Source organism: Adiantum capillus-veneris, chromosome 15 (assembly GCF_014529385.1).
Source record: "Adiantum capillus-veneris isolate H3 chromosome 15, ASM1452938v2, whole genome shotgun sequence".
In the NCBI taxonomy this organism is placed as follows: domain Eukaryota; kingdom Viridiplantae; phylum Streptophyta; class Polypodiopsida; order Polypodiales; family Pteridaceae; genus Adiantum; species Adiantum capillus-veneris.
The window spans coordinates 94,814,870-94,886,958 of NC_140945.1; the positions used below are offsets into that span (position 1 = coordinate 94,814,870).

General features: G+C 42.7%; 1 protein-coding gene across 4 annotated transcripts; it reads left to right on the forward strand.

Moving 5' to 3' along the window:
* The first annotated feature begins 23,570 nt into the window (after positions 1-23,570).
* On the forward strand, positions 23,571-48,843 carry LOC147441102 (uncharacterized). Of its 4 annotated transcripts, none has more exons than XM_086482828.1 (3): positions 23,572-24,454; positions 47,778-47,825; positions 48,399-48,843. In XM_086482828.1, exons 1-2 carry the CDS (start codon positions 23,597-23,599, stop codon positions 47,799-47,801), a joined length of 882 nt encoding a protein of 293 aa, XP_086338954.1. In that variant the 5' UTR covers positions 23,572-23,596; the 3' UTR covers positions 47,802-47,825; positions 48,399-48,843. The 4 variants fall into 4 exon arrangements, with proteins under 4 accessions (XP_086338952.1, XP_086338954.1, XP_086338955.1 ...); XM_086482829.1 differs by having other exon boundaries at positions 47,778-47,806; XM_086482826.1 differs by lacking the exons at positions 47,778-47,825; positions 48,399-48,843 and adding an exon at positions 46,150-47,220 and having other exon boundaries at positions 23,571-24,454.
* Positions 48,844-72,089: the final 23,246 nt, after the last annotated feature.

Sequence of the window (72,089 nt, forward strand, 5' to 3'; positions counted from 1 at the left end):
TAGAAGAAGATGATAAGCATGAGGTATGGTGAAGAAGATGATGAGCTTGAGTATGGTGAAGAGATCTTTCTTACATGACAAAAAAGTGCCCTTAGACTTTCCCTACTAATGTTCTTAAGATTCTGTGATACAAATGCCATTATAAGAGAGCTTATTGCTCCTCCTACACCTGCCCAAAATGGATTTGCTAAGAGAGTGACTCACATTATTCAAGAGAGAATTTGCAAGATGTCTCTTACTAAGTTATAAAATGGTCTTTGGGGTTGAAGCTCTTAAGATTTCAGTTCACTTGATCAATACATCACCAAGTAAGACTCTTGACGGTGGTATTTTTGAAGAAACTTGGTTGTAGGCCACCATATGATCATTTGCGAGTTGAGTCTTTTGTGCATGTACCCGAAGAACTTTGAAAGAAGGGAGAGCCAAAGTCTTCAAAAGCAGATTTTTCATTGGCTGGAGAAAGTGGTGTTATGGATTATTACTTGAGGGATCTAGTTTCTCATAAAATTATCCCATAATAGCGATAAGGTAGTCAATAAGAAGATAATGCACAAAGATTCTCCCCGAGAGATTGAGGTGAGAATAGTTACATTTCAGAATGTTATGCCACTTATTTATGCATAGTGATGCTCCTAGTAGCTCTGACCATGCACAGAGTACTATCAGTTTATCAAGTAGCAGTGAGACTCCAATGGAACAGATTATTCCTCATGTAGATCCAACTACAATGAGAAGATTAATGAGGGGTTCTAAGCCGCATGAGTAGTTTGAATTGAGCTTAGATTATATTATATTGACAGATTGTAGTCAGCCCTCCTGCTATGATGAGGCTATCTTATGGGATGACAACCTTAAGTGGGAGAATGCTATGAAATTAGATGGATTCTTTGAAGAAGAATTAGATCTAGGACTTAGTACCTTTGCCAAAAGGAATGTTTTGCCATAGAAATGGGCCTACAAATTGAAAATCACACTCAATGACGAAAAGCCAAAGTACAAGGTTAGATTGGTTTCCAAAGGTTTCAAGCAGAAGAAATGCAGACTAATATGGTGATGTCAGGACATGTGGATCTAGTCCCTATGGATGATGAGGGAGTGAGGACTACCCTAGAGTCAAGATTGACCCATCCAAGTGTGACTAGTTCTGGTAGTGATGTAGTGAGGGTTGAGATACCTACTGCGGATAGATTGGCAGAGGTCACTAGACATGGCATTATCTCCAAACCATAATTCATTTGGAATTTTGAAATTCAATGGAGTACTAGGTGACCTATTGATTATATGAGGCATTGTCAATGCAGCTTCCCCAAAAACTCTGGAGTTAGCTTTGCCATAGATAATATAGTAGTGATTCTCTCTTGAATAGTTATATTCATGTGCTCAGTAGCACCATTCTAAGCAAGTGAGAATGGAGCAGTATACTACCGTCTAATTGCTCTTTTATTGCAAAATTCCTTGAACTCTATGGAGATATACTCTCTACCATTGTTAGTTTGCAAAGCTTTGAGCTTTCTACCTAATTGCTTTTCAACCATGGCTAAAATCTCTAAAACATAGAGAAGGCCTCATCTTTGCTTTTCAAGAGATAGACCTGCACCTTCCTTGTAGAGTCCTCAATGAAATTCAAGAAGTACAATCCCCCCTTGTGGCATAGGACCACAAAAATCACTCTGTACCAAATCTAGAGAATTTGCCTTGCTTTCTATTCAATGGCGACGATGTTAACATAGTCTGTTTACCGTAAATGCAATGCTCACACAATGAGAAGTTAAAATAATTGAGAACATGAAAATATTTAAAATGTTGAAGAGTTTTTATTCCCTTTTGACTAATATGTCCAAGCCGGCCATGCCACAACTCAGTAGAAGATAGCTTGGTGACATAGAGTCTTATCAAGCACCGAGTAAACTTTACCAAGCAAATGGAAAAACCAAGCAATATCCCCATGAGAGAGAGAGAGAGAGAGAGAGAGAGAGAGAGAGAGAAGGAAGTATTTGTTGTCATTTCCAAGTCAAGAGAAACATCTTTAGTGAGAAGTAACTGTCATCATTTCTTGAGAACAAAGTATTCCCACATTTGGTTTCATCAAGTACAAAACATGATACTTTAGCAAGAATAACACTCTTTATTGATGAAGGCATATCTTCTATGTGGTTTGTCACAAGTACAAACATTTTACCATGGATCTCGCACCAACCTTTTGGTTTCCATCTCAATGTACACCTGCAAGGCACGTCAATGATACAAAAATTAGCACATCAAAGTAAATCAATCGACCTAAATAGTGCAAATAAATTTAGTACAAAATCACTCCAAATCGCATCATATAGCCAACTAAGTGCTCTTATATATCGCAATGAACATACATAGTTCACAAAATCAAAATGTAAGAAGGAGAGGCACTCAAAAAATAGCATTTCCATGGCCAAAAAAAGTGGAATTCTCACAAATGTTCAAATGGATTCCCACTGGGAGGTCTGTCTCTATCATCCACCACATTTGCAAAAGTTAAGGCCTCTTGTCTCTCTAGTCTTCTAGATTCAAGCGGCAACACAAATGTCAAATTCAAAGCCCCATCACTATCCAAGGCTACACATGCATGTCCCAAAGAAATACATGCTTTGAGAGCTGGAGCAGCACCACAATAGAACTCCAAACAAAGTCCCTTAAGCCGACACAAAAGCTCCACAAGGCTAAAATTGAAATAAGAGCTATGTTGCATGTATCTGTTCCATGCAATAGAGATTTGACTATATTGATCTCCTCAATCTTCACGGCGCTTTTGGGTGCATTGTCAAACTTTTCTTGAGACTTCTTCTCACTATAATTTTTGGAAGTCTTCAGGGGCCCTTTTTTATGGTTGTGGTAGCATTCAGCATTGCACAAATCTTTGTGTCTACCCTTGCTATGACAGTTCCTACTCTCTCGACTTTTAACACAATTCTAGTTACAACCTCTTTTCCCTCTAGGATCACTTGCAACATAAGCATCACCATGTCCACCAAAATCAAGAGACTTGCTTCTAATCTCCTCAATGAGTAAGGCACTCATAACACCACTAAAAACCAACTTACTACCTGGCATAGAATTGCTTATGGCAATGTTGAACGTGACCCATGAACTAGACAAAGAGCATAGCAAGAATGTGGCTTTCATCTCAACACCTCCCTAGCACAAGAATCTGGTCATGAATGTGGGGACTAGTCTCAAGGTCATTCCACTGAATTTCGGCACTTTCTTTGGGGCATGTTTCAAGTGTAACAAATTTGGGCACTTTGTTAGATCATGTCCAGCTGATCTAGGTAAGTCCATGTGCCCAATAACTGGTGAAAAAGACATGTCTTCAACATGACAGAAGGATACTGAAGAGGAGACTTCACTAAAGGATACTAAGAAAGCATAGGCAGACGGGGCAGCAATACTCTAGTAAGGTAGCCTTAGAGAATATGGAGAAACCTGCCAAAGCCCATCATAGCACTAGCAAGGCCACCCCCAGGTATCGATTTACATCCATTTCCTAGAAAAAACCGTCAACCCCTATGGTTTAGAAGATTGTTCCATCCCCCACATTTAGAAAGAAGGAAGAAGGATGGCAACAAGTATCCAACATTTCATGCAAACATTTCAAATCCTAGGTGAGGGTTGTAGGGCAGTTGAAAAAAGCCCCGCCTGATATTCCCAAGACCCCCTTCCTGTATGATAATATCTTTGCGCGATACTTATCCTGGAAACCTCAAGGTTACTGAGGGGAATGGGATTGATCTGATGGAGGAGAGCAACAGGAAAGAGGGCATGAAAGAAGTGTTTCTAGAGGTAGAGGAGTTCATACCCCTCTCTCGGTAATGGAAGAGCTAGTACTTCATTCATGGAATGTGAAGGGGCTTAAAACTAATAAAAAGAGCTCCCTATTCTACGAGGAATTTAAGAAAGGTGGAGGTATTAACTTTTGGACTATCCAAGAACATCACCTAGATGCTGCTAGTAAAAGACAGCAAACTGTGGAGACTAAGCTTGTCTTCTACGGAGAAGGTGTTAATGGGTACAATGGAATCCTCTCGGTTGTGGACAGAGATCTGGAGCCAAAAGTGGTGCTCAATCATCCCTCTGGGAGGGCTTAGGAGTTAAGATAAAATGGGCAGATTAACACATCACCATCATCAACATATATGGACCTTTCTCGATGAAGGAAAGAGCAAAGCTTTGGAAACAGCTTAAGGCCATTCACATTGAAGGGTAATGGATTCTAGTGGGAGATTTCAATATGGTGGAGAAGAGAAGAGACAAAATTGGGGCGTCAAATATGTTGTTGGATCTGAAGATTCAAATGGCTAAGACTATGTGAGAAATGGGCATTGGTGGGCTTGTGGGAGGTAGGACCATGGAGCAACACGCCTAGGTTCATGTACACCAGCTTGCAATATGCCAATACAGCTTATAGGCTGGACCGCTACTACTGCTCTTACCAAGCCGGTTGGTGGCCCTAGTGGTTTGAACTACACGTGATACCTTCGTAGTGTCTATCGGATGACCTATCATTAAGCATAAAACTATAAAAAACCAAAGGAGAATATCATTACCCCCAAGGGTCCAAGAACTTACTTGCATCAAGAGCTCACCTCTTTAAGGATCTGCTCTTCAAAAGCTTGACTTTCAAATCTTTAAGCAAGCTTCATAAAGATGTAGATTCAGGAAGCCCGAGGGCCTGTGATATCTTCGCAAAGAATATGCAAAAAGCAATTAAAAATGCACGCCCTAGAAGGAAGAAATTTCAGTAGGGGTGTTTTAAGCAGCTCACTAATGAAGTTGAGCTTTTAACCCAAAAAAATGGAAGGGGCGGCCTCGGAGGTTGAGCACAAAAGATGGTTGGATGCTAAAATGGATTGAATTGACCACCAACTTGATGAAGTGAGGAAGGCCAGGATCTTATCTAGATAAACCTTTCTCGAGCCAGAGGAGGCCAACCAAGATCACTTCTTTAGGGCCCTCAAAGTTTTTAAAAAAATCAAGGATTGGTCCACTCACTCTAATATGGGGATGGAAATGATCTTAAGAATCCGGATAAAATGGCCCAAGTAATGCTTAACCACCTGTGGTAGATTATAGGCCACGCTCCCTTGAGGTGGACTCTGCCAGATCTACTCTTCTTGGGATTGTCAAAAGAAGAATTTCCCTCTCTAAGGCCAACGTCTTGAAGAAGTGGTTCACCGAGGATGAATGCTCTCTCATGCTACAAGATTTAAGCAATGAGAGGTCTTTGCATTGGGACGGATTGACAACAGAGTTCTTCAGAGAATTATGGGACGATCTTAAGTCTCCAATCACGCCAATGGCTAACCAAGCCCTGGTTGATGGAGTCTTGGACCTAATAATTAAATGGGACCTCATTAAGCCTATCCCAAAACAAGTATGTTACTCCCATCTAAAGCATTGGCAACCCATAATGATGATGTCAGCTGCCTATAAAATGATTGCCAAATCTATAGCCCTCAGGCTCTCCCCCCTCCTTGACAAAGTCCTCACACCTCACCAGCACGGATTTATCAAGGGAAGATCAATTTATGATAACATTCTGGCAGTAATGGTCGACATTGAATATGCTGCAAGCACAAAGCAAGAGCGTATCTTGCTACAATTGGATCTAGATAAGGCCTATGATCAAATGGTCTTTCATTGAAGATGTCATGAATCACTAGGATTTGGGCCTCGAATGTGCCGGTTGGTTAGCACCCTCTATGCCCGGCAGCCACTTGGAGCTCCTTTTCAATGAGAGAATTGTGGGAGCTTTGAAGGTCAAGAGATCAATTAAACAGGGCTTCCCCTTACCCCTCTAATGTTTGCCATTGGATCCCATGCTCTGGTAACCTTACTCTAAGACAATGCTGCTAAAGGAGAGATTCAAGGGCTAACTCTACCTAGCAGCCATTAGCTTCTGGCTAAGCTGTTTGTAGATGACTCCTAGCTCTTCCTCAAAGCATTCCGTCAGGTCATACGGAAGGCTTTAGAAATTTTGCAAACGTATGCCTTAGCATCAAAGTCAAAGTGTAGTATTGAAAAGTCAAGAATGATCTCTCTCTCTCTCTCTCTCTCTCTCTCTCTCTCTCTCTCTCTCTCTCTCTCTCTCTCTCTCTCTCTCTCTCTCTCTCTCTCTCTCTCTCTGTGTGTGTGTGTGTGTGTGTGTGTGTGTGTGTGTGTGAATGACTCATTTGATCTGTTTATGTGGACATGGGAGATTATGTCGAAAGGGAAGATTTTTCGGCACATGGGAGCCCCTTTGAGGGTTGAAGTGAAACAAAAGCAAAGATTCATATGGAATAAAGAACAAGATGAGAAGGTGGGAGTATGTGCTTCTCCACTTTCCAAGCAGAATTAAGTTTATTAACTCCTTTATGCTCCCTTATATTGCCTTTACTGACCCGCTAATGAAGCTTGCCAAATGCAACCAGAAAGAGTTCTTGAAACCAGTAAATAAATTCTTATGGAAGAACAACATTAAACACTTGATAACGTGGCAATGGGTTAAATGGGAGACAGCTGCGAGACCTATGGAGCAAATGAGTCTCGGATTCTGAACCTTAGTACTCATGCGGAGGCTTAGTGTGCTAAGTTTGTGGTTACACTAGCAAAGCAAGACTAGGCTTGGGCTATTATAGCTAAGGCTATGATGGAAAATCTCTAAGCTATGCTCAAAAGGTGGCCAGTGGAAAGGCGTTGAAATGCATGACAAGCTTCTTGCCCCTAGTTGGGCCATCCTTAAACTTGTTCTTGCGAGCGCATTCAAAAATGCAAGAGGGTAACGTAGTCCTAGGAATGGGGAGAGGTGTCAAGGTATTTCCACAATTCCATAACTCACTAGTGCCCTTGGCTCTCTAAGGCTAGAAACATTCTTCTAACCCCTTTCTGGAGAGAAGTTTCCAGGGAGATTGATAATAAGGTATTAAACATCTAGGCCAGTTGTGGGACTATAGCAGCTATAGTTGGAAAGAGACAGACCAACTAGCTCTACATTATAACCTCAATGGTGCTAAAAGATTACTGATCAGCAGAGCCCTAGAACAGCTTAGCATGTAGTGTCTGTCGAGTCGTGAATCCAAGCTTGAGTGGAAAGCATGGCAATGGCCGAAGAACATGCATTTCCTTAAACCTCAAACTAAGGAAGTGTACTTGGCACTTATGTATTCAGAGGATTCGTTCTTTCTATTTAACAAGTAGTGGGGCAAGGGCTGGCCAAAGTCAAGATGGGAGACAATCGTGAAGAACATATAGCACCCAAAATGGCCACATGGGATGAAGGTTCTCAACCAAGGGAATTGGCTCTGATAGTTGTTCGCAATGGAGAATGGCTAGCGAACAGTTTTATGGGGAGCCATGCGAATTGGGATGAAGGTTCTCAACCAAGGGAATTGGCTCGGATAGTTGTTCGCAATGCAGAATGGCTAGCGAATACCTCCTGAAGGAGTACGAGCGGAAGTGCGACGCGAGAGAGAGTGCGAGAAGAAGAGCATGACGATATGGTGAACTCGCTCTACTGTAATGTGTAGAGCATAGTGAGTTCTTATTAGGTTTTTACAAAAGAATATGTGTACATACCTGGCGGCCCGCCCACTTACCTGGGCGACCACATTGGGCTTTATACCCCAACAACCTCCCACTTAAAGTCCAATGTGGTACTTTAAGTGTGAGAGAAGCTACTATACAAGCTAATATACAAGAGATGTAGAGAAGTGATGTACTACCCTACACCTAACTGCTTGTGAAAATGCGCAAAGCTCTCTGAGGGAAGTCCTTTTGTAAGTAGATCAGCAGGATTTTCTGTGGTGTGAACTTTAACAAGATGAAGTTGCTTATCCTCGAGCATTTCCCTGATGAAATGATGCTTCACATCCACATGCTTTGTCTTTGAGTGATAAACTGGATTGCGAGCCAATTGTATAGCACTTTGACTATCACAATATAACACAGGCATCTCTTCTTTGATTCCCAAATCTGTTACTAGTCGATTAAGCCAAATTGATTCTTTGCATGCCTCTGATGCTGCAACATATTCAACCTCTGTAGTAGACTGAGTAACACAATCTTGTAATCTAGAACGCCATGATACTGCTCCACCAGCCAATGTAAAGACATACCCTGACGTAGACCTTCGGTTGTCTAAGTCACCTGCATAATCTGAGTCTGTAAAACCCTTTACACTTAGCTCCTGACTCCCATAGCATATACGCATACTCTTTGTAGCTTTCAGGTATCTCAATATTCCTTTCACTGCCTCCCAATGTTTCTTGCCTGGGTTTGACATGTATCGACTTACTACTCCCACTTCAAATGCAATGTTTGGGCGAGTAGCAATCATTGCATACATCAAACTACCCACTGCAGACGCATATGGAATCTTATCCATTTCAGCCTGTTCTTCCTCAGACATAGGACAATCTTGTTTGCTAAGTTTCACATATGGTGGCAATGGAACACTCAGTGCCTTTCCCTTCTCCATATTGAAACGTTGCAAAACCTTGTCAATATACTCTGTTTGAGATAACCAAATCAACTTCTTTGACCTGTCTCTCTCAATGCGCATACCAAGTATATGACTTGCCTCACCCATGTCTTTCATGTCAAACGATTTTGCCATCTTTGACTTCAAAGCTAAAATTTCTTCCAAGTGCTTGCCAGCAATCAACATGTCATCCACATACAAAATAAGGATCAGCCAACTACCATCCTTAGCCTTCTTTGTATATAGACAGTGATCGAACTCACTATGTTTGTAGCCTTGAGAAAGCATTGGAATTTATGGTACCATGCCCTCGGTGATTGTTTTAAGCCATAAAGACTCTTTAACAACTGGCATACCCAATCTTCCTTGCCTTTCTCAACAAACCCTTCTGGCTGCTGCATGTAAATTTCCACATCTAAATCACCATGCAAGAACGTTGTCTTGACATCCATTTGGTGCAACACCAAATCTAATATGGCAACCAATGCAAGAAAGCATCTCAATGTAGTCATCTTGACCACCGGAGAGAAGACTTCATCAAAGTCAATGCCTTGTTCTTGCTTAAAGCCCTTGGCAACAAGCCTTGCTTTGTACTTTGGCTGACTATCATGAGCGGTGATCTTATACCCGTAAACCCATTTACAAGATAGAGCCTTTTTACCCTGTGGTAATTTAACTAGCTTCCATGTCTTGTTTTTATGCAGAGCTGTCATCTCTGACCGCATGGCCAATTGCCAATTCCCGGAGTCCTTCATTTGCACTGCTTCCTTGTAACATGAAGGCTCATTGCAATCAGTCAACATGTCATAGTTCATAGATGGAACAAACCTATCAGGAGGTCGCGTGACACGTCCAGATCTACGCACAATAGGTGGCTCAGGCTCAGCCACAACCTGTGGTTCCACTCTATCCTGTCCTTGCTCCTCTTGAGCCCTGACATTTTGTCTTGCACGTGCAGGTCCATCTTCTTGGAAGACAACTCTTCTAATCTCCTCAACCCTCTCTGGTTTAGAATGATATTTGGATTCATTAAAGTGAACATCATTGCTGCGGACAACCTTTCTGGATTCGGGAACCCAAAGTCTGTACCCCATCTCACCAGAATTACCATAGCCTAGAAAGATGCACTTTCTACTCTTTGGCTCAAGTTTGTTCCTAAATTCCTTTGGAACGTGAGTATATGCCTCACAGCCAAAGACTCTGAGATGCTTGTATGAGGGCATTTTGCCTGACCATACCATCTCTGGCACTGAATCCTTCTGCAAAACCTTGCTAGGAGATCTATTTACGAGATGAACAGCTGTTGATACAGCTTCAGCCCAAAACCCATTTGGCAACTGTGCATTAGACAACATACTTCTGACCTTCTCTTGTATGGTCCTATTCATCCTCTCAGCAACACCATTTTGAGGAGGATTGTAAGGAGCAGTAAGTTCACGTTTTATACCTTTTGACTCACAAAAGTCCTGAAAGGCCTTTGAAACATACTCTCCACCATTGTCAGTGCGTAAGCATTTAAGCTTCTTGCCACTCTGATTCTCCACAAGTGTCACAAACGTTTTGAAAACACTAAACGCTTCATCCTTGTGCTTGAGAAAGTAAACCCATACTTTCCTCGAGTAATCATCTATAAATGTCATAAAGTAAGAAGCTCCCCCTAGAGATAGGTTAGGCATAGGTCCACACAAATCACTATGAACAAGTGCCAACTGTGTATCTCTTCTACTGCTTCTATGCTTATGTGGCTGCTGTGTTTGCTTACCATACAGACAATGTTCACAGAATTCAAAATCATTAAATGAAAAGCCAGGCAAATAACCAGAACAAGACAAGATTTCCATTCCCTTCTTGGACATATGTCCTAACCGGCTATGCCACAAAGAAACGTTTGGCTGCTCGGTTACATTGATTACATTTCTAGAGACATTTGATACATAAATCATGTAAAGTCCTCTAGACTTTACTCCATGTGCTACTGTCATAGAACCCTTGGATATCTTCCACATGTTCTGTCCAAAAGTGGTGACGTAGCCAGCATCATCAAGTAAACCTGTGCTGATCAAGCTCTTTGTAATTGCGGGAACATGTCTCACATTCTTCAGCGTGAAAGAAGAGCCATTCTGAAACTTCAATTGAATATCTCCAACACCTAAGATCTCACATGTCTGCCCATTGCCTAGCCGAACATGATCTTTAGTGGGCACATAAGAGGTAAACCACTCCTTGTTTGGAGACACATGAAGTGATGCCCCTGAGTCTATAATCCAGTCACTCAGTGCATTTCCCTCAGATGCTGTAAGAAGAGCTGAGTCCATTGTATTCTTCAAGAAGTAGATGTCTCCTGACACTAGACTGTCATCCTCTGCAACAGTGTTTGTCACATTTATTTCTTGAATCTTCACTGAGGACTTGTTCTTCTCACCATGGTCTTCAACTTTCTCTTTGCCTTTTTCTGCTTTCCATTCTCTGCAGTCTCTTTTCATGTGACCCTTCTTGCCACAATGGTAGCATTCTATGTCACTCTTGCCTTTAGCACTGTGGGACTTGCTACGAGACTGATTCCTCTTTCCACCTTTGTACTTTTCTTTGGTCCTTCCCCTGACAACTAAGGTTGTTCCTTTGCCTTTGTCCATTGTCTTTCTATTGGTTTCTTCAGTAAGCAGACTTCCTTCTACACCTGCTATGTTCAAACCATCTGGAGGTGCAGAATTACTCAAAGTTGTGCGAAAAGTGTTCCAAATTTCCGGCAATGTGATCAACAGGAACATAGCTCTAACAGGTTCATCAAACTTGACACCTTGAGCTGACAACCGACTATAGATTGTGTTGAATTCATTCAGATGATTGGACATAGGTGTCCCTTCTTTCATCTTCAAGTCAACAAGCTTCTTAAGCCAGTATACCTGTGAAGCTGCACTCTGCTTCTCATAAAGATCACTCAACTTTAACCATGCTTGATAAGCCGACATCTCGTCTGCTACATTGAAGTAAACGCTTTCTGCCAAAGTCAGCATAATGGTAGAAAGTGCCAATTCATCCATTTCGCTCCATTCATCTTCGTCCATATCTTCTGGTTTTATCCCCTTGAGCTTTATAGGTTTTATCTGCTTCTTTTGTACCAACACGTGCCAAATCTGCTTCTTCCACAATGGGAAATTGGTTCCATCCAGCTTCTTGATATTGTAAAGAGCAGTGTCCTGTGATCCAGCCATAGCTACGCTTCACAGTAGTTTACTTTCCTGGGAAAAATTCGGCAGAGTTTCCCTTGTAAACTGACCTCTGAACCAATATCAACCTGTCAAATGAACCAAGAAAGCTTCAGATTCTGCAGAAATTTTGGCAGAGTCTCCTTTGTAAAATGGCTCTGGTGTACTAAAAACGGACCAAAAAACAGCTCAAAAAACCACTGTCTCTCTAACACTGTAAGCTGTGGGTAAACCTGTCCTGCACCTGTACTGTCTCTGACTGTCCTGTCACTGTCCTGTAAGCATAGACTGCGACAATGCCTCAACGGCAGTAAAGCAAAGATGCAATCCCAACTGTCTAACTCACAGTCAATACATCCTAGCTACCTATCTAAGGGTGCTCGAGGGATCGCTCCAAAACCTGTATCACCGAAAGGATCTCAACATTCGAGAATCCCCCAGCTCAATAAAACCTCACTCGACCCTCAACAAAGGCTGCAGTAAATCTGACAGTACATAGACTTCCCACAAAGTCATACATCCACAAATTTCCCACTGTATGCTGTAACCGCTGCGGCGGTTGTTTGCTGCATGACTCAGAGCCAGCAAACCCTCAACAGACATACATCATCTCTGACAATACATCCCATGTGGAAGTACCTGCAATGTCAGGATGAAATCTGGAATATCAAGCAGCAAACACAAGCTACCTGATGAACTAGTGGATGTCGCCTACAGTCTGTGTGTAGATACGCCCGTGTCGTATGTGACACGCCTCCAAGAACTGTGAGCCGTCCTTCGATGTGTAGACAGCCACAAATCAACACTCTGGGAGTGTCGATATCCTCAACACCTACAGTCGTAGGCCGAAAACCCCAAATTTGCAGAGTCGGATCTGCACCCGTCGAGACCACGTAGTCGAAAATGGCCTGTGCAGACCTTTGTCGAAGCCGAACGGTGGCCGAGATGACCTCAGAATGAAATTCTGACAACACCTAGTCCTTTGGGTTATCCCACAAGATTTGGGGCCGTGTCTTTGCCTGTCGAATTTCACTCCAATCTGAGTTGGTGACTCTAGCCTCCTACAGTGTTGCCCCGAGCCTCGATCTGAGCTCTGATACCAGTTGAAGGAGTACGAGCGGAAGTGCGACGCGAGAGAGAGTGCGAGAAGAAGAGCACGACGATATGGTGAACCCCCTCTACTGTAATGTGTAGAGCATAGTGAGTTCTTATTAGGTTTTTACAAAAGAATATGTGTACATACCTGGCGGCCCGCCCACTTACCTGGGCGACCACATTGGGCTTTATACCCCAACACCTCCATCATCTTGTTAAGGAATGCCCGATGATTTGTGGCCTGGCAAGGACTGTTTGCAAATGGGTTCAAAAGACTTTTAAAATAGGATTCTTCAAGAACGATCTCTTCTTGGGAGGGAAGGTGTTCAAGAGCCAAGCATTACTTATTGCAACGCACATAGTGAGATTTAGTTACTTCAAACATTTTTGGAAGGCAAGGAACTATCAAATTTTAGAGAACACCATGAAAATTGCTAAGTTCACAGAGATAATTCAAGAAATCCAAGGGGCGAACATCGCTATTGGAAAACAGAGTAACTCTGAAGAGTGGAAGAGGACCTTGGGCGCCATGATGAATGATTGACAAGAATAAAGGAGTGGGCTTATCCCTCATCATTGGGTAGCTCCACATTGATTGGCTTGTTTGGGTAAAGGTGTGGGCTCATCTCTTGTCATGGGGTGGATCCCCAATTAGTCGATATAACTAAGGCCACTTGAAGCTGACATGGCTCGGCATGAGCATGGCAGGAAGTTGTATTTTTTTCGGTTATGATTACTCACAATTGTGAGTCTTGTAAAAAAATATTTTTTTTTGTTTCGGAATGTCAAAGTGACCTTTTAATGAAATTTGTTTTGGTATTTTAGTTTGTAAAAGAGTACTTTCATTAATAAGTCTCACATGGTTAGACCCTCACCTTGTTATGAACACCTCATTTCTTGATAATTAAAGAATGTCAATGATGTTGGCTTTGAAAGAAACCCCGCATCTTGAGCAATATCGAAACCACATAGGTAAGTGTCTACTCCTTGTCCAGACAAGTATTCTGCCTTTGCCGTCATGGGATGGCCCCCCTATTAGCCGATGTAATGATTGTTGCTAGAAGACGTCATGGCTCAACACGAGCATGACTAGTAATTGTAATTCTTTTGGGTTGTTAGTATAATCCACTCACGATTGTGAGGTCTACAAAAAAAAAAAAAACCCCGCATCTTGAGCAATCTTGAGTTCATTCAACTCTTTTTTGGCTTTTCAAAACAAGCCATAGAGAAAAAGAGAGTTAAGTATACATTTGATATTTTATGATCTCCTACAAGTGTGTGACCCATCTTGCGGACGAGGGAGAGAGACGGATGCATGGTGGATGATGAGCTCCCAACCGTTTTTTTGTAAGCTCGCCATCATTTGCTTTATGGGTAGATGAATGATGCCCCAAGGATTATGGGATTGAGCATCAATGGCACTCACCAGTAAAAACAAGATAAATCATTTTATGATGATGGGCAAAGGTTTCTATGTGGTTGCATGTGCATCTAAGCAGATGGTTCACAATCTCATCACAAGAGGATGTGTCATAGGGCTTCCTTTTGGGCACACACCATGTTGTGGACGTCGAACTTCTTTTCTCATGAAGAATTTATGGATCTCTGTCATGTGTGGTTACCATAAAAAGCCTCCCTCTGTGGCTTCATTCTCACATTCACTCTATAGCCTCTATGATGGGTCATGTGTTGTTCATACCAAGGCTAAAATGGATTAGATATGGTCTGGACGTTAAGATATGCATTTTATGAAACATGAGTGCACCCATCCCCAAATATGTGGATCTCAAGATAAGAAGCTTTGGATCCTTTCGACAAGGGTTGGCGTTTGCCTCTTTCCCCAATGCATGTTACAAATGTCACAGAATTGGCCATTATGCTAGGAACTGCCTTGAGGCGGTGATTGTTAGCAAACTGGTGGTCTAAACCGCTTGGAGGCGTGCTCTAGAGATGCCAATTCATCTCTGACTTTGAATACGAGGTTGAAGGAGAATCTAGATGATTGAGATGAGGATTGACAAGGCTTGTCATCCTTTAATAGAAAAGCAAGAGGATAAGAGTAAGCTGGAAGAGACTTCGCAAGAGCTCTTAACAACCACCGAAACCCAAAATCATAATTGAAGACGATTAGGTACCTAAGATAGATCTCCTTAGCCACCTTATTGAAGCCCTTGGATCTCCTACCAATACTAGTCTATTCAAAAAGAAGAAGAAAAAGAAAAAACACCTCCATGTCGATATCTTAAGTCTATGTCTGGGTTGTTGGCTCCTCGTAAAAGACAGATTCATGTAATCATGTAGTCTTCAAGTTCCCATGGCAATGGTGGAAATTATTTAAAAAAACATAATAACCTTTTAAAAAGTGTCTCTTACAGTTCTAATGTTTAGAATTTTGAAAACTCTATAGTTAAGCAAAAGGAGAAGAAATAAAATGCTCCTTGTTAAAATTTTTAAAAACATAAATTAAAAATAAAATGCTTAAGAAGTTGAAATTTCTATTTTGAAAAGGTGTGAAACAAGGTGAAGAGGCAGGAAGGCCTACTAAGTTGAGAGAGGATGAGGGAGAGAGTTTAAATAAGTGACTACAATCACATGATTTTGTTGTGTTGTAATAGAAATTTGTATTATCTATTTTAAAAAAAGTGTCTCCTCACCTAAAATAAAATACATCAATTGAAATATGCCATCAAGATTCTCGCTACCCTCATTGCTTAGCCCTCACCTCTTGCTCGTGTCACCAAACCTTCTCCTGCTTGTGTGTTGCCCTTCCCTACCTCTTGACGCATCCCTATGAGACTGCAAATCCGCCTTCCCTATGATATTGCACCTGAGCTTCCCCCGCCATTTATGGACTTGCACCTAAAGAGAAGGCCCCCCCCCCATCATCTCCACTATGCATGTGTCGAGAAAGGATGCAAAAGAGAGAGAGAGAGAGAGAGAGAGAGAGAGAGAGATTCCTAATTTGGAGGCATGGCCTCCACGTGGCCTACGTCCCCCTTCTCACTCCTCTACCTCTAAATTTCCTTAGGCATCTTCTCGTCATTTCCACTAATGGGCCATTTTTTTTTTCCGGCCAATACTCCATACTCACAAACTGTTTATATATTATGAAGGGACCCACTTAAATAATAAGATAAAAAGTGCACATTGCACATCCATATTTTAAAATAAATTAAAATAATAAATAAATAAAATAAAATAATACATTAAAAAACAAAATTAAAAAAATATTTTAATGTTTTTTATTATAAGAAAAGATAGGTTTAATAAGCATAGAAAATAATAAAACAATCTAGTGAAACAATTTTTTTTGAAATCTTTACATGAAAGGACCCTTTATCAATACCTCAATAGTGTTCGAGAAAGAATTTTTGCCTAAGTGACAAGTTTTCTCTTTATAGAGATGCAAATTGGAAATACTAATAGAATTTGCAAGATGTTTGAATTATTTTTTAATATATTTTATCATGTTTTTTTCCCTTTTCCATCCTTTAAATTAGATAATCTTGATTTTTAACCAACTCAAGGCACAGCTTTCTCGAGCACTTACCTCAAAATCAACTTTTGAGAATAGCTTGCTATTTACAAAATTTTTGAACCCTTTAGGGACACTTGTCTTCCAATTAAAATTGAACTACCTTCACCCTTTAAGTACTAAGGCCTTTAGCATGCAAAAAAGTGTGCTTATCTATGTGTGTGTCTTTTGGGAGGGTGAGGTCTTGACTTTAATAAAAGCTATTTTCCAAAGCTGCAGTCACGCTTTGAATTTTCTTTTATTTTGCCTTATTAAAAGACCTACACATAAATGTTCACACTTTCCTTTACAACTTTTCAAATTAGGAAATTCAAATTTTTATGCATATTTTTTGTAAATTTATTTTCTTAAAAATTTACCAGGAGGATTCTATTATCTTCTTTTGCTTACATGTAGAGTTTTTAAATTCTAAATAGTAAAAAGTAAAAAGCAACTTTTCGAGAGGCTAACATGTTTTTTTTTTGCCAAACTCATAGTAGTGAGTGTATGAATTAAATATTCCACAAATAAATGTACAAAGCAACTTCAAGCTTGAGACGAGCCTTGAGGGACTGAAGGTTACATAAAGAAGTTACACACCCTCAGACCTCAATAGAGTTATCTTAGTAGAGCTTGGAGGAATGCCATGCTAAGTCGATAGTGTTGTAGTATATAGAGAGATAATGATTGGATGGACCTATATTTTCATGTGTCGTATTGAAACCTCAATGCTTCAAAAGGTCCCTTCACTTCATAACACTTAAATCACTTTTCTTTTCATTTTATTGGTTTCCAATGCAAACGCGAACCTTCACCTTGTTTGCTTTTCTTAGGGTAGTTTTGTCCAAGAATCACAAGAAGTTTTGGACAAATTCTAACAATAATTCCCACATTGTGAGTTACCTCAACATCATGAGCTTTTGTGAGGGAGGCACTGCATACCTAGCTAGGTACGATTGGGGGCAGGGGACCATTGGCCCGGTGGGGGGGCCGGCGGTCCCCTGCCCCCAATCGTACCTAGTTAGGTATGCAGTGCCTCTCGAGCAGAAGCTCATGATGTTATTCATTGTATGGAAAACACCGAAAAAGATTCCATTTTCTTACATGAGAAAATTTCTAAATCTTCTTGTGAATCTAGCATCACATAAAATCATGTAAACTTTCTTCCACATCCACATGTATCCTAGTCTCCTCCTTTTGGATTCTTGCATGATTCCTTTGATGCTCTAGAGAAGCGGGCTTTCCAAAAACATTTTTCTCAACTAAAGAAAATAAGAGCACCATTAAAACTCTCCCATTTTTTAGGTCAAAATTTTGAAGCATTTGCAATATTTACACTATTTGTTAGCTATCTTGCACCGTTCAAATCCCTTATGGTTCCTTCTTCCATGTGGCATGCAAGAGTTTGTCTATTTTATTGCTCTTTTAGAGCATTATGCAGCAACGTTGCAGCTTGTTCACACTTTTCTCAACCCAACAGTAGCAACAAGAATGCAACAACTCATCAATGCTTTACTCCTTCATGCAATAGTAGAAACACATCAACTCCTTTTGGGTGAGTGACTCTCAATAATTAAAGTAGCACCATGAACTTTCTCTCTCTATCCCTCTCTCTTACAAGTCAAACACTACTTTCCATGGTTGATGGATATCTTGTAGGCATCACCACATCAAATCCATTGACATCGATGGAAGAAGCAAAGCATAGACAAGACGAGCAAAAACAACAAGATTTTCTTTTCTAACCGGGCTAAAAATGTGTGCTTAAAATAAGGATTTGTACCAAGTCAAAAGGATATACACTGAGCTCCACGACAGGGATGCTATGGGCTATTTTAACCAGATGCAAGATTTTCTTTTCTAACCGGGCTAAAAATGTGTGCTTAAAATAAGGATTTGTACCAAGTCAAAAGGATATACACTGAGCTCCACAACAGGGATGCTATGGGCTATTTTAACCAGATGCAAAGGGAACGACTTTCTCCAAAAGCAATAACCTATGATTACATCTTGAAGGCATGTGACCTTATACAAGACCTTCACATGGGTGAGCAACTTCAAGATGCAATTGCTAGTTAGCGGCTATTGGAGAAATATGTTGTGCTTGTTAATACTTTGGTCGAAATGTATGTCCAAGTGGTGCCCTTATGAAATCACAAAGAGTTCTTGAGGAGTGGCCTATCCAAGAGCACATTAATGATTATGTGTATGAAATGTGGTATCTATACTATATATAATCTATACTACACATAAAGGGGGAGGGAATTCCGCCCCCCCTCCCCCCCCCCTGCCACGCGTCAGTGTTTGCTTAATCCGGCACCCTCGCGGCAGTGGTGTCTAAGCCAAACTGAGACAACGGGACAATAGAGCGCAAGGCTCGATGCGTGCAGGCGGACGAAGAGAGACGAAGAGAGAGAGAGAGAGAGGCGGCTTCGCCGCCGGCCACACTAGTTGAGCTTAAAATTTTCAAGGAAGGAGAGGGCATCCATGTGTCACTCTCTCCTTCATTTCCAAAATCTTAAGAAACATTTGGTTTGAAATGTAAAAGTGAAGGGTAAGTAGCATGTCATTTGGTTTGAAATGTAAAAGTGAAGGGTAAGTAGCAAGTACTCGTACTATGATGGTAGAAAGTGAAAGGACTTAGTTTTGACTTCTCAAGTCTTATCTATATTTATATTATTTAAACTCTTTAGCATTTAGCAAGGCTATGGAGTTTCACTCAAGCCTTCAATTTTGAAGGGTGATTACTTTTGCTTTTGTAGAGGGTGGCTCTACTTTACATTTTGAAAGCCGTAAAGAACACCGAACACTATATGGCATGGGCGTGGTTAAATGAGATCAATAGTGGAGATGATAGATCATGACACACATGCATTGTAGACCATGCGATGGACACCCAAATTTACAAAGCAGTCCGCACTTACAATGTAATGCATAGGAGTACCATGATCTTCAACGAAAGCATGTGAGCGTGGTGGTTAGAGTCCATGCCTTGAATAGGGCAGGTCGTGGCGTTGACGTGCAAGGTGCAAGACAATCTTGACTAGCTCAAATTTACTTGCCAGTCCGAATTTACTTTTTTGCCATGAATTTACTCGACAATCCAAATTCGACGTTCCAAATGACCCCCAATGTCGATCCCATTGGGATGTGCCCGTGCTAGATTGTATGAAGCATAAAGAACTCCCTTTTCCTTTCTAGCCTTGAAATTTATATTTGAGCTTTAAAAAATGTAAAACTCTCAAAGATTTCACGCGTTGTATAATGTTGAGCTAAAATCTAGCACTTGACACCTTCATGTATATTTTTCCTTCTAGCCCCGAGAATGTGCACATTGCATGTTATAGCTTTGCACAAAGGGTCAGAATCAATGATCTCTGTGTTGATTGGCGCTACCTACACCTTATGTGGGACATTATGAGCGTGCAGAGAAAGAGAGAGAGAGAGAGAGAGAGAGAGAGAGAGAGAGAGAGAGATGGGGGGTGGTTCCTTGAATAGGGTCTAGCAAAAATCTTTTTTGGCCTGTCCGAAGGGCAAAGGCTATAGCGTTGTCTTCTCTTTTTGCTGACTAAAATAAGAAAAAGGCTGAGTTGTATTTTTAAGCATTTTCTGATAGGTCAAAAATGTTGATTGGTTGAAATAAGATAGTGGTCACTCATTGAAATGAAGAGTGTGTAAATCTAATGATGGACATGTCTTGAGTTTTGAAATATGAAATGAACGCTCACATACCAAGGAAAAGATTTTGGGTTGTCCAATGCCTTTGAAAGCATGAAATGTTGACAACTTACATGTTAAATGATAAAGCCTTAGAGGTTCCACAAATCCCACTAGTCACCTTTTCATTTTGACATTTGAGAAGTTCTTTTACCCACCCTTTTCGTTCACCCGTTGAAATTTGAGGTAATACACTAAAGTTGTCATTTTTGTTAGTTAAAACTTTATGGAAGGAATTTATCCTTTAGAGCTTTAATTTTTAAAGATTTTTTATTTTTATTTTTAGAGATTTTAAAGCTAAATTTAGAACTTTTGAAGTAAGGTCTCCAATGATCCAATGAGGACATATAGTTTTTTTATTATAAAAAGGTAAAACTTTGAATTAAAGAAAGTGAAAATGTTACATGGATCCACAGGTAGGGGGAGTGTCATCCCGAGACGCTAGAGTTTTAGGACTTAGAACTTTTAAGCTTTTAAAGTGGGATTTACAACTTAGGGATCTACAGTTCTAAATTTGTAAAAGAGACTCTAGAGCTTAAAAATGTAGAAATTTTAAAATGGGGTGTAGAGCATAGGGATCTAAAGCTTAGGGTGTAGAGCTTAAGAGTGCTTTTCTAATTAATCAATTCTCTCTGCTTATGTTTTTTTTTGAAAAGCTTAGAGATGTAGAGATTTTAAAGTGGGATCTAGCCTCAGATCAAGGCCTAAAATTGGCATCTAATTTTTTTGTCAAGTGCTATTTTGCCTATCAAAACAAGTGCTTTAAAAAAAACTCATGTCATTTGACATGCTAGAATCTCAAAATTGCCTGTCATTTTTTGTGTTTATACCTTTAAGTTAACATTATATATGGCAGATTATATAAATTAATTGCATTACACAAAGCATATGAAAGGGGGCTTGAAAAATTGCATGTCAAAAAGAAATTTTTATCATGCCTTGTAGGTCTGGTGATTTTATCACTTGTTCTAATCAAAGAAATCTTAAAATAAAAAATTGCACAATAAAAAGGACCTTTGACTTTTAGGTTGAAATTTGAAGAACCGATAGTATTGACACTAAAACTTTCAAAAATTTGTCAATTTTCTTCATTGGCAAGCTTGAAATCTAGCAAAAAATTTGCACTTTTAGTGGCAAAGATACACTAAATCTCACTTATTGCAAACATTGGGAATCTCAAATAGCCCCAAAATAGAAGAGCATGATAGACGTAGAAAAATTGAATGTCCACCACCACGAGCACACCTATTGAAAATCTGTTACACCCTTTGCGTGGGGCACTGGTGATGCGTGCTAGAGAGAGAGAGAGAGAGAGAGAGAGAGAGAGAGAGAGAGAGAGAGAGAGAGAGAGGAGCCCTAGAGGCATCCATGTGTCACTTAGTACTTTACTTTTCCTTTTGAAGGCCATAAAAAACCTCCACTCCTCAAATTTAATACTTCGATATCTATACTACTTTTTTATTGAGCTTGAGAAATCCTCGAGCACTGAAGCCTTCCACACATTAAATGTTCTCTCTCTCTCTCTCGCATGTGCGTGGGTGAAGCACCACTTTTTTCAAGAAAGTAGAACCTCACAGGCATCGACTATCAAGACGGTTGTTTCCACTATTCCCATGCCACTACTGGTTAAGGAGAATGAGGTTGGCAAATTGGCTTGCGAGGGAAGTTAGAACTACAACACCACAAGTCTAGGGCTCTTGGTTGCAACTCGATGGCCACAACTCTCTCATGTGTGTGTGTGTGTGTGTGTGTGTGTGTGTGTGACATGTGGGCCCCACGTAACCACCTAGCTCTTGACAATGGGCAATTCTTTATTTGATGCACCATACATGTGTATGTACATATGCGCAATCACTTCTTCCAAAAAAACTCCTAACAACGTCAAAGATAGATTTTGATAGATTATGTGTTTTTTGCATTTCAACCGTTGTATTAGCATTTCTACTTCCTAGTTCTCATTAAAGTACTATAAGTTCTTAATGGGCTTCCTATCGAGAATGTCATCACTTGAGGCACGTTGATTGCAAGATATGCCCAACATGGTTATGGCAAGGAATTACTATTTTGTTTAACTCAATGTTCAAGGAAGGCCTCTCTCCATATGTGGTCACCTCTACTTGCACATTGAAGGCTTGTGGCCTTAGATAAGAAGTTGACATGGGTGAGAGAATTCGTGATGATATTGATGGTCAGAGATTGTTGGAGAAAAATTTCTTGTTGCTTGAATGTGCTTTGGTCTATATGTATGTCAATTGTGGTACGATCATGAAAGCATGAAAAGTTCATCATGGGAATCCTCTTCGAAACATCACATGGAAGGCCTGTGGCCTTATGCAAGGCCTTCCCCACTGTTTGAGTATCCATGTTTATAATCTGAGGGCCATTAAAGGCTCCTTGAGAAATGATGTCATGTTGGCCATGTTTTCATTGATATATATGTGTAGAAGGAGAAATCTCTTGGAATGATTCATCTCAGGATATGCCAAAGAGAGGAGGCTAGGAAGCATGTCAACGAGCTCAATGGCAAAGATTCAACCAACAACAATGTATTGGTTACGACAATTGACAAATGAACGTAGAAATAGAGGGGTACATAAAAGATTTTGAATTCTTTATTGAGTATTGAAAACGTAGTGAAACAAACACACTAAAATTTACACGCTATCGTGGGAATGGCAGGTTCCCACATATTATAAAACTTTGGGAGGACTATGAAAACTCTCTTGTGCAAGGAAACTTGCATATTTTTTCTTTTCAAAATAAAAAGGAACAATATTTATAAAAAAATATTTAGAAATGATCCAGATCATCAATTTATGTAAACTCGTACGCTTCTGATGGTTCTTTTGCAAGATACATCTATACTATATATTAAGCACATAGACATTCAGGGGGCCATGTGGCGCAGTTTACCTCATCCGATAGTGTGGCTATGCAGCTGATCCGGTAACGCCGAGGACAGTGCACGCTATAGAGAGAGAGGCGGCCGAAGGCCGCCGGCCACACTAGTGTATCAAAATTGGACATCACAATTACAATGTACCAGACATGATACCAAGTCGAAATCAAAGAAACATGCTTTGATGAAAGCAAGGCACAATCCCTCCCTCCCTGTGTGTGTGTGCGCATGCGTGCGCGTGCACACAATCTTCGTCTTCTTCATAGAATGTTGAAATGACAACCACAAGCTAGTAAACACATTCTTATATGATTGATATGAATGCTCTTGTATGTTGCATTTGACTCGATTTCAATTCAACACAAATGCAGCTAACGAAGTGCTCTAATTCCAATTTTCTTCGAGGCAAGCTCAAAATCTAGCTAACATTTCGCAAAATTAGTTTTTTTAAATACACAAAACCCTGTTTATTTGGAAAGATGCTCTGGAGGTTCTAGATTCTCGTGTTATTCTCTTTGGTGGGACAAAACAAACCTTTGGACATGATCCATTAACTAGGGACAAACCTTTAGAGATGACCCCTTAACTGACGACTCCCCATCACATCCTGCAGAGCCTAGAGGTATAAGGAATCAAGTGGCTTTATTAAACGTCCTCTTTTATGCGTTTCAGCTATGGCGGGGTCTGCGTTTTCAGCAGTTGGTTCGCCCCCTTCCAATGAAGATCTGAATTCCGTGCAGGATTGGGAACTTCTCTCCGCCTCAACCTTACTTGCTCAAGGTCATGGATTAGGGTTTGGGCTACCTCCCCTCACTACTCCTGTATTACACGCCAGTCGTTTAGAAGATGATGGAGTTTCCCGTCGAGATGTAGTCTCTGATACAGAACTGGGTTTCATTCTTCGTGGCAAAGATGGCAGCTCTCTCTCTCTGGACGCTAGCCAGATTGCCATCGTCTGTTCTACTTCTACCTCTTCTGTCGAGCCTTTTACAGAAGGATGGAAACCCCAGTTTCGAATAGCAGGTGCTCCTTTGCAGGAGAATTACTATGCCCCGGATCCTTTTGCTCCTGCTGCATCTCATACTGGTAGCTCTCTCGAACCTTTTCTGGATATGGAACAAAGCTTCCTTGCAGAGCCGACCAGAGCTGCAGATAATGAAATGATCAAATTATCAAATGTGGATAAGAATCCAGAGTTTCTTCGAGCTGATTATGCAGAGAGATGCATGAAGCGTGCAGTCTCTCCACATCAGCAAGAAAGGGATAAAGAGGAATTTTCTACAGAGGAGGGAAAAATTGAAACACTTCTAGTGAACTCTGGCATTCTTGATTTTGACAAGACTATGGACAAGATTAATTGCATTGATAAAAACGGGGAAACTTGGCGGAAAAGCCAGGGATTTTTCAACAGGAAATCTTATGTCACTTGGTCTATTGCTCTTACTACTGTGTTACTGGGGGTTTTCTTCATTACTTATTGCTCACAGAGTGAACATACTGATTTGGTACACGAGCTGGCTACTGGAGATGAGGTACATAAGCTCCTTTGAATTTGTGAACAAGAATTAGCTTTGTTAGCTAGATGGTACGTGAAAGGCCTTATTGGTGTTAGTAGGAATTATAATCTAGAACTTCTGTTATCTGCAATTGGGGTTGTTTGCTACATTTATTTGAAAGCGTGGATTTAGGAGTATGCCCTTGTGTTTGATTTGCACATGACAGCAGCGTGGCACTCAACAAGATTGCACAATGTATTTGTCTTCATTGATTATCCTAGTTTTGGCGAGTCTTGCATTTTCAAGTGTACATTTAAGCACCCATGTTGTTAAACAGCTGCCCAGGTGTTTATCTCCATAGGCCCATTCTTTGTTTCAGAGCATATATTGGCTATGTCTAGACTTTTGCGTCCTACGTCATATATAAATGACTCTTGGGCTCATTTTGTGTCATCAGTCGTCATTTTTTTGGGTTGTGAGTTAGGCAAGAGTTATTGCTCTAGCGTTATCCCCCCCACCCCACCCGTCATATCTTGTGGTATGCTCTTTTCTCCTTCATGGTATTAGAGCAAGATGAGTGAGGGCACCCTGAAGACCCTATGGGAGTTTTTGTCAAGTGCAATGGACGATGAATGTGACAGGAGAAAGAAGTTACTCTTGTAAGTGATCTTGATGGCTTATGCACTGTAAGACATGAGCGGTGAAGACGCACCCGATGCGCTATGAAGTAAGGGTGGGAGTGGCTTGAGTGGCTTTTCAGTCCTGGGTCGGAGCATGAAGCTAAAATTTCCAATGAACTTTTGAAAGTGCAATCTTGCTCTGTCTCCTCCTTGGTAGGATCGGTATGCTTTCAAAAAAGCACACACCTGATGCTCTGATACCACTGTCAAAAGACGGGCACCACGTGTTAATAGAAAAGAACATACTGAACAGACTTTTAGCACTTCAATAACAATTGAACTGAGAGAGAGAGAGTGAGATGACACACGACATGGAGTGGCGGAATTCCATCTCAGAGAGTATTGGCCCCAAACCTTGGCGTCGCTTTCGGTATTTCTTTGTATTGCTTCAACAGAGTATAAGCCGGAACTCTAGACTCTGCACCTTCTCCATGAAGCATGCTTGAGAATGAGCCCATGGCTTTATATATTTAAAGGCCCTAGGCCCCAAAAGCAGTTTACATTAAAAAGCCTTCAAACTCAAAAGCATCTGGTCCAAAAGCAAAGTCAAAAAGCTGCTAGCATGAATCACGGAATTCTATACAGCAGCTAGTGCAAAACGCGGAAATCCGTACAGCTTGCCACGTCATCATGTTAGCTCAATTTCTGGAATTTGACCGTACAGCTGCCACGTCGTCAGTATTTGTGCAAGTCTTTCTGTGTGCATGTGGGTCCTGCTTTATTTTAATCCTTTATGTCTCTTGGGGCCTCATTGAATGGGGTCCCCATAAGTTGGTAGGACTTCTTCTTCTGTTACTTGTTCTTCTTAGGGTTTAGGCCCCTCGGCCAGCATCTGCAAGTTGGTTAGGGCTTTGATACGTCAGCAATTTGTGATAGTGGGATCTGCTCTTCTTGGCCTTCTGCTTGTTCTTACTGTGTCTCTGAGTCTTTCTTCTCTTTCGGTCCTCATCCCTTGAATCAAAGGAGCTATCTAAACTGTCAGAAGAAAATGAGGATGAACTTGAAACACCCTCAAAACGTACGTGCTTCTTTGGCTTTTGTGCATTTGCAAAAGAAGACTGGCGACCCAAGTAGCCGGGGTAGTCTACTCCCTTGTTGCGTCTCTTTGAATGCTTTGTGGTCCTCAATAATTGATTGACTCGTCGCTCTATGCCATCGTCAAGTTCATCTTCTGTGTACACTAGTGGTGCAGGTGGTTTCTTCAATGCTGACTTTAAAGGTGAGTTGATGGTTGTACGCCATGGAGTATGCATTTTTCGATCGGATGCTTGGTAAAAATTTTTGCTTAGTGAGGATCTTTCGAATACTGGAGCATCTTCTTAGTACAAGCATCAACTTGCTGTTGATGCTGCATCTCCATTTGTTCATACTCCGTGGGCCGTGGTGGCCCGTACTCTTGTTTTGAATCGTCAGAATCTGATCGTCGTCCATTATATTTTTCGTACTTTGTTCCGAACCGGGGTTGTTGGGTGGGTTCGTTTGATTCTTGGGGAATTCGTCACTTGAATCCATGTGTGTTGTGATAGAAAGGATCGGATTTCCCAGTGGAAGGAAAATTGGTTGTGCTCTGATCACTAAAACAGACTTGGACACCCCAAATTGAAAATCTGGCACGACATACGAGAGAATCACTTAAAAACACTTCACAAACTTAATCACAATTCACTTTAGTCAACATGGCATGCCATTGTTGCGTGCCTAGAGGTATTGGCCCCAAAGTCTGGCGCCCCTTTCGGTATTTATTTTTATATTGATGCTTGAGCAAAGTGCAGAGACCGAGGGTCCTCTTTGCTCAGCTGCTCGTTAGCCAATCTAAGTACTGAAGGCCCTCAAAATACATATCTAAGGGCCCCAAGGGCTCTCAAAAGCAATACATGAAAAGCTTCAAACTCAAAAGCTACTGGCTCAAAAGCTGCCAGCAAAAAACACGGAAATTTGGCTAGTTGCACACAGAGCTATGGCGGTGGGGAGTTGGTTGGTACATAATGGCCTTTCGGTAGCCTGTGCAGCTTGTGACTATCCTTTGGAGAGTCAGCGTCACTGTCTGTGGGACTGCCCCATGGCACAACAGGTTTGGCTTCGGGTTCTTCGGCTGATGCCAGCTCTTTCCATAGCGCAACAGTACACTTAGGGTGCTGCTGCCTAGTCCACCCTCACGGGCCCGACGCTACAGTTTGAGCTATCATCCTCCAGTAGGATGATAGTGATCTAGGGGGGTCAACCTACACTTCAGCCTGCTACAAAGCTTACCCCCCCTCCCCCAGGAGTGGAGCAGTGAGAGAGAGGTGTGTTGGGAGCTCGTCTGTGGCCTGACAATCTGGTTCATTTGGTGGGCCCGTTGTTTCCGCATCTTCGAGGCTTGCCCTGTCCCACCGGCGAAGACAGTGCGCGCATTTTGGCTGGAGTTGGTCCATACTCTCAGGGGCCAATCCAAGAGACTTCAGGGCAGCTCCGACCGCATGGAAGAGCGCAGAGAGGCTTTTCTGCGACTTTGGCGTCCTGGGCCCTTCTTCACCATGGTCAAGGGTGCACCCAGGTGGCACTACCCAGATGACACTACCGTCCTCTTGTGTGACTTTTCCCTCCTCCCATCTTGTGATTTAGACTCCATTGTACACATTTTGTTTTCTCACTGGGAGAGTCTCCCCTTGTCTTTGATGTAGCCCTCTCTAGTAGAGGTGGTTGTAGCCCTATGGGCACTTTTAGTAACTAATGGAAGGATCTTTTTCTTGGGGGAAAACAAACCCACGGAAATTCGTACGCTGCCACGTCAGCACTTGTCAGCGCGTTCTGTGGGATCCTGTATAGCCTGCCACATCAGCATGTCAATGCGTTTCTCGGGCGTCTGTACAGCTATCTAGGTCAGCTTTTTTTGGGCTTCCACATCATCAGTTTGTGACAGCAGGTCTGTCCGCACACCCGTACTAGTGTGGGCTTGGTGGTATGGGACACCAGCCCTTGTGGCGGGAGCTGGCCCGCTTGGCTGCAGGCTCCGCTCCCAAGGTCGTGGGTGAGCCCGTATTGGCTCTATGGCTGGGAGGTGAGCCTGATGTCCTCTCACCACGTGTCTAGGTGTGAGTTTGGCTTGCGTCATGTCATGTATGTAGGATGGATCCGGCGAGGGATTAATATTGGTATCAGAGCTTGCTCCTGCTTGTATGCACTGCATGGCGACATACACAAAACCACTACGGCTAATGGGGCGGGGCCAACTTGACAGGCTCTCCCAACTCTTGTATAGGGTGGTATGGGGTGCTACTAGTGAGAGAGAAGGGCAAGTGTCACAAAGTGATGACGTGGCGGACATCAGAAACCCTAATTTCTGCTAGAAACCCTAAAATTCTTGCAAACCCTAATTTTTGCCAGAAACCCTAATTTCCAGAAATCGCGGAGGCGGATTATTATTATTATTATTTTTTTTTGTGGAAAATGATGAGCGACGCAAATTTCGCTTTTTCTCTACTTAAATGAGAAAGAGAGAGAGAATGCTTTTGCTTTCGTGTTTGAGCAATTGCTTTTGATTTGAAGCTTTTGGGGCTCTGCTTTTGGGCATCCCTTGTAACCTTTAAATTAGTGGTGAGGGCCTCACTTCTCAGAGCATCTGGACGCAGAGTCTGAGAGTGAAACCCTAACCGCTCTCTTGTACTTTGATGATTGATTAATATAAAAAGAAATACCGAAAGGGGCGCCAGTCTTTGGTTTCAATATCTCTAGGCACGGAACTCCGCCGGGCCAGTGCAAATCTATTATGATCTGTGAATTGTTTTGAAGTGGTTATTTGGTGCTGTCGCGGTTGATTCTTGACTTGGAGTGTCCAAGTCTGTTACAGTGATATCAGAGCACGGCCGATTTCTCTTCTACGGGAAATCTGATCCCCGATTTTTTTTTTTTCCGCGGCACCTATTGCTTCAGGCAATGATCAGCCGACTCCCTCTGCATCTGGAGATGCGGGCTGGGATCACAACGAAGATTCTGGCAGAGAGTATGGCCCGCCTTGGCCTACTTAGGCGGAGCGGCGAGAGATGGAGTGTCGCCAGTTGATCGGCGATGTAACAAAGATGATGCTCAATTTTGCCAAGGACCCGAAGATGGCAAAATATATGAACCAGACCTCTTTGGAAGAGGTACAAACAGAGTGGCAGAGAACCACAACACCACTCCCGAAACCCGCTCTCAAGAAACCTTCTTCCTCTACGAAAATATACGTAGAAGGAACTAGAGACCGTGGTTGATGCACGGATTGCTCAGCTTTTCGTGCAAAAGAAAGGCAAAAAGCACGGCAAAAAGCAGAAGAAAGGCAATGACTTCCCGGGATATTTGGGTCGTCGGTTGACATTTGACAAGGCAAAGAAACGGAAGAAGCGTGTTCGATTTGAAGGAGTACCCAGTTCTTCTTCTTCTTCTTCTGACAATTTTTCTAGCTCCTCGGATTAGAGCGAAGAAGACAGAAAAAGCAAAAAGCGAAGCATGACACAAAGCTTCGGAAAGGGCAAGAAAAAGGCAAAGAAGGCTACATCTCGCCTAGAGACTGACAGTTCTACTGAGGACTCGTCTACAGACAGCTCAGATTCCGATGACGGAAAGTTTTATATGAACAAGAAAATTTTTTACAAAGCCAACCAGTATGACTTTCTCGAAGATAAAAGCAAGAAAGTCCGAGAGTTTAAGAAAGGTGGCCACTCGATCAAGTTTGATACTTTTTCAGGATACTCAGATGCTTCGAAGGCTTTGTCTTTTATACAGCAGTTTGACATCGCTTTTGCGGGAGGACGCTATTCAGAGCACTCCAAGATTCGGAGAGCTGCCTCTTATTTTAAGGGGAATGCTCGCACTTGGTGGTCCACGCTTCTATTAAGCAAGACTGTGCCAGTTACATGGCTGAAATTCAAGAGGCTTTTTATTTCTTCTTGGTTGACTCGAGTTTGAGCGAGATATACGAGCTGCTTGGAACCATCTCCGGATGACCAAGAGCGATACAGTGAATTCTTACTGTGAAAGATTCTGGAGCTCTTTTCTACCCACCTCTTCATTCAAGAAGATCTCGTTGAGAGAACAGATTGAGCGGTTTACCTTGGGTCTACCTACAGAGATCCGAGATCGCTTCTTGGAACAGAAGTCAGCTTCTATTCAGGAGTTGATGAGTCATGCGACGCGGGGCTTTGCCATTCACTCTGGTAGTCTGACCTACCCCACAGATGAGGCTATGACACAACGAGCCGAACAGACTTCTGGGAATGAAAGTAGAAAGAAAAAAGAGCAACCTAGAGAAAAAAAAAAAAGGATGCACGACCCAAGCTTACTCCCGAGGAGAGAGCTCGCTTCATCAGAGAGGGGAAGTGCTTTGGATACGGGGAACAGGGACATATCTCCGCGAAGTGCCCTGATAAGGCACAGAAAGAACAGAATGATAAAGACTACGACAGGTCTGAGAGTTCGAGAGCAGCTGAGGAATGTGGCAGAAAAGGCAGATAGAAAAGCAGAACTGGTACCACATGGCGTGGGACCTGCACCGAATCTAATGAATGAAAGTACAAACTTTGCCGCTTTTGGGGCAAAGTGAAGGATCAGGAAGCCCTTTTGAAGGAGCCAAGGCCAACTTCTTTTCACTTGGAATTGGCGGCTCGATTTGGAATTACACCCGACAGACTGATGCCACAGGCGGAGGTAGTTCGACTGGCTCCTGGATGGGATGTTGCCATTACACCGAGCATTGGCAAACTTCGTTTGCAATGACAGGGGTGTTCAGGGCACGCGAGTGACGTTCTACTCGAGATCCGTGGTACCACAAGAACTACGCCGTGGTTGACTACCGGGCCGAGAAAGCGACTTTGATAAATGAAGGGCTTAGAGATTGTACTTGATGAACTTCAATTTCTTACTCATTCTTTTGGGAGAGAACTGAACGCTGGATAAAGGTTGAATATGTTTTGACATGATCAAAAGAACGCCAAGATTTTTTCTCCACGCTCATGCCGATTGCTTTTGAGAGGGCCTGAAGATCATACCATTGATCTGATATCTGGAAGCACGCCACCGAATCGGCCACCTTATCGTGTGAGCCGAGTACAGAATGAAAAGATTATGAACCCAGAGAAAGACCTCTTGGAAAAGGGTCTTGTCCAGCCTAGTACTTCACCGTATTGCTCTCCAGTGTTGTTGGTTTTGAAGAAAGATGGATCTTGGAGAATGTACATCGATTATGGAGTTCTCAACAAAATCACCATCAAGAACAGATTTCCAATTCCTAGGATCGATGATATACTCGACAAGTTACAGGGATCCTCGTGCTTTAGCAGGATTGACTTGAAGAGTGGATATCATCAGATCAGGATAGCGCCGGGAGACGTCTACTAGACAGCTTTTCGGACGACTTTTGGGTTATTTGAGTTTTTGGTGATGCCTTTTGGCTTAACCAATGCTCCTGCGACATTTAACGGGATGATGGATAGGATTTTTCGAGAGTACATGCTATTTGTTGGCACTTTCTTTGACGACATCATTGTTTTCTCCAAGAATGAGGCAGAACACAGAGATCATCTGCTTCAAGCCTTTCAGGCATTACGAGATCACACGTTAGTGATTAATGCAAAGAAAAGTGAATTTTTCCTACCAGAGATACACTTTTTGGGACACATTGTCTCAGCAGCAGCAACAGCAGGAGTGCAAATGGACCCGGCCAAGATAGAGACTATCCGTGATTGGCCCGATTTGAGGAATGTCCATGAAGTTAGAAGCTTCTTGGGACTGTGTTCGTACTACAGGCGGGTTCATACGAAAGTTTGTAGAGGTTGCTTCCCCTTTGCATACCTTGACACAAAAAGGAGTACCTTTTTCGTGGGGACCCACAGAGGTGACTGCCTTTCGGACACTGAAAGAGAAATTGACTACGGGACCTATTTTGACTTTGCCGGACTTGCAGAAGTCATTTGAAGTATATTGTGATGCTTGTGGTTGTAGTCTGGGTGCGGTCTTGATGCAAGAAGGCCATGTCATAGCTTACGAGAGCCGTTTGTTCTCTAGGCCGGAGATGACAGCACAGATCTATGAGAAAGAGCTTTTGGCGGTTATCCATGCTCTTACTCAGTGGCGGCATTACCTACTCGGAGCGGATTTCACTGTCTTTACAGACCATCAGAGTTGGCGCTACTTCTTGTCACAGAAGCAGCTTTCGGAAAAGCAGATGCGGTGGGCGAACATCTTGTCAAAGTTCCACTTCGAGATTGTCCATGTGCAGACAAAAGAATGTGGTGGCAGATGCTTTGTCTCGGAAACCGTTGGTTCTGGCTATTTCCGCGATACATCATAGGAGCTTCAAGGATATGGTCGATCAGTATGCCACAGATACAGATTTTGCAGATATTTTCACACGGCTACGGGATGGGGAGACAGTAGCTGGATACTCCCTTCGGGAAGGCTACTTGATGAAAAAGACTATGTTGTGCGTTACACAGCCGTTGAGGGAAAAGGTTATGACTGAATGCCACTGTCCACCTTTTACGGGTCACCGCGGCATTGCTACCACCATAAAAGGGGTAGAGAGATACTTCTTTGGGCCGAGACTCAAAAAGGATGTGGAAGAGTTTGTGCGCAGTTGCTTGGTATGCCAGAAGGTCAAGTTTGACAGGCATAAGGCACAGGGATTGTTACAGCCTTTACCCATACCCACCCACCCCTGGGAAAGTATTGCAATGGATTTCATTTTTGATCTCCCAAGAACACAGAATGATCACGATGATTTTCCGATTACATGGCACGTCTGAGACGATCGTCTCCGACAGAGACCCCAGATTTATGAGTTTGTTTTGGAAGGCAATTTGGGAGAACATTGGCACGCAGTTGCAGTTCTCGTCATCGTTCCACTTGCAGACTGACGGGCAATTTGAGATTGCCAATTCAGTGATTTTAGATTTATTGAAGTCTTGTATCTCTGATCAGAAGACTCAATGGGAAAAGAACCTATCTTTGGTGGAATTTGCCTACAGTAACACGATACACTCTTCGACGGGGAGATTGTTGAAAGTGCTGCGAAGGTTCCATCCTTCCTGAGCACGAAAGATTAGATATTGGAAGCGGATGAATATTCGCGAGATTTGGATACGGCTTTTGCCAAGGTTCGCGAGACTTTGTAGAAGTCTCAAGAACGACAGAAAAAGGCAGCGGATCGCCATCGTCGCGACTTGAAACTGAAGGAGGATGATTGGGTGCTCTTACGTTTGAGAAGGCACGCCTAAGAAAGAAAAAGGGAAAGGAGAGGCTTTTTCCAAAGCTTAGTATGTGATAGTACGGACCTTTCCAGATTACTGAAAAGATAAATGATGTCTCCTTCCGATTGAAACTGCCAGATACTTGGAGGATTCACAATGCATTGCATGTGAGTCTCTTGAATCCTGTTAAGGGTGATGTGCCTGATGATGGGGAGCCTGATGAGCAACCTAAAGTGGAAGAAAACGAGGAGATCCTTGTTACTGAACAGATTTTGGCACATAACGATACGAAGAAAGGTAAAGTCCGAAGGCGGTTCTTTGTTTAGTTCAAGAACTTTCCTGCATTTGATGCGAAGTGGATGGAGGAGGAGGACCTAGCAGATACTCCTCGGATTGTGAAACTTTACCTCGATGCTTTGGTTTAGCATAGTCTACTCCAAACGGAACCCAGAACTCAGCTTGGTCGGAGATCTGGTGCAGTGGGATGCACAAGAGGGGAGTCACTCCGCTCCCTTGTCAACAGATGCCTCGATTTTGATAGTAAAGTCACTGATGTCTCTTTGAGCTTCAGGGATACTGAGAGCTGACAGTATTCTGCTGGATGACTTTATGAAATGGAATTCCTGATTATGATATTGATATGTTCTTGACTTCTTGTGAGTGCAGGAACTGATAGACAAAATGACTGCACCATTTTGGTCTGATTGATCTCAAATAGACATGGTTGCAATAGGGGTTAGTCAATCGGACATCGATGAGGTCCCGATTGGACCTAGATGTGATTGCTAACTACATTGCCGATAAATCATGGTCTAAGATCCGAATGAATGTTGAATGTCATGTGATGTCCTGTGATGTCTGGTGATGTCGTGTGATGTGACTGTCGATTTCGTACATGTGCTAGATGTGTGTTCCTAGTACGTAGGTACTAACAGTCAGTGTCTGCTAAGACGGTTTATGGCTTTTGTCGGTTTTGCAGGCGTAATCGCGGTCGATTACAATGCTTTCAAGAGGGGGGTATGTCACAAAGTGATGACGTGGCGGACAGTAGAAACCCTAATTTCTGCCAGAAACCCTAAAATTCCTTCAAACCCTAATTTCTGCCAGAAACCCTAATTTCCGGAAATCGCGGAGGCGGATTATTAAAATTTTTTAATTTTTTTTGGAAAATGATGAGCGACGCAAATTTCGCTTTTTCTCTACTTAAATGAGAAAGAGAGAGAGAATGCTTTTGCTTTCATGTTTTGACTCTCTGTGAGAGAGAGAGAGAGTAATTGCTTTTGATTTGAAGCTTTTGGGGCTCTGCTTTTGGGCATCCCTTGTAACCTTTAAATTAGTGGTGAGGGCCTCACTTCTCAGAGTATCTGGACGCAGAGTCTGAGAGTGAAACCGTAACCGCTCTCTTGTACTTTGATGATTGATTAATATAAAAAGAAATACCGAAAGGGTCGCCAGTCTTTGGGGCCAATATTTCTAGGCACGGAACTCCGCCGGGCGAGTGCAAATCTATTGTGATCTGTGAATTGTTTTGAAGTGGTTATTTGGTGTTGTCGCGGTTGAGTCTTGACTTGGAGTGTCCAAGTCTGTTACAGCAAGGGGGGCATATGCAAGCCCGTGGTGGGAATTTGGTAAATTCTTTTTCACGGATTCTCTAGTGCGGAATGTTGATTTGTGAGTCACGGTTACATGAATGATTGGTTTGTCTTTGTTTCGCCTCTCCGTCGCCATTCATTGCATAAGGGTTTCCTCAAGAGCTGCCACTCTGAGGACATGGCAGCCCCTTTGTATGCAATTGGTGAGGTATTGATTAAGGAAGTATGTTTTTGCAGAGATGGAGGAGATGAGAAATTTGTCTTGGTCCTATGTTCAGTGGGTGGTGGCTCATGGCCTCGCTTGGTACCGTCGTTTGGTCTTATGTTTGGTATATGGCGGCTCCTGGTCTCGCTTGGTACCGATAATTACGTGTACTCAACGCAAGAATTACCATTGGGTAGTGCACATTAGCGGGGTGCCATTGTGGCCGTATTCCCAAGTGTCGCGAGGTCATGGCATCTATGTTGTGTCGCGTGCGGGCATAGGGTTGCACTAAGGCAGTGCCGTCACACATATAGGTCCTGCGCAGGTATTGTGGGAGCCCAGGTAGCGGCACAACGGAGGCGCTACGTGGGGCACTCTAACGCTGCAAGGCTGTAGCGCGGCGCAGCGACACAACACTAGGGTGGTGAGGCGGTGCCACAATAGAGCGGTGAGGTGGTGCGAGTCCTGGGCAACGAGGCGGTGCTCATAGGGCGGCTTCAACGTGCGGAGTCGCTTACGCGAGGGTGGCTTGTTTCTTTACGGGCAGCGTGAGCACTAAGGGTTTATTTTTTTAACTTCCTACTTGAGTGGAGGCTCACGTTTTCTTAAAGCAGAAGGGCCACCCACAATTTTTAAAGAGTATGAACTTTTAAAAAAAAGCAAATGACCAGCCCAAGTCTGAAAATTTCGGGTTGAACCCTAGGGCAGTTAACCCACCTTACTCCTGTCACAAACGGGAGCGCATAGCATAAAATACATTCAGATAAATAGGATTTATCACTTATTACTGAAGCCAGAGGATATATATATATATATATATATATATATATATATATATATATAGAGAGAGAGAGAGAGAGAGAGAGAGAGAGAGAGAGAGAGAGAGAGAGAGAGGATCGACACAGTACTGGGGACTAGAAGATGGGCTGGTCTCCCCCGTAATAGTATCTTTATTACTGAGGAGAAGTCTATACAAGCACTTGAACCGAACGTATTACCACGTTCGTTCTAGAATAAGACTTGATGATTCCCGGAAGCCTCGGCTTCCTATTCCTAGGGCAAAACCCTATTTCAAGAAACTTCCGTTCCTTATTCCAATTCCTTGAGAATCAAGGTTCTCGCCTCTGGATCTCACCTTCCAGACTCAGTGTCACATGACACATCCAACCCTATGTGTCCGTGGACAAGCTACATTATGATCAGGGTTTAGTCAGTCCAGTCAGTCTAGATTTAGAAGTGATCTGGCACTTTTGTGAGTCTATTCGTAGACCGTGCATGCCCAGTCACTTAGTGTAGGTGCATATCCTCCGGTTGCACACAGCATGATCATCAGTATTCCCTTCAGAATCCATCAGATTTAGTCAGGGGAATTTTCCAGTGCATTTAGCCTATTTTCCCTATTTTTGACATTTTTCACTTATTATTTTTAAGTGACTTTCCAACAAAAGTAGGTAGGGCAATTTTGCTAAGTTAATATATAAGCAAACCCAAGTTAGCACTCAATGGCAGAAGAGGCAGCAGGAGCTCCCCGCTCAACAGGCACCTTCTCAGCAAGAACCCATCAAGAACCTAGCATTTGCAGATTTCCTCTTCATCGCCATAGACAGTCAGCCTAGTGTTTTGGTTTCCCATCAACATCTCAGCTAGCGCTTCAGCAAGTAGGAGAAGGACATAGCGTTTTTGACATCAACAGAATCGCCAGCACATCAGCCTTGCGTTTTTGCAAGAGGTGGCGTTTTTCAGCCATATCAAAGGCAGATCAGCGTTTTTGGTTTTCAGCCTTGATGCATCAGATGGTCAGCGTTTTCAGCCCTATTGGACAGCAGCAGATTCAGCCCTGGTTGGTTGCAGAAGACCCCCATTTTCAGCCCATAAAAACGCAGCCAAAACAGTCATTTTCAGCCGCCGAAACAGCCCCGAATTTCAGCAGATAGAAGACCACAGATTTCAGCCCTTAAGTTGTCGTCGTCATCGGCATAGTCCCAGGTTGCATCCGTCCAATGCATCATCATTGTACGCCTTTGTGCAATCATAAGTAGACCACTCTCGTCGACGAGAGTGGGGCCTTTTTTACGTCTCTGGTGTCGTATCTCTCTTCTCTCTCTATCTCTCAGTCTCATTCACTTGCACGCATAGTGTCCATTCACTTTGTTGTGATCATAGCACTTTCCATTAAGAACGAAAGGCTCTACCTAGTACCTTCCATAAGAACTAAAAGGAACCTTGAGCACAGTTCGGAGCACTCATCTTGAGCAAAGCGCAAACAATCATTCCGCTGCACCTAACATTGGTATTAGAGCTTTGGTAGTGTTTTGTATCACTCAAGGAAAGAACCACAAGAACCACAAGAATTTTTTTGCTTGTTGCGGTCGCACGAACCTAAGTTCGCTTGGGCGTGTCGATTCCTATTCGTGTTTTGTTGAAGAGTGACAGGAATCCCAATATAGAAGGGCTTGTCCAGCCTCCCCTTGTGTCTCTTTTCACTCATTGAGAGCGGACCGTGCACTTAGCGGCCGGCCAATCGACGTGACATGGGAAAAAGCAACCTTGGTGTGAGCGCAAGGCCGCGAAGGGGTGCGCCCGCAGAAAGGAGTAGAGCTCGGGTGAAGAGAAGATCCTTCTTTAACACGGTTTGCAAGCAAAAGAAAACCTAAAGACCCTCAAGAACCCAAGAACCCAAGTTCCTCGTGAACTTAAGAACCCGAGACCACAAGATTCCACAAGCACCCACGACTTGAGAATGGTCATCACTCGAAGCGGAATGGATACTTCGCTTGGAAGTGATGAGCATGAGAGCGGCGAAGAAGAATTTTCTCCACAAGGAGGTTTTTCCGACCCTCCCCTTTCCCCATCTACGTCAAGGATTGCGCTAACTCCTATGGAGGAGTTGGACTAAGAAAGAGAAGCAGAATGAAAGGCCTACGAAGAAGACATGGCAGCCATAGAGCGTAAGTACTATTTGCGAGAAAAAGAAAGTCAAGCAAGATTTGATCGCGAGAACAAAGCAATAGTGCAAGAGATGTTGCGACTCTTTTCTCAAATGCAGGCACAGATTCAACAGGATCAGGAAAAGGAGACTCTCTCAGTCTCGTCTTCTCCAAAGCATGACACACAGGATTTGCATGATTGTGTGAAGCATGATGATGATTTGATTGATAATGATTTGCATGATGATTTGAATGACAATGATAAGCATGATGATTTGGATGCCAATGATTTGCATAATCAAGATGTAATTTCTCACAAGCATGATGATTTGCATGAAGATGATGTGATTGTTCACAAGGATGATGTGTTAGTGGATGTTTTCCCTAGCGAAGCTAACCTCGTTACAGCTTCGATCAATCACGAAGAACCGATCTTGGCTTTCGAGTCGAGGTCCAAAGAACTCCCACAGGACGATTCGATCATTCAGCAAGGACCGATCTTGGCTCTCGAGCCTAGATCTCAAGAACCCTTACAGGAAGTATTATATGTTCGCATGATTAGTTCGCACACAGTGATCGAGTGTTTCATTCGTGATCATTTCTTGTATTTTAGTTAGCCTCTTTATGTGATCTCTTTTCCTAGGCATGACATATTGTACGTTGAGCACGTTTCCATCATGAATGAGCATGAATGTATGCGGATTTTTCATGAAAAGCTGAAAGATATGTATGTCAGGAAGTCACTCTTCCTTGGCATGACACAGTTTTCGAACGAGCACATGAAAGTATGAGCACCAAGCATGGGCATTTCCGTTGTGAATTGCCACAGTTGATTGCTCTAGATCATAAGAGAAAGATTCGACCTCATTGTTTGCATGTGTTTGATGAACAGTTTGTCACTCGGTCTCTATGTTCATCTACATTGCATACACAGTCTTTAGAGAAGACAAGTTTTTTTCCTTCACTTTATATGGAATGGGTATGTTCATGGTTTTGTGTTGGAAATGGTTTCAGGAATTTTCAGCCATGGAGATTCTTGAAGAAGAAAGAAGCATGACTCTCGACGAAGTTGAAGCATTGAAGAAGACTTTGTGTCGCTTTCGGCACGGCCCAAAGAAGCAAGCGTTGCAGACTTTTATGAAGTTCAAGTACCGCAGGATCCACACAGCAGAGTGGGCCGGCGAAGAGTCCCTTCTAGGATTCCGGATGCTATTGGCGATCTCCCTCGACGCCATGCAGTTCGGTACCAGTACCTCACTTTGAAAAGGAGGGGATGTCACGTGACACATCCAACCCTATGTGTCCGTGGACAAGCTATAGCATGATCAGGGTTCAGTCAATCCAGTTAGTCTAGATTTAGAAGTGATCTGGCACTTTGTGAGTCTATTCGTAGACCGTGCATACCCAGTCACTTAGTGTAGGTGCATATCCTCCGGTTGCACACAGCATGATCATCAGTATTCCCTTCAAAATCCATCAGATTCAGTTAGGTAAATTGTCCAGTGCATGTAGCCTATTTTCCCTATTTTTGACATTTTTCGCTTGTTATTTTTAAGTGACTTTCCAACAAAAGTAGGTAGGGCAATTTTGCTAAGTTAATATATAAGCAAACCCAAGTTAGCACTAAATGGCAGAAGAGGCAGCAGGAGCTCCCTGCTCAACAGACACCTTCTCAGCAAGAACCCATCAAGAACCTAGCATTTGCAGATTTCCTCTTCATCGCCATAAACAGTCATCCTAGCGTTTTGGTTTCCCATCAACATCTCAGCTAGCGCTTCAGCAAGCAACAGAAGGACATAGCGTTTTTGACATCAGCAGAATTGCCAGCACGTCATCCTTGCGTTTTTGCAAGAGGTGGCGTTTTTCAGCCATATCAAAGGCAGATCAGCGTTTTTGGTTTTCAGCCTTGATGCATCAGATGGTCAGCGTTTTCAGCCCTATTGGACAGCAGCAGATTCAGCCCTAGTTGGTTGCAGAAGACCCCCATTTTCAGCCCATAAAAACGCAGCCAAAACAGTCATTTTCAGCCGCCGAAACAGCCCCGAATTTCAGCAGATAGAAGACCACAGATTTCAGCCCTTAAGTTGTCGTCGTCATCGGCATAGTCCCAGGTTGCATCAGTCCAATGCATCATCATTGTACGCCTTTGTGCAATCATAAGTAGACCACTCGCCGACGAGAGTGGGGCCTTTTTTACGTCTCTGGTGTCGTATCTCTCTTCTCTCTCTATCTCTCAGTCTCATTCACTTGCACGCACAGTGTCCATTCACTTTGTTGTGATCATAGCACTTTCCATTAAGAACGGAAGTCTCTACCTTCCATAAGAACTAAAAGGAACCTTGAGCACAGTTCGGAGCACTCATCTTGAGCAAAGCACAAACAATCATTCGCTGCACCTAACACTCAGGGCGTGGAATCCCTACAACTCTTTTCTGACTCTATTTCCAGAGTCCTCTTCTCGCAGAACAACTCTGCTTTCCCGGACGCGAAGTCCTTACTTGGGAATCTCAACTCCTGGATTACAACTCGAGAGACTACCTCTCTTTGATCCGTGGATCTACTTCCCAAACTCGGGTACGAAACCCCTGGGCTGATCTGGCTCTAGTTCCTCAGAGCGCTTTTCTCCTACAGAGGCTTATGCCTTCCTCTGCTCCTACTCCCTCAACTAAGAGGAAGTACACCTGCAAACAAATACTTAGAGATCATAACATGAAAATCATTACCTTCAAAGTCTCGACGCTCAAAACGCAACTCGGTTCTCGAAAAGCAATTCCCCGGAAGAGATCTATACATAGAAAGTCCTCTCTTCCAATCCTACACACAAAAGAGGTGTGTTCTCGGGTTCCTTCTCGTAAATCAGCCCCGTCTGTTGTTTTTCGCACAGTTGATTTACCTTTCTCGGGTTCCTTCTCGTAAATCAGCCGCGCCTACCTTTTTCGGGCTTCCCGTCCCCACTTTTCTGTCCCCACTTTTCTTTTTTACACTAAAAATCCATTTGAGCCCCGTCCCAGAATGCGTCCCTTATGACTATGTGTTTATGGGCTGAAAACAGAGAAAAACAGCAGCTTGTCGCGATGGAAACACGCTCTGTAGGCACTTCTTCGCGAGGGAACTCGCGCACTAGGTCCTGGCGACATTGGGTACACTTGGGGCAGCCATGGGCATCACCGGCAAAGGTCTTCTTTGCGGCTGAAATTTGCAGTAGCATCTCCTCCTTGCGAAAATTGATCTCTTTCTTTGAGTGAGGGCATGTGATGCTTTTATAGCTCCTCGCCATGTGCACGAATAGTTGAGCGCAGGCTGCTCGCGTAGAGATTGCGGCCGTTTTTTTTCTAAAAAAAAAAAAATTCTTAAAATCGTTGTTCTGCCAGAAAAAGAGAGAGAGAAAACGTTGGTTGATCTGTTGCCTTATTTATCAGATGGCTGCCCACTTATTAAGTGGGCGGCCGGCGTATTTTAAAATAGTCTGAATCTGCTCAAAAACTCAATAAAACCTTATAAGTTAAAAACAATGCTTTCACAATACTTCCCAGACGTCCCTGGATGCAATCACACACACAATTACAATGCAGACATAGACTTCCTCGCGGGAAAGCATCCGCTTTCCCAACAAGCAATCCCGCTTTCTCAGAAAGCATCTGTTTTTCCTCAAAGTTTCCTCTGAACTCATCTTCATTCAAGTGCTTGCTTTTCCTTGTGCACAATACCAACACAGTTCAGAATTTCCTCATGACTATGGATATTCCCTTTCCGATGCACTCATCACCCACCTTGTGACACATCAGGAATACCCATCACCTAGTCCTTTCCTATCGAACTTACGGTACAATCTCCTTCGCGATGCTCTATGTCACCCATCCTATGATGCATCAGAGATGTCCGTTCCCAGATGGTTGGATACTTCTTCCCGATGCTCCCTGTCACCCATCCGATGTGACGCATTAGAAGTATCCGTTCTTGGTGGCCTTACAGATATTCCCTTTCACAGTGCTCCCGTCGTTACTCTGAATGATGCACTAGGAATTCTCTGTACTCGGATGTCTCCAATGAGAAAACCCCTCTCACTTAAAATTCCAATAATTCATTTAGAATTATTTTTCTTAGTGTTCCAAGCGAGAAAACCCTTCTCACTTATAAATCCAATAATTCATTTAGAATTATTTTCCTGTCAGATAAAGCCAATTTAGCAACAACTCCCCTATATAAGACACAACGGCGAGTAGAGCATGACATCCATGTCACCGAAAGCTCTATCTCGTGCATGAGCAATCTTTCTGGCCCCGTCTCCTACACTCTCTCTATCCCCTCCTGCTTACTACTACTTTCTTATTATTTTATGTCTTGGGTGCTTTTCCCAAACAAACTCCTATTACATACTCCCATATTCGCCTTTGCATCCAAGCGCCATGGCGTCACATGGCGCTTCTCCGCATGAGAATGGCACAGCTAGCACACATAAATCTATGGAGGAGCTTCATCTTTCTCCTCCCAATTCCACACACGCACGGGCTTCGTCTTGAGAATTCCTCTCTCTCGTCATCTGCCTCCGACACACCTCTCGTCGCTATACTGCAACGGCAGCTAGCAAAGATGCGGAGACAACTCATGGAGTTGCGCTCCGCATAGTTCTTGTTTTCGCCTGTTATCATGGGTACCTTTCCTCTTCAACGTTATCCCGACCCCTCTAAAGGGGAATGAGTGATCACCGCACTTAATCCCTAGGCCCTTGGCAACTCTACCCGCACACCCGTACTGGTATGGGCTTGGTGGTATGGGACACCTTGTGACAGAGGTTGGCATGCTTGGTTGCACGCTCCCAAGCTCGGGGTGAGCCCGTATTGGCTCTTTGGCTGGGAGGTGAGCCTGATATCTGCTCACTACGTGTGTCTAGGTGTGAGTTTGGCTTGCGTCATGTCATGTATTTAGGATGGATCTGGCAAGGGATTAACATGTCCACTTTTTGGCCCGGAACCAAAAATCGGAATGAGGAACGGAAACGGGGTTATGGATACTCACGTCTAAAACATGGAATGGGGATTCGGAATGTGAAGTGGAATGAGAATGGGGAATGGAAGCTTGAAAATGGCCATTCCTTATAATCATGCTTTGATCATCTTGTATCATCTGACTCTGAAGTTATTGAGTTGATGGCTTCTCTCTCTCTCTCTCTCTCTCTCTCTCTCTCTCTCTCTCTCTCTCTCTCTCTCTCTCGTGTTCTCACGTGTTCTCATGTTCATGTTTCTCTTTCATTGCACACTTTGTCATGGTATTAGAGCTGTAGGCTCTCTCGGAGATTTCCATTACCCTCTCCCATCGCTATCCTCGCCCTAGCCTTCCTCACACTCCCTCTTGTGGGTGCTGGGTGCGCGTGTGCGGAAGTGTGAGAAGAGAGAGAGAGAGAGAGAGAGAGAGAGAGAGAGAGAGAGAGAGAGAGAGAGAGAGAGAGACAAATGCTTGATGTGGGGAAGAGGTGGCGATCAGCCCCCTATTGACTATCATGAGCCGAAGATCCTCAATACAATTAGTATGTGTGTGGAAGTGGGTACCCCCATGGCCCCATAAATAGGTGCGCCAGATAAAATCCTCCACGACCCAACAAAAAATAAATGAAATATAAGGGCGCCGGGACAAGGTGGACGGCTGGCCCAGAAGTGGGTGGCCTGACAATGCAACCGATATGCATACGCTATGGGTGGCCAGCCCGGAGGCACACTAGCCGTACATGCATGCCCTAGACCTCTGAAGCAGTAGAGTGATGTAAGTCTAACACCCCTTCTCAGCACCTGATGGTGAACAAACCGCGTGAAGCCGAAGATGTGAGGCAAATGATGAAGATGTATTCACGGAAGGACAATACTCCAGCGAACTCCGCGACTCTAGCAACAGTATGGGGTGTCCCAAACTGAGTGTGAAAACAACTCCTTGTCATGAAAGTTGCAAGTGTCCTGCCCAATAGGATCTGTGGTGTGTGTAGTCAAACCGCTGGAGAAAGTGGAGAAGCCAGGAACTGTCGTGAGAATGATCGGAAGCCTGTCAATGCATGAACCTAGAACCCAGTGTGGCCAGGTGGCTAAACTGTGTAAAACTCCAGGAAGGCCAGATGTAGCAATCTGCACTGTAAACGTCCTCTGAATCAAGGAAGTGCAGACTAAGCAGTCCGCACTGTAGAAGCTACCGTCAGCTGCAGCAGTCACCGAAAGACCGCACGGACCACCACCAGATGGTGTCCTGTCAATAGGTAGGGTAATCCAAGATGAGGGGAAAGCCCAGGTCGGGCGATAAGTCTGGTGTAAGGTTACCGAGGGTGAGTGTAAGCAACTCTTAAGGTAACAATCCAAATGATTGGGAGTGTAGAAGAGCAACTGCTCTACCATCCAAGCCAAGCTTCGGGTGACTCCGGATGTAGTCGCGGGATGCATGATCTCTCGCATCTCGCGGGTAAACTCTCCAAGAGAGTCCAAAGCACTGAAGTCCCACTCCATACTGTAGATCCAACCAATGAACCTGTCCAAGAAGAGATCCAAGATCCTCTCCCTAAGTCCATGTAGATACTCCTGTGTAAGCAAGTGATATGACGAGTCGAGGTCAAGCGGTAAGTGTTTGTCCACCCAAGATGGTGGTGTCGTCTTTGGGAATGTCGGAATCCCATATGCCATGAGCATGGCCATATCTCGTGTGAACTCCTCTGATGAGTCCATAGGTGTGTCCAAAGCAAACCATGAGTCACCACCCCCTCTGGAGTGCGCAACTGCGAAACGATGGCTCGAATGAATGGATCTCCCAAGGATCGTACGCCCGTAGATGATCAAGCCGTGGTCGAAGATACCGTGTACTGCAGCAGTCACTGAGAGACGTCACGGGCTACCACTGTATAGTGTCATGGCAGGAGGTAACTTCATCCTCTGTGAAAAACACAAGCCATGTGGCTGCTGTCCACACAAAAACGCAATTGCGAGGTGATGAAAACGCTGCTGTCCAGCGATTTTCAGCGTGCTCGTACACTCCCGGCAGGATCCGGAGCGCTGTAGAGGGTCTGGGGAGGGTGGGGAATCAATGTAACAACCCTTGGTAGGCTGAAAACAGAGAAAAAAACAGCAGTGGTATATGGCTGAAATCTGGTGGAAATGGAGAGAATTTTCGACGGGCGACGGGGAAAGCAAGATCCATTGGGTTGGAAGCTGAGCGCTGCCCCTCCATGCTGAAAACGCAGCAGATCCAAAAAACGCTAGTGCTCCACAAAAACGCTGATGGATTGGCGGGGTTTTCTGGCGACGAAATTGCCAGAAAGTGTAGCGCTGGCACAGCCAGAAGCAAAAACGCTGGCCTGATCTGCAAAAACGCAGGTGGAGGGGGGTCCTCTGCGACAGAAAAGCGCCAAAGTCCATCGCGTGCCTGGCTTTTGCAAAACGCTGGCAGATCTTTGCAGAAAAATGCTGGCTGTGCCGATCTCGCCCTTGGGAGGAGAACCTGTTGCTGAAGGTGTGCCCTCAACGCTGACGACTGATACCATTGGAGTGCGAAAGCGTGAGAGAGGAGAGACGAGAGAGGAGAGGAGAGGAGAGGGGAGAGAGAGACAAAAACTCAAACGCTAGAAAGAGGGGGCGATCAAGCCCCCACTGACTACCATGAGTAGAAGACCCTCAGTACAATCAATATGTGTGTGGAAGTGGGTATCCCCCTGGCCCCATAAACAGGTGCCCAAGGGAGGTAGGGCAATGCCAGATAAAATCCCCCACGACCCAACAAAAAATAAATGAAATATAAGGGCTCCCGGACAAGGTGGGTGGTCGGACAATGCAGCCTATATGCATATGCTATGGGTGGCCAGCCCGGAGGCACACTAGCCGTGCATGCATGCCCTAGACCTGTGAAGCAGCAGAGTGGTGTAAGTCTTAACACCTCTTCCTTTTGCGTGAATTGCTCTCAGCATTGATTGATTAGCGTTTTTAATACCAATCCTTGCGTGAAAGTTTACCACCACCGCGTTTTTAGTTCTCTAGCTAAGGCTCTATTTTATTATGTATGCTTCCCTTAGTGTTTTTAATGCTCTGTAGCATTCTTGAATGTCACGTTTTGCAGCATTTCCTCATCCTTCAGGGTTTTCTACGTGCGGTGGTTTGCAGACCCTAGCTTTCAACTGGCGTTGGTAGCGCTTCCTCCTCCATCCTCCTTGCTCGTGTCATCATTCCTCGTGCAGGTTTTCCCTTGCCTTTGCACCAGTTGGAGCCCTTGAGGCTTGTTCGGCTTCTGTGTGACCTCACCTTTGTCATTGGATTCTCCAAAAGTTTCAGATTTCAGCCACCAACCTCCGAATTTTGAGTTTTGGTGTAGATGACCGACAGCCTTTGCTCTATTTGCTCCCTAGCAGTTATGTTGACCGTCAACAACAAGGTGCCTATCTTGGAGAAGTTGGATGGTTCCAACTTTAGGGTTTAGAAGATGAAGATGTTGGTTATTCTTATGGAGACCAACTTGTGGGATTGGCTTATGGACCGCAACGTTGCCATGTGTCTTGCTATTATGGCTTCCTTGCCTATTGCTTCGCCGTCGGTGACTCCTACCTTTTCAACTGGCTTATTATTTACTGGATCTGTACTTCATCATCGATTGTTGCGTAAGCCATGGTTGATACGTGGAACGAGACAAATTGCAAGGTGGTTTCTCACCTTTTCATCAATTGTGCAAATTGTGTGATTCCACTTCTACATCATTTTGATCATCACATGAGGTTTGGGATGACCTTTGCAACCTGTATGAGGCGGTCACCCTCGGTTGGATCCTTGATCTTGAGAAGACTGCTCAACGTGCTTCGCCCTACCCTCCTGCATTTCCTTCTCTCCCTTCTGCCTCTTTTTCTTGTGCTCCAAAGATTTTTTCCTTATGCTGTGAGGCTGTCCTACGCAATATCAGCCTCCTTTTTGGATTGTGTCTCCCTCAACACTGACAGACATTGACTAGAGTATTTTGGGTGTGTACCGCAAGTATTTACTATTATCTTTGCGTAGCAAAAGTACGTTCAAAGTATGAATGACCTCTATACAAACTTGCACCTACTCTTGGGCAGTCACGACGTGAGTAGGGATGTCATAGTTGTTGTCCAAGCTATGCATGATAAAGGTGATAATCTTATTATTCCTGTTTGGACAAGCAACGAAGTTTAGGTCACATTTTGTCAAGTTTGGATCTTTGTACTTCTTTGGTTATTTTCAGCCTCTTTGTTGTAGGTTAGTAGTATTCATTTCTAATATTTAGCTTACGTTAGGATCTAAGAAGTTGTTCCTTTAGAAGAAGTTGTGTGGAGTTTGATTTCTTGGGTAATGTCTTTGAGATGTCTTATCCTTAGTTTAAAGTTGAGTACTTGTTTCAAGTTTTAGTCAGCTTCTTCTTATGCCTTTTCTAAAAACATTTTTAAGTGAATAATGGTTTGTTTTATCTAGTTTTGTTTAGTAGCAAGTAAAGGGATTTAGCTTGTTTTTTTTTTTCTTGTTCTCTTGTGGATCCCTTGCTTTTGTAGTTTTGTGAGTGTTTTATCCCCTCTTATAATTTGTGAGTTCAGACCATTCTACTTATATGAAGTCTGTTGTTGAGTCTTTGTGTGGTTGTCTATGGACTCCTATTCTGCAGAGTGGGGGGAGTTTTCATATACCTGCATTAGAATTGATTACTAATTGTTCAAGTCGGGCAATTTTCAGGGCACAAGAGGTTTGGAACATTCTGATTGTGACTTACCATTCCTTTGTTTGGTTTGCAGTGGGCAGGCAAGCATTCACAATGAGCAAGGTTTGGCAAGCAAAAGTTTGTGAGTGTTTGCTTAGTGTAATTGAATGTCATTGGTTGTCAAATTTCAATACCCTGAGCTGTATTGCATTTTCAATAATGAAGCAACATTTGTGCTCTACTGAGTAAACGAACAATGTCTTATGTCCTGATCAATTTCATCTTTTTTTAAGGCTTGTCAGTGTTCGGTTTTACTGCTCTTTGCCCCGATTTAGTCCCATAGGCAGACAATTGTTTTCTTCTGTTGATCATCTAGTAGATGTGCAAGATTGCATCCATTAATGCCTTGTACATTGTGGCTGTCATAGCTAGTGGCCTATGTTCAAGTAAGAGGCTGTGCAGGGGATGTGTAATAGAACTCGTTTGCCATATTCACTTGCTGTCAATGAATGAGCACGCTAAAAAATGAAAAAAAGCTTTGTGTGGGGCAAGTCATTGCATTTAGTTAAGGCTGGACACTCATCAGGAAGTGTCCAAACAATATGACTTCATACTGCAGTGCAACTTAAAGTGATTACAAGAGTTTACTTTAGATCTAATCTGCCCAACCTGCATCGTGTTGAATCGTCTTATGAATGAATTTTTGTAATTACAGGCGGCCCAGAAGCGGTCTAGTACTGGTTAGAAAATGAGAGAATTATTTGATAGCAAATCATGTGAAGATGCTGCCTATTTCGTGTTCATAGCAAAGCTTTCATGGGTTGCTCAGGAAAGGTCGCAACATTGCCGAAGCCCATTCCTAATTGTAGGTATTAAACATGCCATTTGACAGCCATGAATAACCTGAAGACTTCGTTGTCTTAGGCCACAAGGCACATCACAATGAAGGGCCCTTTCCACAGCTCTATGCCCTACGTCTCATTTATCATGCCACCTTTATGCTGTACAAGTTAGTGCGTTCATGTGGTTGGGAGGAGCAATCATTCTGATTTGTATAGAAGCATCAAGACATGAAGACAAGGTTTAAATCCAATTTGTATATTCTTGGACCATCTTATCGAGCTCCAATGCGGTGGTCAATCTAAGATAGTTTTGGTCTTTGTGCTATTGTTTTTGTCAAGAAACATGGCCTGGGACTTCAAAGGTCGTGTTTAAGACACTCATGCTTTCTGGGCTTTTGATTTTATTTTTCGAAATCATATGCACCTACTACTAGTCTTAACAATTTTGAGATAAGTCTATCTACACAACTTTCACATATGCAAAATTGCTATTAAACCCTACTATGCAACATATCAATGAGAGAGAGAGAGAGAGGGATCAACGTCCTCGGAAGGTTATGCCTTATGCGACTAATGGTATTTGTCGTATTATGTGGGATTGATGAGTGATGCGATGCTCAAGGATTGTTGTATTGAGTGTTGCAATGGAGAGCCCACGGTGACTCGGAGAGGAAAGCATGTAGCTCTAGGTCATGGCTGAAAATGTGAGGGAAGCAAGTTAGGATGTGAGCAAAAGCTGAGCACTCCAGTAGTGTCTGGTACTCCAGACTTACACTTGCAGTGAGCATAGTTGATGGTGCCTTGTCTCGCATAGGTGGGACTGATGAGTGATGCGATGCTCAAGGATCGTTGTATTGAGTGTTGCAATGGAGAGCCCACGGTGACTCGGAGAGGAAAGCATGTAGCTCTAGGTCATGGCTGAAAATGTGAGGGAAGCAAGTTAGGATGTGAGCAAAAGCTGAGCACTCCAGTAGTGTCTGGTACTCCAGACTTAAACTTGCAGTGAGCATAGTTGATGGTGCCTTGTCTCGCATAGGTGAGAGTGGAAGCTAAGCTGAATGGTTGTGATAGTGCGTATTGTCAACAAAGGGACATGTTCGAGCCTACAAGGGTGAGCATAGTTTCCTCGTTAGTAAAGAACATGGTTTTGTAGTTGGGGCAATATGGGCGGCCCAATGTATGAAGCGTGACCCATTAGATTCTACTCAAAAGCATAGTATGCTCTCTTCCTAGCTTCCAATCGACACACAACACATTCTTGCCGCTTATGATTGGTCAGAACCTCAAAACCAAGGTAATTTGAAGAGCTCAAATTACTTCAAGAGTCTTGTTGTACACAATGCATGGCTTCTCCTCATGGTTACTTGAAGCTAGAGAGAGAGAGAGAGAGAGAGAGAGAGAGAGAGAGAGAGAGAGAGATGCTATTGTATTTACATCCTCAGGGGGGCAAAATGACCCATGGGACCACAAAAGGTCTTCAAGATGCTCCTGCTCCCCTCATGTGAGAGGGGGTAGTGGGCTAGTAGCTTTCTTGTGTGTGAGTGTTGTGTGATGATCCAATCTTTTGGCAAAGTAGATGCCTAAAGCTACCGGGGAGGGGTGTATCCGAGAGAGAAGCTCCTCAAAGGTGACATTCCCTTGAAAGAGCTGTGGAAATTCAACACAGATGTGTGCGTATGCTGAGCACTCAACGGTGACATGAGCCTTGCTTTCCACTTTGTTCAACTTGCATTGTGGGCATGTCCTCCTATTTTCCTTAATATTTAGCCACCCTCTCGTTTCAATCTTGAGCATGTGTGATCACGTCCGTATCAAAGTAATGGCTCGTCTTGCTCGGTGGGCCATGGGTGTCTTTATATGCATCTGAGTGTCCCCACTCTTGTAGGTCTCCCAATATTGTGTATTGATGTGCTTGCCGTAGTACTCAAATTTGGACCTGTGTACTGTTGTCTTCCATCTGGTGTGTAGGGCTTCAAGTATGCTTGTGTCAAAATTTAGCCCATGTTCATGTTCGGTGTGTTTCTCTATATGCATGTCCACATGGTCTCCCACATTCTATCTAGAGAACCATTTTCGTATGTCTTCTACAAGACTAGATGTGAGAAACTTACTCTTGTAATTCTTTTGCGGCTTACATCCGGTTTGCCATGCCTTGTGGGGGAGACGGCTCTCTGACATCATCTTAACTTTCATGAGGTATCTATGTACTCTTTGTAAGGCTTGCATTTCCAAAGGTCTCTTACCTGTCTCCAAAAGCATCACTGAGTATGGGGTGGTAGTTTTGATCCCCAGGTGACTACATAGGAATTTCTTCTGTATCTTTTCAATGTCGTTCCAAGTGCTAGCGGGGATACTCCCCCCCCATACCTCTACACCGTAAAGTATTGTTTGGACCACACATGCATCAAATGCCATAGACTTAATTTCCCATCGCTTTGTGACACTCTGCTTGCACATGTTCTCAAATTCATAGTATTTTGCATGTCCTGCATCAATTCTGTTTTGCACGCAACTCTCCCATGCATGGTTTGAGGGAACGTAGACTGTTGATTTTCATTTCTACATGTGTGGACTGACATAATCTTTGTTTTGGCTACATTGATTGACAGGCCCGTTGCATTGCAAAATGCATGTACTGCATCCATAATTTTCTGTAGAATGAGGGCATGGTAGGCAAGGAGAACTACATCGTCGGCATATATGAGAAGAAGAAGCGTGAAAGTGCCAATACTAGGGTGATCTCCCCCCTCTCTCATAGCCTCGTTGATGAAGTCATCAAACTCATCTATGCATAGTCTGAAAAGCATAGGTGACAAAGGGCATCCTTGTTTAACTCCCATGGTGCTCTTGAATTCTTGTGAGAAACCTGTTTTTGTCTTGAGTTTGCATCTGACTGACCTCTTGGTATAGGCGCCCTACGGCTGCCCTGATATGCATAGACCTTGACGGGGTACTGTGTCAAACGCTTTCTTGAAGTCCACAAAACAACAATACAGAGTTTTTCCTTTTAGCCTGGCTTCTTCCATCAAGACCCAGAGTGTCATCAGGTGGTCTACCGTGCTATGACGGGCTCTAAATCCTGCTTGTCCAATGGCACGTTTCTCGTTATTTTCAGCCCATGTGCTAAGATCTTTCTTGATAATGCTTCCAAAAAGTTTTTCCATACATGAGCTCACCATGATGGTGCGATAATTAGTAAGCAAATTGCGGTCACCTCCTTTAAAGAGCGCTTTCACCCAGTTCTCTTGCCAGTCTTGAGGTAGGTATTGGCTGATTGCTTGATTCATCATATGGTGTATCCATTTCTTAGCCTCACTACCTGACCATTTCAACATTTCAGAGTTAAGATGTAATGTGTCAGCTGCTTTCCCATTCGCCAAGCTTTTGAGGCCTTTAATGACTGCCTGGAAGGTGATGGGCTTTGGATATTCAGCCTGAGGCCCTGTGTATATCACCTCTTGAGCCCCTAGCGGGGCATATACATAAGCATACATTTTCGTGTGGGCTGAAATCTCCCATCACGTCCCCTTTCTTCCCCTTCATGTTACGCCAAGCTTTCTTTGGCTCTTTCTTGAACCTGCTCAAGTCTAGTTGTTCTTTTGAGAGTTCATACATGCGTCTCTTTTTCCTCGTGAGTGTATTGTATTCTCTAGCAGCACATTCCCATTCATTTGAGTGTTGTGATAGGCCTCTCATCTTACGTTTGGCCTCCTTGCATTCTGCATCAAACCAAGGATTATGAGGTAAACCCTTCCTAATCTGTTTGCCACTTTGATATTTGCCCATAATGGTTCTTGCCGCTTCCTCCATTGCACTCATAAGGCATGTTCCGGTCAAACAGTAAGCTATCTAAGAGACTAGCATAGTCCTCCCTTTTCGTGAGTTGCATCTTGTATGACCAGTTCCGTGTATTCATTATGTTGACAATAGGCATAATTGACATGTGTAGGCATATATGGATTGGTGTATGGTCTGAGGTTGGTAACCTGCTACCCACTTCAAAACGGTGGACCAAGTCCAATGCATTGTATCTCACTAAGGCATAATTATTTGTACTCCTCCCATGACTTGCCGTGTAACAAGTGTATGATCCAGAGTGTATGAACTTATCCGCACCATTCATGGCTACAAGCTTCATTGAGTTCATCATACTTATCATAGCTGACCCCTGTGCATTCATGATGTTATCACTTGAACGTTTGTCCCACATAGGACCAAGCATAAGTTCTCCATTCTTATCCGCAGGGTGGTCCGTCAATTGTACCTGTGTGTTTGCAATCCGGGCATTCAGATCCCCAAGAATGACAACTGCTCCCTCACGTGCATACATTGCAATGTCTGTACATAGGTCAGCAAAGGGATCCTTTTTAGGTAGCTAGTTGTGTCATAAAAAGGTGACTCTCGATGCGGGATATAACATCCTGCAATAAAGATCAATCCTTTTGATGAGCAAACCTTAACCCATATATAGCGTTTGTGCTCGTCAACCTTGCATACATCAACCATCTTTTGAAGCTCTTCCTTATATATTACACTACACCTCCTTGTCCTCGCATTTTGGTACCAGTCCACCATACTGAGTGCTTGATGTACCCACTAATGTTCGGCAGCCTGCATGTGTTTTGTTCCCATGTTTCCAATAGAAAGAGTATGTCAGCTTGTGGTAGAATATCTACCAACCCTTCTCCCTTATGCGATGGGAAAACCTCTACAATTCCAACTCGTAACCTGTATGGTCGTGATCCCATGGGTCGCGTGCCCCTATGCATCCTTAGATGGTGATGTCGGGTTTTTCTCCTTGAGGCGTTCCTCATATGCTTTCCTTCTTGCTGCCTATTGTGTTGGTGTTCTATCTTCACTTACATAGTACTGAGTGCCTTTCAAGTAGAAGCGTGCAGTTTCCAAAATTATGTTCCTTTTACGAGCATCCAACATTGTGCATACAATTGCCCGATGAGCATCAGTCTTCTTCTGGCCCACTCTATGTGCACCATATACTCCTGCATCTTGCCTGTCAAGATTTTCTGCTAACAAGGTGGTAACATCTACGTTCAATGACATGGTTGTTTCCCCCTCAGGTTCTGGCATGCCTCGTATCACAATGTTTCGGGATCTTTTCTCCCGTTCCTTATACTCAGTAGGATCCTCATGCGTATACATGCTCTCATGCGTATACATTTCTCCTGTCATGTGCCCCATAGTCTTCTCTTGTTTTACTATTTGTGCCCAAGATGGAGAAGACCCCTCGGGTGCATCGATTACATTATAGGTGACCTGTATTATGTGATTTCCTTGTTCCAGCACTTGGGATTGCAGCGTTTTCATGGTGTCTTCTTGTTGTTGAAGATTTAGAGCTTGTAATTTAATGGTATGATCCAGCTCTTGGTTGCGCAGTGTCAGGGCTTTGATGTCGTCATTTTGACGTGAAATCACCTCATTCTGTTGTTGTACATGTTCCTGGATAGACAGTAGCAGTCCCCATATGTCCAGGGTAGTACATTTAATTGTCATGTCCCTTGATTCCTTGGGGGGCGTGGGGGTCGCGTCCTTTGGCATTGTTTTGATAGGTGATGAGCTCACCGTTCGACCGCTTCTTGATATCCTTTGGTTAATGTGCGATGATTGCATAGAGTCATGCAATAGACACACAGAAGTACATGGGTGTCTGAGAGAGAGAGAGAGAGAGAGAGAGAGAGAGAGAGAGAGAGAGAGAGAGAGAGAGAGAGGCAGTAGCTGTCAGGTGGTCATGGCGGGGAGGTAGCGCCCATGGCGGGCTGGTGCACAGGTGGACTGAAGCGCGCAAGCGCGTTGGTGCGCTGAGAGAGAGAGAGAGAGAGAGAGAGAGAGAGAGAGAGAGAGAGAGAGAGAGAGAGAGAGAGAGAGAGGGAGGGTGGGTGGGGGTGGGGATTGCAATGACTTGCCCAACCTTGGCTCTACCTCTGCATCGCAAGTTCCCTCCTTGATGTGTGTGGGGCCATGTTGCTCTTCCTTGCCTCATCACTATATGGCACGGACTTATGGGTGTGTGTGGAACCATGATGTCCTTCCTTGCCTCGTCACTATATGTCACGGACATATGCCCATAGGGGGGTGAGGCGGATTTAATCTCAGCTGTCGGATCATCCAATGAACTAGGGGCGGGTAAATTAGGGTGTGACCATGTGCCATGCCAACATGGACATCAACGCGTTAGCATCGTGGTAGGGCATTCGTGTGGCAACTGAGAGGTAGGTGATGGGTTCGACCCACATCCCACAGGTGGGTGAATTCAGATCACTTTTTTTGCCCCAAGTTCACCCCTAGTTCACCATGCGATGAGATGGCTAAGATAAAAGCCGCTCGGCGCCCCCAAATTTGGGCCTTAGATCCCCCCTAGCTAACCTCGTGTGAGATAGAGATGAGGCCTTGCTGGTGCCAACTCGCCTCACCACGCATGCAATAAACATTGCATCATTCATCTTGAATTAGTATTATTGAAAATCATCCCACAAATGTTCCCACAAACCTCAAATAAACATGAATAGTCGATTAATTCGACTATAGATTTTGATGAGAGAACATTTGATTGAGCACATTTTTGCTCATATTTTTCCTTGTCTATCTATCTAATTATACATGTGTGTGTGTGTGTGTGTGTGCGTGCGTGTGCACCCGCACACACTCATCTCTATCTATCTATCTATCATGTGTATTTGTCTCTATCTACTGGCCTATTTGTGTCTTTTGTCATCAACGATAAGCTCCATGTCCACCTTAGGCCATCACACTTACCTTAAGAACAAATGCAAGGCAAGGCACCCGAGGCAAGTTGAAGAATCATAGACAAAATTAGTCCAAACATTGGTCAAGAGGAGTGACCTTATTCGGAATTCTCAATCGCCTTAGATCATCTAGTAATATGATTTCTAGTGAGGATTCGGAGACCTTTCTAGCTTATCATTTTGGTACCTATATGTTATATATATATATATATATATATATATATGTGTCAAGCAATCCTAAGTATATAGAAAAATACAAATATTAAAAAATAAAGGGAGAGCAATATAGAGAGAAAGGGGAAAAAGAGAGATCACTTTGGGAGACTTATTTATGTTCTTGCTCCGTTTCTCACACACTCAAAAGTATTGTTCATAGCTCACAACCTTAAGTTTAGGCAATATAACAAAATCAATATATGGGTTTCTAAGAAACGAACATAAATTAAAAGGTAGATAATTGAACAAATAAATGATCAAAATTTTTCAGTTGTACATTCTTCATAATACTTTGACAAAAGACAAACTACGTTATGGACACCAAGAAATTAGGCACTAGCTGCTTTAACACCATGAAGATACTGTGTCATCATCTTTTGATCATGGAGGGGTTGCCACTCCATAGATGTTCTTATGAAGCCTTGCCCAATGTGTTGTATAGATAATTCAAATTCAACCGTTCAACTCATAAAGCTTAAAGTAGTATTTGGATCTATATATTTCATATTACTTTTTACACAATGATAAAAGGCTTTCCTAATGGCTCTAAAAAAAATTAAATGCTTTCCTACGGGCTCTAATGGCTTGAAAACGCTAGAGAAAAGAAAACTAAAAAGAAAAGAACAAATGTATGAGGTGCATTCTACCATCTCTATTTATATGCACACAAAAAGTCTTTTTACTTTCCACCTCCACGGTCTTTTCATTTCCTAAACTCACCTTTCACTTATGCACTCCAAATGTTTTGAAAGGATTTTAATTTTTCGAGATTGAGGAGACCTAATGATATTTTAAATTTTGTTTATCTAAATTCACCTGAATGGAGCCTTGCATCTAGCAAAGCTATTCCTGACATTGTTCCAACTCCTTCCCAAAGTAGCTACCAACTTCCATTACCTAGCCAATTCTTGGGCTTCCTATGTTGCTTCTTTGCACATCTCATGCCACGGTTTGCTTCCACTTGTGAAAGCCTAAAGTCTGTCGCAAAAGCCTAAAGCTTGATTTTCTATTTTACCACTGCTGACTTTTGTCCCACTTGCTTAGCAATTTTCTTCACCGTCTTGATTAGTTTGTGCAAAATATTTCTTAACACTATATTGAACTTCCAGATGTGCTCACTGATTCTGAACTAGAAGTGACATTGTTCATAGATCGGGGCTTGACCCTTGTTAGTTGTAGCTACTATAAGGCCTACAAATTGGTTGTTGGGCCACCTTAGGTTGTTGCGGTTGGTTTGGGGTTCTAGACATTCTCTTGAAAGATGGCCTTCCTTGCCATAAGTATAAAAATTGTCTTGCCTAAATGGTGGCGTATAACCTTGCCTGCTCTAGTAACACCTCCCTTGATTAACATAGTTGCTAGTTTGTCCTGATCGAACGCACCCACCATTCCATAACTTGTTTAGATTGGCCAAATGGTGGATCTGCAATGCACTCACCATTTCTAACTTTGTTTACAACGACCATGTGGTGGATATGGGATGCAAGACTTATTATAAAACTTGCTGAGAATGGACAAGCTGTGGATCTAGAATGAAACTACTCTCCAACTTGTTTAGAATGGCCAATTGGTAAATCTAGGATGTAGATTCGCTTCAAAACACATTCGGAATGGTATAGTGGCTGATAGGAATTGCTCCTTTTGAGATGTCAAATTTGGAGCTTTTGCATCATTATTTGCACATATAGTTTAAGTAAGCTGATGGAGGGATTGCTTTGTGCCGACAAAGTATATTGAACACTGTTAGAACTCCATACTGCCGCTATGGGCACTAAGTCTAGAGAGGGCAAGGTCATCAGCTCTGCACCCAACCGTGAAACAATGAGGATTGTGCTTCATTCCCTAACCCTATATATAAGTGTGGCCTTCCGTCCACATTGATCCGATCGTCTGAGCACTATGGCCGAGCGGTCTCCCCCTGAATCGTCCCTTCTCGATTCTACGGTTGGAAGGTGGTACCTAATCACCGTTGTTAAAGGTTACGTGACATTATCCTCCCCCCAATAAAAAGTTTTCATCCTCGAAAATAACATTGGGAAATCTCTTGGTAATCGCACTGCTATGTTCCCAAGTTGTTGCTTCGTCATCTAAGTGTGTCCACTTAACTAGTACCTCTTGTTACACCTTATGCCGTGTTTGTTTATCTTGATACCCTAAAACTCTTTCTTGTTCATGTAGTATCTTTAGTGGCTCTATCAAATCAACCTAAATCTATGGAGAAACTACGTTCTACCATGAACATATTTCTTTAGTTTACTAACGTGGAAGATAGGGTGAACTTGAGAACTCTTTGGTAACTCAAGTTTGTATGATAACTCCCCAATCTTTTTAAGAACTTTGAAGGGACCACAATATCTAGGAGAAAGTTTATCATACTTTCTCATTTTCATGGTTTCTAACTTCATTGGAACCTTTAGGAATACAAAGTCATTTTCTACAAAGGTAACTTTTCTTCTCTTTTATCAACATACGTCTTAGCACGATCCTATGCACTACGAATGCTTTCCTTTGCTTCTTTTAGAATGTCATTCATATACTCAAGGAAGTCCTTGATAGATTGAATCTTCTTCTTCTCTAGGCCTATATCCATAGGAGATCTCGGCTGGAAATCATACATCAACATGAATGGTGTAAATCTAGTTCCTGAATGTTTGGAACTGTTGTAAGAAAATTTCAAAATGGGTAAGTACTCTTCCGAGTTAAATTGCTTCTTACTTACATAATAATGCATCATAACCTCTAGGGTTTGGTTAACCCTCTCCGTTTGACCATCAAACTGTAGAATTTGTTGTACTCATGCTCATAGTAGTATCCAACTTTTTGAAGACATCCCTCCAAAATTGACTATTGAACTTTTTATCTCTATCTTACACTATATCTGCGGGTAGGCCATATAGCTTGTAGAGATGTTTAATAAAGAGTTTTTTCAACTTTGGTGTTTTAACTGTCTTACTCTCAAATGCAATTAGACATCTCCTTTGTATAAGTATGGCTCCAATGTCCTCATTACTTATATCTATCTCCAAGACAAACGACTCATTTGGATCCATTATAGTCAATATAGGTACAACTGCTATAGCCACCTTAAGCTTTTCAAAGCTCTTCTATTGGGCTTCCCCCCAACTTATACTCTTACTTTTTTACCTCAATTGGTTAGTCAATAAGACTGCAATCTTTGTGTAGTCCTTTACGAATTGTGGGCAAAGCCTCGATATACCTAGAAAAATTTGTAGTTTTTTGAGATTTCTTAGTGTTGGCTATCTGAGAATATCTTCCACTTTCTCAAGTTCCATACGTTCCCTCTGTGGATATAATGTGACCAGATAATGAATCTCGATTTCAAAGGAATCACATTTGTTTTCCTTTGCAAATGGTTTATGTTTTTACAATAACTCGAACACTAGACATAAATGTTCTAATTGTTTTTTTAAAGATTTACTATAGACTAGTATATCATCTAGGAAAACTACCTTAAATTTTCTTAAGTATGGACGTAAAATGTTGTCCATAAGCATCATAAATGTCGTTGGTACATTGGTTAGTCCCAATGATATAACCAAGAGCTCAAAATAACCAAAACAGATCCTAAGTGCTATCGTTGAAACATATCTAGTTTAATTCTAACCTGATGATAACCAAATCTCTGGTCTATCTTTAAAAGTACTTTGACTCAAAGAGTTGATTAAACAACTCATCCATACGTGGCATCATGCACTTGTTCTTAATCCTTATCTGATTAAGAGTCCTATAATATGTGCACATTTGCATAGATTTGTCCTTCTTCTTTACCAAAAAGAATAGGTGATGCTAGAACTAGGCTTAACAAAGCCTTTGTTCAAGTGTTTCATTAATTGTTTTTTCGCCTCCTGTGATTTGAAGTGGCTTAATCTGTAAGCAGGTTTGCTTATATGTTTTGAACCTGGCACAACATCGATGCCATGGTGTACTTCCCAAGATGGCTGCAAACCATCTGGTAAATCATCAAGCAATACATCCTGAAAACTACTCTAATAAATTCATTAAATCATCCATATACTTTTTCTTAAGGGTCTCTTTTGCCTTGGTTTTTTTTCATTTTAGAATTGCATACTTGCCAAACAAGGTTCTCAAATAGTGGGTCTCGTCCAATGCCATCTTTTTTAGTGTGCTTGCCTATGGAAGCATTACTTACAATTTCAACTAAAAAAACACTTTTATTACTTTCATAATTGAAAAAAGAGTTTAAAAGAAGGTAGAAAGCAAATATCTCTACTATCTGACCTCTGCAACCTACTTTGTGTAGCTCCATGGAAGAAATTGGAGGGGTAGAGGGGACACTACGGTCATCCTATATGGTGATGACCCTACCGCCATGCTCAAACTATAGTGTGTTACGCAAATAAGTCTGAACTAGGCTAGGACCCATGTTTTACAACCACTCCTTGCTTAGGTATGTGTCTGCTCCAGCTAAGTGCATGTGAAACAAATCCTCGTAGTCCTTAATGGATAATGGAACCCCAAGACTACGGTATTCCATACCACCTTATCATAACTATTGGCCAAATCAACAGTAAACTCGTGATTGCTCACGGTCTCGATCAACCTTAGCATCTTAATTAACGAGTAGTTTAAGAATATGGCTATCTCCATCATCTATGCAGACAATGAGTCTACGGCCACTGATGGTGCCATACATGTGCACCATGCCGTGAGGACCTATGCTAGGCTGCCACATAGTTGGTGTCACTGAACAAGCATGACACTCGTCAAAGTGGCACACCTACACCTCCTTGAACTCTCTAGAACTGAGAGGAAGCCTTTGCACTATGTGCAACTGTCTAGAGGATTTACCATCTCTCTTAGGCTCATTGCCACTAGTGCTAGCTTTGAGCTTTAGGCATTTGGCCTTGGTGTGCCCTACCTAATTGCAGCTAAAGCAACCATTTACCTTTTGTGCTTTAATATAGTTCTCCTTTTTTAAGATTTTGAACTCTCTTTTCATTTAAATGGTTGCGTCTTTTAGTCCAACCACCACCCTTACTCCTTTGGTCCAACCTCTCTCCCCACTTCTCACTACAAAACCTATTTCCTTCAAACCCTGGTTACTTCATCTCCTTATCCCCGACCCTACCTGCCCCATCTGGTGCACCTCGGTGCTTGATATCATCATTGATTTATGCATATTTGACCGCTTTGGACAAGTATTTCGAAAGGAAAAGGCTCAACATACTCAAGATAATCATTTGTGAGGCCCCTCTTGAAGTCTTACAAAGTTTGGAATGCATCGATCCCTTTCAACATAGTCTGAGATGTATCGAGTCAAGGACCTGTTCTCCATTGAGCACTAACTCCCAGTTTCTCTCTTCTTCATTGCATGACAAGAACTCCTTTCAAAACATCGTTTCAAACGTTGCCCAAGTGGCAGGACGAGTAGTCAAGCTCATCCCCACCACTTGTATGCCTTGCCAATCAACAAGAATCTAGCCTCTATGAGCTACACATCGCTAGGCTTCTTTCGCAGTGCATGAATGTCCAACCACTTCGCTAGGAACATATTCAAAAAATCTTTGTTCCACTCTCTTTTCTCGCCTCCAAAAGAAAACAATTTTAAATTGTTGAGTAGAGCTACGAGTAAGGTTACGCTCACTGATGCCGTGGGGGTCCTCCTACTAAAGTGGATTTCAATGCATCTAGGCATGTGGAGATGCTTTGTAGCATTGTGACTACATTAGCCTAGACTTTCTCTAAGATGGTCAATTTTGCGTTAAAAAGTTTGAATATACCGTTAGAAAGCTTCGTCTCTGTCAAGACATTGACAGGTTGGGTAGGTCATAGTCCTTGTCATCATTATCCAAGGATTCCTCATTGTCCCCCTCGACGACATCGACTCCATGAAGTCTGGCTCATTGTCTACTAGTGGGTCATCAGGGTTGGCGGTCTCTATAGGCGCACCAGGTCCAATGGCAATGTCTACGATCGTGGAGGGAGTAGGTGGATCATGTGAGGTGATTGATGAATGCGCTCCATAACAAAAGAACCTAACGTCTACGGCCAAATAGCTCAGTTTGGGGTTAAGACGACAATAGATGAAAGCAAACCCAAAAGCATAGAGAACTAGAGGGTGGTGGGGATACACTACGACAGTTGTACTTTTTTTTCTAAATTTTCTAGCAAAGAAATGCGAGGAAAAAACAAAAATAATGGAGATTTGCAAAAACAAGCGCTAACTAATAAGCAATAAGTAAAATAATCACTCCTTTCTCATTCGAGGGTAGCAAATCGGTGTCGAACTAGACGGTACATCATACAATTCAATGTAGGAGTCGGCCATGCCAAGAAATCCAAAATTGATGGAGCTCATAGCCAAACTTGGTGTGTAAAATTCTTCCTTGGAAACTTCTGAGTCTACGCGCATGAACACCCCTTAGTGGGCTTTATATTTAGTCAATGCTTTGCTATAACTTTGGGGCTTTGTATTAATCTCTACTCTCTATAATAACAATAAGACAAAGAGAATGTATTGAGCTTTGTGGTTGTGGGCAACCAATGCATGTTAAGTGCGATTGCAATAAGTGGCGATGAGTACGAACGACATGTCCTTCAGCGACGGCGAGTTGAAAGTGGGAGTCGTTGACTATCTTGGATGTGCTTAGCAGCAGTGGACGGCGATGGCAGCGGTAGGCGGCACATGGGTGGTGGCAGACAATGGAGACAACAACGGGCTTGTAAGCTATGATGATGGGTTGTGGTAATGCTGCAAGACTGCACCGGTAGCGTAGTATGGGGGGCGGGGGCAACAATGTTGTGACGCTACAATTGGCAATGAACGACAGCAAGAGGGAATTGGTTGTATTTTGGCTAGCTTACCTGCGTGGCAGAGCAGCCGAAGCCGGTTAACTCCATAGCATCGTTGTGGGCACTACATCTAGAGAGGGCAAGGTTGTGAACTCTCGACCCAGATGTAAGACAGTGAGGTTGGTGCCTCATCCCCGAACCCTATATATAAGTGTGGCATGCCATCTACATTGGTCTGGCCGCATGGACACTACGACCGAGCGGTCCCCCCCGTGAGCCCCACCGCCTTCTTGGCTCTATGGTAGGAAGGCGATCGACCTAGTCATCATTGTTATAGTCTTTGTGACAAACAATATTGCGATAGATTCAACCTTGAGGATTGCAATCCTATTGGTATTCCTGTGGAGACAAGTTTGGAGCTTAATCTTCATGATGTTGGAGATTATTTTGATGTGATCACACTCTATCAGCAAGATTTTGGTTTTCTCATTTATGTATGCATTGCAAGGCTTGATATTCATCACGCAGTCTCATATGTGAGCAGATTTGTGCATAACCCAAGGATCTATGCCTTGGAAGGTAGTTGAGCAGATCTTTCACTAATTAAATAGTGCTATATGTAATGGAAATGGCCTGTGAACTTTGAGAGTAGCGGAATTAGGAGATTAGGTGAAGCACTTTTGAGAGATTACTTTGTGAGCATAGTGGTTGAGCTTAATTGATGGTAGCAACATAAACATGGTACTTAGTTAACTTGGCATGAACAATACTTTTGCGAGAGAGAGAGAGAGAGAGAGAGAGAGAGAGAGAGAGAGAGAGAGAGAGAGTTTAGAGAACATGACAATAGTTGAGGACCGGATTCATATGGAGCCGGTCCCCCCTCCAATAGGCATTTGTATTATAGTTTCTCCCATCAAGAGAGACTTGGTACAATACAATCTTTGTGTTCCTTGTAACCTAGGTGATGCAATGAAGATGGAAAGCTTCATGCATCACAAGCATAACATAAACTTGAAGAAAGCATTAACTATCCCAAGCCTCAGTTCCAAGGCCTCAAACACCTTTAAAGGTGGAGAGAGCTAGTGGGGAATGAGGATAGGGAAGAGGAAGAAGAAACATTCCATAGGAGAAAGAAATAGTTCCTCACTTATCATTACTCTTCTTGCTAGCATACATAATAGCATAGTAATGAAGATGGCAAGCTTAAGCATTGAAGCATGAATTTTGGTTGGATTTGCATTTCATAGCCAAGAGTGTTGGTGTAGGCTTTCACTCTCACAATCTTGGAGAAGGAGGTAGTGTTCCTAACCTTTCACCAAGTGAGAATGGCCTTCCAAAATGTGTGTGTGTGTGTGTGGGGAGTATATCCCCCTTAGCATCCCCCCTCCTTGCTTTGGGCGAGTGGTGACCTTTCTGCATCTTGCAAGCTCATTGGACCCCTCTCCCCCTAGCCAATCACATGCAGCATGCAGTCAAGTACATGGGTAGTCTGTTGACAAGTGTCCTCCTTACCCCTTAGAGAGAGAGAGAGAGCTTGAAAATATCTAGATATTTGTTAGATGGAAGTAGAAGCTCATTGAACCCCTCTTTAGCCCAACCAATAGCATTCAAGCACACCATGTGGTTAAGCTTAGTGAGAGTCTGACATGTGTCCCATGTGCTCTTTTAGAAGTCCCCTAACTTTGAGATTTTTATGCATAGGAAGTTTCTCAAGCAACTTCCTCATTAAGTGTGTAGGTTCTCTTTTTGACTCAAGCATCTTACCCCCCATGCATAGGAAGCTTCTCAAGCAACTTCCTCATTAAATGTGACAAGTACCTCAAGTTCCTTAGTCATCAAGCATGACAAGTACCTTAGGTGGAGTTCCCACCTCAAGCACAACCCTAACTTGCTTAAGTCTAGGTCGGGTTCCAACCTCAAGCACAGCCCTAGCTTGCTTAAGTTTAGGTCGGGTTCCCACCTCAAGCACAGCCCTAGCTTGCTTAAGTTTAGGTCGGGTTCCCACCTCAAGCTCAACCCTAGTTTGCTTAAGGTCAAAGGACTTTTAACATTAACCACCCTAAGGTCTTTTAAGCTTCATTAGTTAACCTTGCTCTTTGACAGACCATCTCTCATTTGGGCCCCTTTATCATTGGCCTCGTGTTGAGATAGATCCGTAAGCACATGTTTATATTCTAACCCTTGTTTATTTTAATATGAGAAAATTATTTGGGTTGGTTAGATATTAGATATTTAATGACATTATCTCTCTCTTGAAATCATAGTTGTCCTTGACTATGAGGTAAAAGAGATAAAGTTATAGTCATTAGTCAATTTTTCTTAGCGGGTAGAGGATCCCTTTTTACCCTACGACATCATTCCAAGATCGATGACTAATCCATTTGGTGCTTGGGAGACATAGCTGTCGCAAGCATGTCTGCTCTTTAGTCCATATCATACTTCCAAAGTAGAGTGATAAGTTCTACTTGGTGTTTGGGAGACGTCGTCACCACAAACATGATTCTAAGCATGCATACTTTTAAATTTGTGCACAATAAAAAGAGAACTAGTCTTATAAGACAAAAACAATTTTCATTTAAAATGCATTCTCATATGCTTACTCTAGTGCAGCATTGTAAGCATTGACAAGGCTCATATTATCCTTAAGCTAGGTTCCTTGCATTCATTTAGCATCTTTAAAAGGAGAATTCTTTAACTTAATAAGATATCGTCAGTTAATCTTACCGTTTCTTAATACCTTGTCTTCATGTCATAGGATGGACTTAGATTGAAGTACTTCTTCTTGATCTTCGATTTGGAGGGTCTGCAACTATTGCTTCTTTTGATGGCACTCCTTTGTAAGGCTTATGTAGGCTCTCATGGAAACATTGTGCATGAGCCAATGGTTGGGCAACTTCAATTGATAAGCCATCTCATTGACTGGCTTAAGAATTTTGAGAACCGTAGTATCTTTTTGCTAGTTTAGCATCATACTCTTGGTGGTCCGTAGGCCTCTTGCCCGTAGTATGCCTCAAATGAGCCTTGAAGAACTTTAGCAAGACCCAATCATTTTCCTTAAAGGCTAAGGCTCTTCTGTGCTTATTAGAAGCAACCCTTTTTTCCTTTCTTGTGAGATGGATATAACCCCTTTAATCTTTGGAAAAGATTCTTGTAGGTCTCGGCTATATTCATCAGCAGCGAAGATCTTCCTATGTACTTTAAGTAGTAAGGGACTTTTGGATCTTCCTTCTTTAACCTCAAACGGTACTTTCCCCATAGAAGTATGTACAATATCATTGTACGCATACTCTATAAGAGGTAGGTACTTCTATCATTGAGAACATTGGTCTACTTCCATGAAATAGGCTTTTAGTAGATCAAAAATCGTTAGATTAATTATTTAACTTCAAGAAGAGGCACTACAACCTGCAGCTATCCTTCGGCATGAAGACAAGGTACTAAGACATGGTAAGATTATCCGATGGTATCTTATTAAGTTAAAAAATTATCCTTTTGAAGATGCTAGATGGATGCAAGGAATCCAGCTTAAGGATAATATGAACCTTGTCAATGCTTACAATGCTACATTAGAGTAAGCAAATGTACATGTTTCTTTTAAATGATCAATGCTTTTGTCTTATAAGACTAATTCTCTCTTTATTGTGCACAAATTTAAGTAGTATGCATACTAAGAATCATGTTTGGAATGACGACGTCTCTCAAACACCATGTAGAATTTGTCACTCTACTTGGGAGGATGAAATGGACTAAACAGCAGACACGCTTGCGGCAGCTATGTCCCCCAAGAACCAAATTGATTATTCATCCATCTTGGAATGATGTTGTAGAGTAAAAAGGATCCTCTACCCGCTAAGACAAATTGACTAATTACTATGGCTTTATCTCTTTTACCTCATAGTTGAGGACGACTATGATTTCAAGAGAGAGGTAATGTCATTAAATCTAATATCTAACCAACCCAAATGATTTTCTCATATTAAACTGATCATTTAATGTGGGATAATAAACGGGACAAGGGTTAGAATATAGACATGTGCTTACGGATTTATCTCAACACGGGGCCAATGGTAAAGGGGCCCAAATGAGAGATGCTCTATCAAAGAGCAAGGTTAACTAATGGAGCTTAAAAGACCTTAGGGTTAGCTTCATTAAAGACCTCCAATGGTTAGTGTTAAAAGTCCTTTGACCTTAGGAAAGCTAGGGCTAAGCTTGAGGTGGGAACGCGACCTAAACTTGCCTCTGACTTGAGGAGGGAACCTGACCTAAACTTGCCTTCGACCTTAGGCAAAGCTTGAGGTGGGAACTCCACCTAAGGTGATTGTCATGCTTGATGACTAAGGTACTTGAGGTACTTGTCATACTTAATGAGGAAGGTGCTTGAGAAGCTTCCCATGCATGGGGGTTAAGGTGCTTGAGTCAAAAAGAGACCCTACAAGCTTAATGAGGAAGGTGTTTTCTATGCATGAAAGTCCCAAAGTTAGGGGAATCTTTGACCTAACCTTCCACTCACCCAAAGGGCACCCCTTTTCTCAAAGGGCACATGGGACACATGTCAGACTCTCCCTAAGCTTAACCACATGGTGTGCTTGAATGCTATTGGTTGGGCTAAAGAGGGGTCCAATGAGCTTCTAGTTTCATCCGACAAATATCTAGATATTTTCAAGCTCTCTCTCTCTCTCTCTCTCTCTCTCTCTCTCTCTCTCTCTCTGGGGTAAGGAGGACACTTGTCAAAAGACTATCCATGTACTTGAATGCATGCTGCATGTGATTGGCTAGGGAGAGAGGAGTCCAATGAGCTTGAAGCATGTGGAAAAGTTACAACTCACCCCAACCAAGCAAGGGGAGTGCTAGGGGGATATACACCACACACACACACACTCATTTTGTGGAGCCATTCTCACTTGGTGAAAGTTGAGGAACTCCACCTCCTTCTCCAAGCTTGTAAGAAGTGAGAGCCTACACCAACACTCTTGGCTATGGAATGAAAATCCAACCAAGAGCCATGCTTCAATGCTTAAGCTTGCCATCTTCTCCATTTTCATTACTATGCTATTATGTATGCTAGCAAGAAGAGTAATGATAAGTGAGGAACTATTTCTTTCTCCTATGGAATGTTTCTTCTTCCTCTTCCCTATCCTCATTCCCCGCTACCTCTGTCCACCTTTGAAGGTGTTTGAGGCCTTGGGACTGAAGCTTGGGATAGTTAATGCTTTCTTCAAAGTTTATGTTATGCTTGTGATGCATGAAGCTTTCCATCTTCATTGCATCACCTAGGTCACAAGGAACGTATAGATTGTATTGTACCAAGTCTCTCTTGATGAGAGAAACTATAATACAAATGCCTACTGGAAGGGGGACCGACTCCGTATGAATCCGGTCCTCAACTATTGTCATGTTTTCTAAACTCTCTCTCTTGCAAAAGTATTGTTCATGCCAAGTTAACTAAGTATCATGTTTATGTTGCTACCATCAATTAAGTTCACCCGCTATGCTCACAAAGTAATATCACAAAAGTGCTTCATCTAATTTCCTAATTCCGCTACTCTCAAAATTCATAGGCCATTTCCATTACATGTGTAGTCAGAGAAGAACATTTGGTGCTTTTGAGGTTGATAGTGAAGATTTCAATGTGTTGAATTGGGTATTCCACCACACTAGTGTCCCTACTATAATCAAAGTTCAACGGGCTGGGGAGGAGCTAGATGTTGAGGGCTTTGGTAGGTACAAGGTGGAATGGCACATGGGGGGGGGGGGGGGACCAAAAGACACTAAAGTGTATGTACAATGTGTCAAAGGGTTCCAATGCCAAAAGCCCATGTATCTACTACATGGGTGCTACAAAGGAGTTGAATCCTGCTAACTGGAACAAAGCCCAGATAGACACTCTAAAGATCCAAACTTTCAAGATGTTTTAGATATTCCCCTTTCAAATGTCCACCTCTGCACACTACATGCACTTTGTAGAATCATTGAGAAGATTGTGCACCTCTACGTAGGGTTTTCATGGAAACTACAACCTTTATGAGCCAGACAAACTGCAATAAAAGGTATTAAGAGGGTATTTTCTGATATTGGACTTCATGAGGGGTATGTTGTGATTGAGTCAGACCCCAAGAGGTCATCTGGTGGAAATAATGTGTCCCTAGGAAAGCTTGTATTGGTGGGATAAAGGCCAGAACATTCTTGGGATTTCATGGAAAGTTGGGTAGGGATTCATCTAAAGTCTAGTACAACCAATGGAAGGCTCTACACAATGCTATGAAGGACCATGGAGTTGATGGCAGCGCAAAAAATGAGAAGGCAAAAGTGTGGGAATCCCTGGATGTAGTCTTTTCTACTGTGATAAAAGTCATTGGGGAAATAACGACCTCTTGAACTTTAAGAAAGAGTTGAATAGATTCAAGAAAGCTATGACAAGTGCTTGGAGCTTAGAGCACTTCACACACTACATGGTAATAATTTTGATTTTGACTCTACTAATTTGCTTCAATACTTGCATAAGTTGGTGAAGAACTTATCTTTTTTTTGTGCATCACATTACACTTCTTGGTTTGTAAAGAAATATGGAAGCTTATCAATTTGGTCTACTCAAGGTATGGAGAAGTCCCACTATCAAGCAAGAACCAAGTTTTTCAAACACACTAGACATGGTGAAGGAGCTTAAAAAGCTAATGGCTTGCTTGAAGTATTCCAGTGGTTTTACAGACAAGTGTGGCATAGAACAAGATCACAAGAGACTAAAAAATTATTAGATAGTTCTGATATTGCTACAGCTATACAGAGGAGTATACAAAAAAGAAAGGATGCATATAGTAGATCATCTACAAGTGAAAGGTTTTTACAATGGCATTCCACTAGAGAGAGGCAAGGAAGCAAATGGGAAATAATACAAGGATCAATTATGGCTGCTTGAGCCAACATCAAGATTTTCATTTATTTCCCTCCACTTCAAGTACTCATGCTTCTTATAACCCTACAACTACTTTAAGTCATCAGAAGAGGCAAGGATATAACTGCCATAGTGCCAAACTATGCACTTCTTGAGCCCATAAATCCTAGAGCAAGTCAAAAAACTATAATGGCTTCTTGCTTCTCAAGAAGTATGATTTTGTCCACTCCAACTCTTATTGGCACATGCGTGTTTTTGGTTGTTTGGCATATGCTTTGGTGCCACAAACAAAGCGTAGAAAATTGGATGATAAGGCTGTCAAATGTATTTTTGTTGGTTATAGTGCTGAAAGCAAAGGTTACATGTTGTATAATCCACAAACAAAGCGTATCTTGGTCTCACGGAATGTGGTGTTTGTGGAAGATTCTGTTCAGCCTTTGTTGTCATGTACTAGAGACAATAATGCAAGCTCACAGGTCATTTATGACACCTTGTTGCCTCTTTTCAGTTGTGGAAGATCAAATATAAATTCCAATGAGGTAAATGTACAACCTATGGGGGTTTTTGAAAATGTTACAGATCATCCTATTACTAATGCAGATGTACATGACGTACTTGATGAGGAAATGCATTAGATTGTTATGCTTCGGTTGTGTCTAGCTTACATGATGTTGAGGAACCTCTTTCTTTTGATGAAGCACAAAGCTCAAAAAATTGGTTGGTTGCCATGCAATCAGAATATGATTCACTTATAGAAAATGACACATGGACTTTATGTGATTTGCCTCCTGGCAAAAAGGCCATTGGTACGAAGTGGGTTTACAAGTTGAAACACAAGTCGGATGGTGAGATTGATCGCCATGAGGCTCGACTTGTTGCAAAAGGTTATGCACAACAAAAAGGCATAGATTATGAAGAGACTTTTGCTCCCACTTGTCATATGACTACTGTGCATTTTCTATGTGCATTGGCAGCTCATTTTGGTTGGGATGTACATCAATCTGACACTGTTATTGCTTTCTTGAATGGTGACATATTTAAGGAAGTTTATGTAACGCAACCTCGCGGCTTTATTAAGAAAGGACAAGAGGATAAAGTGTGGAGATGTAAGAAAGTTTTGTATGGGTTGAAGCAATCTCCTCGTGCTTGGTATGAGAAGGCTGACACTCATTTGGTCAAACGAGGTTTTCGTAAGAGTCCAACAGAAAGCACATTGTCTATAAAGTGTGAGGGTGATATACTTCTCATTGTGGTTCTTTATGTGGATGATTTGCTGATCAATGGACCAAATGAGAGACATATTGCTGAATTTAAGGCTGATTTGAATACTACTTTCAAGATGAAAGATTTAGTGCTGTTGCATCATTACTTGGATATACAGTTTAAGCAGTGTGATGGTGGTATTGCCTTGTGTCAGGAAAAAGACATTGCTATGTAAGTTTGGACTTGAGAATTGCAAACCTATTACCACTCCCATAGAAACAAGTTTGAAATTGAGTCTTCATGATGCTGGTGATCTTGCAGATGTCACTCTTTACTAAACTGTTGTTGGATGCCTCATTTATGTATGCAACACGAGGCCGGATATTCAGTTTGCAGTCTCACAGGTCAACAAATTTATGCATAGCCCAAAGTGTAAGTATTGTCAGGCTGTCAAGAGGATTTTTTGTTACTTGAGTGGCACTTTACATCTTGAGTTGTTTTATCCCAAGGGGGGATCATTGCCACCAGACTTACATGCTTTTTTAGACTCAGATTGGGCTGGTTGTTTTGACATGCAAGTGGTTTTTGTTTCATGCTTGGCAGTTCATGTATATCACGGTTGAGCAAGAAGAAACCTAATGTGGACACTTCTAGTTGTGAGGCTGAGTACAGGGCAGTCTTCATAGTTACGGTTGAGTGTGTATGGCTCAGACGCCTTATGGCTGATTTGGGTGTTGGATAGGACACTGCCAACACTATCTACACTGACAGTCAGAGCACATTGGCAGTTGCAAGGAACCTAGTTTTTCATGCTCACACAAAGTACATTGAGGTGCATTACCACTATGTCAGGGAGAGGCTCTCAGCAGGAGAGATCATCTTTGCTTATGTGCCAACACAGGACAACCTTGCAGACCTTGGCACAAACGAATTGTCTCATGAGAAGTTTGAATCTTTCTGCAAAGCTTTGGGTGTACTCCCCTTTGTGGACTGATCATGTCCTCAGGGCATGGCACTTTCCTTTACTCTATGTGCCAGCTCTAGTTCCCCGCATCACTCCAGGGGGGATTTGTTACCGTACATGTGGTAGTGATGTGTGTGAACACAGTTAGGACTGTCGAGGCATTTTTTCCCTCACTAGGAGGTTTTTCCCCCGTGCATTGTATATACGCCCATCATTCTAGGGGTATCTATCTTTCCATTGCACACTACGTAATACACTCTCTGTTGTGTCCTTGAGCTTCCTACGTCTTCTCCAAGCTGTGTGTGTTTTCTTGCAACCCTAATTCCAACAGGAAAAGGATGTGTCTCCCTCACTACTTATTTGCTTATTTGAGCTTATGAAACTCTCTTCAAATAATGAAGTACAAGAACTCTTTTTGTGTTATTCCTTGTGTCATTTTTTAATCTAATGTTGATAATACTTTTAGCTCAATAGATGTTTCTTCAACGCTGCATTCTACTTCTTCTCCTTCTCTTGCTACTTCTCTATCATCACAAGCAAACAATGCTAATCAATTGAATGAACTTTTAATGGAATATATAGATGTATTCCCTAAATGTTTACCTCTTGGGTTAACATTGATGCATTATGTGCAGTACGACATATACATGGTTGCATGTACTAAACCAATCAATAAACCGCCTTACAGAATGAATTATTTTGAGGTTATTGAGGTGGAATTTCAACTTGTTGACTACCTTAGTAGAGGGTACATTCA

Coding starts and splice junctions, on each gene's coding strand:
- LOC147441102 (XM_086482826.1), top strand. CDS start 23,597: ATGGCGGGGTCTGCGTTTTCAGCAGTTGGTTCGCCCCCTTCCAATGAA. Junction 24,455..46,149: donor AGCTGGCTACTGGAGATGAG/GTACATAAGCTC, acceptor GGTGGTTTGCAG/ACCCTAGCTTTCAACTGGCG.